This window comes from Nansenia antarctica, assembly GCF_963989245.1.
Source record: "Nansenia antarctica genome assembly, chromosome: 4".
Lineage (NCBI taxonomy): Eukaryota > Metazoa > Chordata > Actinopteri > Argentiniformes > Microstomatidae > Nansenia > Nansenia antarctica.
The window spans coordinates 22,480,817-22,552,523 of NC_137689.1; the positions used below are offsets into that span (position 1 = coordinate 22,480,817).

Sequence of the window (71,707 nt, forward strand, 5' to 3'; positions counted from 1 at the left end):
TTATTTGCTCGCGGGGCCACAGACGTAAGCAGCAAATTTTGTCTCCTGCCTCTTCAATTCCAGGGCCTTTTGACCTGAACTTTGTCATTGCTTCTGTTTTCTAAGAGCCGTAAGTGCCGAACAGCCAACACCTAGATTTAAGTACAGTGAATGCAGTAGCATGGATAAACAATAGTCTTCTAGGTCTTCACAGGCCTCGTAACATTCTGTTTCACAGACCTTGTAACATTCTGTTTCACAGATCTTGTAACATTCCTTTTTTTCCCTCAGTGTAGTATAAATAATCATGAATGTCATGATGGGGTTAAACACAAGGTCAATAAAAATCTCTCAGGGCTCTGAACTGTATTTAACATTATGCAGAACTGTGTCTTTTTTTTGGTAGTGAAGTAGTGAAAGCACACACAAGTCTTCGAAATTAACTTGACAGTAAACATTTGTTAACATGTTTACTGACACCATACAGCACTGCACTGCATCCCCTTAAAAAAAATTAAGTTAATCTTCCTGGCGGGAAAATAGACCTAATCCTGCCATCTCAGATTAGCAGGACAGCAGACGTCAGATGGTCCACCAGGTTGGCTTTTGTTGTTGTCAGATTTGGGTCAGCAGCTTAAAGATGGCCTTGAACTGTAATGGACGCTGATGGAGCCAATCTCTATGAAGACCTTGTCTTATCTTGGGGCCAGACATGCTCCCCTAAACAGTTCTGTAGAAGAGCTGGTGGTGGAACAAAGGTGTTGAAGACTGACTTGAAATGGCACGACAGGGCTTGTTTGTGTTTCCTCCCATCACACGTTTAAGTCGGTTAGGCTGAGGTGATCAACGTAAGTCCTCTGACTAATCCCTGCTCATTTTCAAGGTGGCATTAAAGGTCGCATCGTAATGCCCTTTCGGTCATGCCAACCTGTGGACCTCCGCCATCCAGGGAGAAGGGATTACGGCGTGCTGTTGTTTTTTCTTGGCAGAGGCTAGTTTGGTTCCCTGTATTATTTAGGTGAGACCGGCATTGACGACCTCCAGTCATCATCAAGGGCTTCTGTCCTGTTGTGTGACCCTGTATGTCGTCCACTCAGCGAATGCCAAAGGTGGGACAGCATCAGGGAAAGGCATTCGCCGGCAGCTGAACCGAGGTGGAAACTCTGTATTAATTAACCTTTGCGGGGGACGCGTCCCTGACTGTCGGAGGTGTCCCGTGTCTCTATGGAGACCAAGCTGACAGGGTTCAGAGCGGAGGGCTCTGAGGGCAGAGCTGCTGGCACTGTCAAGGCATCCGGCAGGGCGGTCGCCTCTGTGTGTCAGCGTCCGGCACTCCTGACAGTGTGACAGGCGCACCTGACAGCATTACCAACCAAGCCACTGTCACTGCCTTTTTGTAAACAGGGCTCATGTCAATTCAGTTCAGGATTTTAAGCTTTTAAGTCTTTGTCATTAACAATGAGAACTGTGATGCTGACCCACATCTTTCATCAGAACAAGATCCACTAGGGCAGGTGATCTAAAGGTGCTGATGAGAGATCTGCACTCTATAGGCAGCACTGTGGCACAGATGGGAGTGCATTAATTCAGTCAGTCTAGTGTGTCTGTGTGCGTGGGTGTGCATGTCTCTGCGGCTGTCTGTCTGTCTGTCTGTTTGTCTGTGTGTCTGTGTCTCTCTCTCTTTCTGTGTGTGTGTGTGTGGGCAGTGGGTGGCAGCAGCTGTGTGAGAATGGAGCCAGGGTTCTGTTGTGAGATGCTGCTCAAGTGGGGGGGGTGGGGAAGCAGGGGGGGGGCGGGGGCGGAGGGGGTTGTAATCCACTGAAATGACAAGCTGCATAAGAAATGATTCCCAGCTCTCACAGGCCCTTCACTTTTGAAAGACAGCAGAGACACATTGCAGTAAGGCGCTTATGGATCAAGACCTGAATGTTTTCTAGGTAGTGGGCTTGCATTTTCAATTTGAATCACATCAGGCCTAATCTACATTTGTCGTCGGTCGGGGAGGCGGGTGGGGGGGTCGGGGGCGGCCACAGTGAGTGGGTGCCATGTGCAGTCAAACTGAAATGTTGCTAAGTAACAGGGATGGCGGACAGGGTGTTGACATGAATGTGATGTTGTGCCGTGCAAATCCCTGCTTCTCACGCTGCGTTTCTTCTCTCTCTCGTTCCCATAGGTCCCCCGTCTGAGATCAGGAGAGCGGAAAGGCGCCACCCAGAGAACCGCCCCCGGGCCTCCCGACAGACATCCATGGGCTCTCAAACATCCACGGCCATGGAATGCGTCAACATCACTGTGGTGAAATCCTGCTGACTCTTCACTCGCTGCTGCTCACATAAGCCTGGACCCGGGCATTCTGGGAGCATCCGGTGTTCACAGGCACACAGGAATGCCAGGGAGAGGAGTGGCTAGCGCTGAAATGGCTCCAACCGTGCCCACAGTTTCAGTGTTGTAGAGGCTTATTTTCTCAAGGGATTACATTGAGCCTGTGGATTTCCCCCTCTGCACCCACCCCACAAACCCCCCCCCGGAGACACCCGCCCATGGGCATCCTCTCTTATTATCAGTATTTGGAGGTACACATCCCTGATGACCTGATGGACATATTTTCCCAGTAGCCGTTGCTGAACCATACGAGGGAATCCTAATATTGAACATGACTCATGGGGAGGAGCCTGGCCCTGAGACACACACGGATTCAGCTGTTCTAACTTATCTGGAAGGTTTACTGATGCATCCCGTGGCAGCTGGGCCCGGTGCCACGGCAACGAGGAGATCAGAGGCTGCCCACGGCAACCAGGAGCAGGTCAACAAGGTGGCCCGGCCCTTCCAGCTGCCCAGCCATGGCCCGGCGGCTCCCAAGGCCGGGAACGGGCCCTCGCTGGGGGTCTCGCAGCACCTGAAAAAGGCCCGGCTGCTTCGCTCCGGGGACTGGAACGAACCGGGGACCCAGAGGCTGAGCTCGCCCCCGGTGGAGCTGAACGGCCAGGGGGGGGGGGGAGGAGGAGGAGGAGGTGGAGGAGGTGGAGGAGGGGGAGGAGGAGGAGGAGGAGGTGGAGGGGGAGGAGGAGGAGGAGGAGGAGGTCAGAACGGGACCCTAGAGGGCTCTCCTCACGCAGGGGAGAGCACGCTGCTGGCCTCTCTCCTCCAGTCCTTTAGCTCGCGGCTGCAGAGCGTTGCCATGTCGCAGCAGTCCACCAAACCTCCCAGCAGCTCCCCGCCCGCCCCGGCCCCGGCCCCGGCCGCAGACAAGGAGCAGCTGCCCTGCTACGGCACGGCCTCCAGCCGCCTCAAGGGTCTGATGCGGAAGAGCAAGCTGCAGAACCACAGCAGCACGCCTTACAGCCGGCGAGGCCACAGCCAGGACCGGCCCTCTGAGTCCCCCCGCTCGGTACAGAGCAGCACCCCTCCCTCGGCCCCCGCCGCCACGGACGCCGTGTCCTGTGCGGAGCGCCTAAAGGCCGTGGCCAACATGGTGAAGATCCGGTCCAGCCCGGCACCCTCACCCAAGCCCAGCGTTGCCTGCAGTCAGCTGGCCCTGCTGCTGTCCAGCGAAGCCCACCTGCAGCAGTACTCGCGGGAGCATGCGCTCAAAGCCCAGCTCTCCGGCCGCTCGGCCAGCGAGAGGTTGGCCGCCATGGCAACGCAACAGACCCACGACAAGAGGCCGCCCAGCGTGGGAGAGGCTCTGCCCGGAGCCCCAGACGCACTAAGCTCCTTAACTGCCCAAAACGGCACGACAACACTCCCCCGACTGGCACTGAATTCCAGCCAGCGGAGCCCCTCCCTGCTGCAGGCTCAGAACTCCCCCCGCCCAACCCCTCCTCCTCCTCCTCCTCCTCCTCCACCGCCGCCCCTGCCCCACATCCAGGCCCAACCACCCAGGGAGAAGCGGGGCTTTGACTCGCGCCCCATCAGACCCCCCCAGACCTGCAGCAGCCTCCTCCTGCTGCTCCTCAACAACCACAACAACCAGAGGCAGCTGACCAAGAACGGGCACTTGGAGGACGACTGCGGGGTCCTTCCCCCCAGCCGTGGATCCTCAGTCACCTCAGACAGTGAGTGCTCCGTCCAGGAGAAGAGCCTGGCCAAAGAGAGCAGTGATGCCGAGAGCTCCTACTCCAGCTGCTCTCCCATTGACCTCTCTATGAGGGGCAGGGCCAACGCCCCAGAGACTGGGCCTAAATCCACTTCCGCTGCTGCTTACCCTTCCTCCTCCACCGCTGTTTTCTCCTCTGCCCCCACTGCTTACTCCTCTCCTCCTGCTGCTTTCTCCTCTCCTCCTGCTGGTTTCTCCTCTCCTCCTTTTTCCTCCCCCTCCGCTGCTTTTTCATCCCCTTCTACTGCTCTGTCCTCTTCATCCACCGCTTTCTCCTCAACCTCCTCCTCCTCCTCCTACTCCACCACCACCTCCTCCTACTCCACCACCACCTCCTTAGACAAACTGACTGAGTCCATGATAAACAAGTGGAAGCCGGAGCCTTCTGGGCCAAAGGTTGAAAGGTTGAAGGTTGAAATGAGCCCGGATCTTAAATCCCATCCCAAGGTCACTCTCATGCAGCTCCTTTTGGAGCGCAGGAATAACGAGAAGGTAAACAAAATAGTGGTTAATCCAGATTTGCCGCATGATGCGACCCTTTCCAGCATGTCACGGGGTCCGCTGAAGGCACTGGCCCCCTGGGAGGAGAGCAGGATACAGAGCCCTCTGGAGCGGCCAGGGCCCCCACCAAGCCTGCCCCACTACTCCCTCAGCCGAGACCCATCCCCGTACTCCTACCCTTCTCCCCACGTCCAGTCCAGCCCGCTGGATTTGTGTAAGTCTAAAACCTACCCCGCTGAGAAAGCCTCTGAGCCTGCCTTCAGCGCCAGTAAACTGTTACAGAACCTGGCCCAGTGTGGCAATGCCTCGCCCTCCCCGCCCCTGGCTCCTAGTAAAGGGTCCGGTCAGGAGCTTGAAGCGGGCAGGCCTCTGGCCCTCCTGGAGAGGCTCAACGCCCCCATCCAGAGGAACACAGCCACCCCACTCTCAGATGGCCCCTCGGGCAGCGGCACTCCATTCGGGTGCCGGGAGGCGTCACCTCCTTCCTCCCAGATCGAGAACCTTCTGGAGAGGCGCACCGTGCTGCAGCTCCTGCTGGGTACAGGCTCGACCACAGCCGCGTCATCCGGCCGCAAAGACAGGTCCACCGGGAGGCGGAGTGTGGAGGCGGCGGGGGGCTGTTTTGAGAAGCCCCCTGGCACCTCTGTCATCTGTGACAGCTCCAACGGGCCTTCGACAGACGTCAAGGTCAAAACTGAAACCGGGGAGGAGGTCGGCCTGTCCCCTGCCGTGTCTGAGGATGTGACGAGCAGAAAGAGACGGGGCGGGTATGAGAGGCACAGCCCTCTCTCTGATCCCCAGCAGGACCTAAAAACAGAGCCCCGGCCCGCAGAGGTCATTGCTAAATATGGCCTCCTCAGCCAGCTCCTAAAACAGCAGAGTTCTACCTACTACACCAGCGCACAGCCAGACCCCCGGCCAGACCCCCGGCCCGGCCCGGTGAAGGAGGAGCAGAGAGAGTACCGGGGGCCCAGCCCTAAAAAGAGAAGGCTCTGCCCAGAGCTGGCTGAGAGCCTGAACAATGGCAATCCACAGAGGGCAGTGTACAGTGGAGGCGGCAGCAGCATTAGCAGCCTGGTGTCTGTTACACAGGGGGAACCTGACCACGGGGTGCTGAGAAGCCCAAAGGAGGAGGAGGCCCCGGCCAGGAGCCCCCAGAGTGAGGCCCTCCCCAGAGAGAGCCGGGGCTTCAACGTGCTGAAACAGCTGCTCCTCTCCGACAACTGCCTGAAGGAGCTGTCCCAGCCCCGGGGGGCACCCAGCCCCTCTGTCCTGCAGGCCAACGGAAAAGCCAACGGGAGCGTCCTCAATCAGCCAGGCTACAATCACGACCTCCTCAATCTGCCCTGGCACCCCCATGCCTCCCTCAGCTCAGGGCCCCACCCCACCCATCCCAGACCCCTGCCCACCCCCCCGGCCGGAGACTGTACCCGCCGCTCTCCCTGGGGGCACCACACAGCCACACGCCAAGACTCTCCCAAACGGGACCCCCCTAACCCTGTGAAAAGAGAAGCAGAGAGCCCGGTGCGGTGGGCACGGGAGGAGGGGGGGGGGGAGGAGGGTTGCGACTCCAGCCCGGACTCCCCTCGACTGACCCGCTCCAACCCCATCCTGTACTACATGCTGCAGAAGGGCAGCGCTCAGCTAAGGAGGGAGACTAGGGACCAGGCGGAGGGGACCCACACCCACACCCACTCAGGGGTGAAAGTGAAGGAGGAGCCGTGCACTGACGTGCATGCCTATGACCACAGACTGAGCTCCACCCAGCACTCCCCTCCCTACAGTGACAAGCACAGCCACAAGAGCGAGCGGCTGAGCGAATCATCTGACAAATGGTAGTTTTATGAGAGACGTTTATGAACTACAAAAAAAAGACAAAAGGAGGAAAAGATGATGATGGGTTTTTTTTTCCTTTTTTTTTTTACTGACTTGCCAAATTCATTTGTAGTTTGATGAGAAGAAATAAAAGCAAGTAATGAAAAAGTGAGGACTTAGAATTAGAAGAACAGAGCAAATGAAGTCAAGGCATTTTTTTTCATGACTGTATCATAGACTGTAGATTATTGGGGTTACGGAATGGTACGATATAGCTCTATTTCAACAGAGTGTCAAATTACTTACACCAAATTAGATAATAAATTGCCAAATTTTAACATTGCCCACTGATATCCATAGAGGATATAGATTTCCCATTTTCAACTGAATGAGTCCACCATTCATTCAAGACATTGTCTGGTTTTACTCCTATGATTTGTGTCTGTATTGCACACATATTACTATTCTGTGTCCTCTTTGTTGCCAGCTGTAAAACATTTATGAATAACATTTCCAGCTACATTTATTATTGATGACTCCAACAATGTTAGCACTCTGAGTCTGTTCACTGCATAGTTATTTATTTCCCCCCATCAGGAAGTTTTCAAATAGACAGAGACCATCAATTTTAGATCAGATCCTAAATAAATTCATACTAGGGCAAGCACAGCAGTACATTAAAAAGTACATGTTTTATTTCAGAGGAAGACCTTGAGAAAATAGTTCGCAATCAAACCTGGTTAAGGTAGCCACCTGGAATTCCACTTTGTATGAGGGCCCTGTGTTGAATGCTACTGTATCTTTTCCTCAAGAATTTTGATTATCAGTGAGTCGGCTCAAGTGGTCACAATTCATTGCATTTTGCTTTGATCTGAAATGAACTTGTTGGGGCTATATTTTGACAGTGCAAATGCAGGACGGTGTTGTCCAAATAGATCGCCTTACTATTCGGAACAGAGGTTATTGTGAAACCTTGACGAGACTATCTGTGGGAACATTATTGGCTGCAGTACTGTATGTGTGGGTGGCATTGGTTATGTACAGGTTTTTGGAACAGCAGTTTCAAGTTTGCAAGTGTCTGCGTAACTGTTACATTCCAAACCTGTATACAATTAGCACAGCTTGATCACACATTATACATAAACTAATCAATATTTTCAAATCGATGCCATGTCAATATTATGAAATAGGTCGTTTGATATTGAACCCTGAGTTTGCACTGTCAAATTTGATTCTTGGTGTCCTAAAAAGAATATGTTTATGGCATGTAATGAAAAATGTCAGTGTTGTTATCCGTTGAGAATTTGACAGTTTGTGAAGTTTATTTTGTGTTTCTTGATTCTTGTGCTTCATGGACACCTTTTTTATTTTCTTGGCGGTTTCTTAGCTCATAATGTCAAAAGAATTGCATGGAAATAAAGAGAAAACCGCAGGTACATAAAGCAGCTGGATATGATGTGAACCTGCCACCCAATAATCATGGAGACATTTTTTGGTGTCTTTTGAGGGCTTGTCTGATCTCTAGCTCCTTATTTTGATTGTACTGTATTTTTTCAGTTTCACAGTTTCAGTTTCACACACAGCATTATCCATTTAGTCTTACATTGTGATCTTTTTTAATACATATACATATGAAGTACATGTTTCTTCTATTATTAATACATTTTCACAATGGTTAAATATATTTGTGTAAATAGTACTTTCATTATGAAAGATAACTATTTTGTATTGTTGAAGAAAAAGATATTACCCTAGTTTTTAATGCCCTGAAATGTAAATACGAATTCTATGCGTAATAGTGTACATACAATGGCAGAGGATGCTATGCCCATTTTTTGGTTGGTTTGTTCTTTGCATGTGTCTCTATGTGGTAAATGATAATCTATCCTGCGCCGTGTTGTGTAATAATGTCTGACTCTCCTCACTGCTGCCTGTTGCATGCAGACGCATGGGAACTACCTATGTATCCCTACTGGTGATGGGGGAAAATGTCAAGTCTTAAAATAGGTCTTTTTATCACAGAGAGGGTCATTTAGAACATGAACAGTCCCTAAATAACCACAGACTGTTGAGCAAGTGGATAAAAACGTGTGAAAAAAACGTGCATTGAATATTTTTGTGATTTTCTTTTCTGTTACTGGTTAACAGAGCTCGAACAGAGCTCAGGGTTTTAGTGGAGGTATGACATACAATTATAGACCTGCATTGTGCATCTGAGAAATACATTTGTAGCAACAAAAAAAAAATGTTTCATTTTTCCATGTGACAACCTGAAACATTATTTCATTTTTTTTCTGTTTTAATTTTTGGTGTTCATTTGCACTGATATCTCAAAAATAAAATACTAAAATGCTTGACTGAGTTTGTCTCTGTTTCTTATTTCTCTCATGACCATTCACCTAGCGACATAAGCATTATGCTCCGTCTCCCATCATGTTTACTTGAGGTTGAGTTTTCTGGTTGACGTGTACCTCATGGCCTCAGAAGTGGAATGTCCCTTCATTTGAGGTCCTCCTATACACCACTCTGAAGGTCTGAGTCCGTGTGTCGTTTAGCTTAGTCACTTATGTGCCATTCTGTTGAACCAGAGCAGAAGACGTCATGTATTTTTCCCCAAAACTTTGGTTCAGAGTTTGCTGTTGTTCACTACCCTGCTGAATCTTAACAAAGGCAGGAAAGACATTGAAAAGAGGGAGGACACGTCATGAGGGTCAGCAGATGTGCCCTCGATGCACCATGGTATGCCTTTGAAAGTGCAACCCCCACATCTCTGTTCTCAGACCAAAATAGATGACATTATATTTCCATACAAACACCTAAAGTCCATTTTTTTCAGACTTCCTGATTATTACATGAAGCTCTGCTCTGGTATAGAAAAAACGTTGAGAGTAACGGAGAGACTTTCAAAGGTGAGGGGAAGTTCAAGCCAAACTTCCTTTGCCCTGGGTTTGATTGTGAAGTCTAGTAAGCGAACAGTCAGGTTTTGTTTGCAATGCACTTTTGAAATCCAGCACAGTTCCTCAGCCCTGACTTCCCCTTTATTTAATCCTTCCCATGACTGACTGCACTCTCTTTAAACTCTCAGTAACCTTTCCTCTGAGTGAACTTCTCCATCCCAAGATCCTTATCAAGCTTGAACCGCCAATAACCCCTCAATTTCCTCCGACTGCCAAAACGGCGGCAAACTAAGGAGTGAGTCACAAGTTTAGACTGAGGTCAAGGTGTAAAACTTGACAATCGTCTGTTTGTCTGTGGTTCTCCCTTTGATTTCCTGACCTCAACATGGGGGCCAAAAGGATGTGAATGCTGCACAGCAGGTCACCAATGATTCAAATTGAGTCAAAGGATTCTTAAGTCACAGAACTGGCATTTCATACAGGCCTCCAAAGCAATTTCCTGGCGGCATGGTAGAGTCAGATGTTTGTTTTCAACCATTGAAACTCAGTTAGGACCATGGTTCCAGTAGAATTAACCATTTTTCAAACATCCTCTCATCAAGAGTGTACATAGACTGTATTGAAATACAGAAATGGCAGAAGTATACAATATCCCAGTGAGTTGCGAAAGCCTCTATGCTAGTCATAAAAAACATAGTTTAATTTTGTTATCCTATTGGCAGCATGTTTTGTTGATTCACATGGAGGCCATACAGTGCTGACACTTCACTTTTGTCATGGTGATTCGACTGATAAATATCCTCACAGATGTTAAATCACCATTGCTCATACAAGTGTTTGAACTTTGAGCACATGGTTTGACCTGAAATGTTATGTAAACACACACAGACACACATACACACGACACACATACACACATACACAAACACACTCATGCACTCCCCATGGAGAAGTGCAATTAGCATTTTATGGGTCATGTGACCTCATTGGGACTGGACTGCCAGGAGCTCTCCCGAGCAGGCCTTTTGCAGAATGAGTAAACAGCGGTACACTTAAGAATATTTAGAATTAAATACAATACAGATTGTTCTCTTCAATGATACAGTTTGAATGCTAGGATGGTTGGAAGATTTAAGCAAAAAATTTAAGACAGCCAACTTGAATCCACAAAGTAAAATCTAACAATTAAGTGAAAATGAAAGGAGGTTAAATTTGTTTATTTTTCTTCCCTTACCAGCTTCCCAACAGGCATTGACTTTTGAAGATGTACCTCTTGTGAAGTTTGTGTCTTACCCTCCAGGGTCGTGACCTTATGCCTCCCTTTGCCCTGACCGCCCTCTGTTTCCCGGCACAGGATCAAGTGTTGCCCTGCAGCTGTGAACCCCCCTCTGCTTAACGACCCCATTCTTCAAAGGGGCTCCGTAAATATGACAACTGGCAGCATGAGTTTAGCTCTCTCTTTTAATCACACCTGATAGCCTTTTGACCCCCTCTGCTCCTTGGGCCTCTCTGTGGGGCCGCATAAATGTTTGGCTAATTATTCCATGTCATAAATGAGTAATTATCTTGATGTGCAGAGCTTTAAGATGAAGCCTTGGCTACTGTGATAGTAACAATTTAATAGGTTGTACCAGGACTTTCTTACAAAAACTAAACCATCAGCAAATGAGGTCCCACTATCACATTCACACTGTCTTCACAAATGTCCCCGCCAGTGATGATATTTCAGGGTTTTTAAGGATATTTCTGATGTTTTTAGTAGACTGTTTTGGAATGCACATGTTTGCTTCTCTTCTCGCATTTAGTAGCCTACCCACAGAATTGTGTGTGGGAGATATGAAACGCAAGGATGTGGTTAGAAGGTTTAGTGGAAGGAGTGCCAAGCAAGGCCAGTGGTGGTGCGTGTGCAAATAGGCGTACTATATTTAAGATCCATTTACTCCATATATAGTTGAGAGTGCACCAAAATGCAGTTTCTAGTTGAGTTGGAAAATAAATCTCCTGGAGAAGGGTTCCTCCTGACCCCTAAATGGGCTGTGCATGACCTCTGTAAAATAACACATGGACCCTGCTTACAGACCTGCACAGATGGAATGAACAGTCCATTTACCAAGACACTGGGGTTTACTTTGTCAAAGAAACCAGACTCAAGGACACAAGGTTAAATATGGACATTTTGTATAGCCTGCATATTGATGGTCAAGTGAATAGATGTAAACAGAGTGAATGAAATATTTATGATGCATAAGAGCCCATGCAGTCCACACAGTGCAGCCTGTCCATTTGAGGGATCTTGGCTGACATTGAAAGAACATGGCTGACATCTGCAGTGTCAGACAAGCACAAGGGTAAATGTTTTACAAACTGGCTGGGGAGAGCTAGCGGTGTCAATCTCCTGTCTGCTAATGTCTTCGTCTCATGAAGCTACTTCAATTCCTTTACATGCACTCTCACTAAAAATCATATTTTTATGGATATTCTTACAAATGCGCTCAATCGTTTCAAAAGATTTTCTATGGAGATCTACAATCCCCCAAAGCCAAATGTCACACAGAAGAATCTAAATGATTGCCAGAACAGTGATATGGTTGCTTCACTGTGGATTTGTCCTTTTTATCCAAATTATAAACCTAAAAAAACAGAATGTGTTTTCTTGTGATTGTCTTTGCGTTCTACCACTCATGACAACATTCTGTTCGTTCATTCATGATCACTGGGGTCATGAACTTTCAGAGTAAATATTTCTCAAAACCCCACTCGTATGAGAAAGGGCGGTTCAGTGTCAACAGGTCTTGCTGAGACCAGATTGAGATGTGAACTCTGTGCTGTGGGGTCCAAGGGCCATTTAGGGGAAACATGCCAAATTTAACTCTGTTGTTGGGTTGCTAATCTTTAGTTCCATGGTTGAAGGGACAGTGACATTACATAACATTACATTTTACATTTACATGTTTGGCATTTAGCAGACGCTTTTATCCAAAGCGATTTACAACAAATACATTTGTCTAAGTAAGTAAGTGAATCATCTATCCATCAGTCATAGCAAGAAAAAGTAATCTATGCTTGAGCCAGGGGTCATTGGCAGCCATAATGCTAGAAGATTTTTTTTTATTTTCGGCAGCTTTCTGGATGAGCTAAACAGGTCTGATGGCGGAGGCAGGGAGCCTGACCAGGAGTGCGTTGCAGTAGTCAAGGCGGGTGATGACAAGTGTCTGGACAAAGAGTTGTGCTGCTTCTCTGATGAGAAATGGATGTATCCCTCTGATGTTGTAGAAGAAGAATCTGCAGGAGCGTGCTGTCGCTGTGATGTTCGCTGCACAGGGTGAGTGATTGTCAAGGATCACCCCATGATTCTTGGCTGTCTGGGAGGTGGTCACCGTAGAGTTCTCTACTGTGATGGAGAAGTCTTGGAGAGGGCAGGCTTTCCCAGGGAGGAAGAGTAGCTCAGTCTTGTTAAGGATGAGCTTGAGGTGGTGGGCTGACATCCAAGCAGAAATGTCTGCAAGACATGCAGAGAAAACTGTTGCTACCTGTGAGTCAGGAGGGGAAAGAGAGGAAGAGTTGAGTGCCATCTGCGTAGCAGTGGTAGGAGAAACCATGTGAGGAAATTACAGAGCAAGGAGATTTGGTATTGGGAGAAGTTGGGGCCCGAGGACGGAGCCCTGAGGGACCCCAGTGGTGAGGGCTTGTAGAGAGGACAACATTATTGCATTTGGCATGCAGAGGTGATTTTGAGGCATCTTCAGCTCACATAACTCACATATTTCTGTCATTAAGCATTGGACTGTTGGAAGTTGTGCAAAGACCATTCTGTGTGGGACAGGAGGTGACAAGCCCCAAATACAGAACATAACATGTATTCCTAATACAAAGTGAAAAGGAATGTTACGTATAGTATATTCAATGTTTAAAAAAATAAATCCCAAAACAATATGAATGCAGAAAACACTGAAATATAGGATGAAATAATCCAGTAAAAACATAAATAATAGTTTGTTTGATAGTATTCAGGGCTATGTGGTTTCAAGGTTTCAAAGTCCAAACGTCTGGCAACATCAGGTTTGGATGGTGTTTACTGGACTTTGCAGGATACCCTTTATCCAAACAATGCTGGCTTTAACTAGTTCATTCATTCAGTTGTCATAAAATCAATACTCACCTTACCCTCAGATCTCAATAAATGCGGAGAGGGGAAGAGGGACGTCAACATTGAAGAAGTCTTTCTAGCGAGGTAAGCGCTGTCATTTAGTCAAATCTGCTACCAGCTACTTTATACTTTGATGAAAATAGCATGGTTACTCTACAGTATGTGAGCTAACATATACAGTAAATTACAGAAATGGTAGGATGTGTACACAATATATCTTTATTAGTTGGTGGCTGAAAATTCTGTCGGATTGGCTTGCCATGTGTGCAGAAGTGCAGACTATACTTTTTGTGTTTTATGAAAAAGATAACACATTGTTTTTGGCAGCAGTCTAATAGTTATCCATACAACATGGGAACCCTGGTGCATGAATATGTTCAGGTACAGTGCTATTTTCCTTGTTAACATACTGCATAGCATCAAGCGTCCTTGGGTTTTTTGAAAGGCGCTATAGAAATTAAAGTTATTATTATGATTATTACTGTCACATTCTTATCTTGTTAACATACTGTGATTACAGTGATGTGTCCCTGATGTAGCTGGTCTTTGAATGTCAGAATCAGACATCCTGATTTCTCAGTGACAATTATATTTTCTTCTCTATAGCGATACTATGTGTCTCGTCTGGAGATTAAGGATGCTCTAAAGACCAGTGCCTCGTGTATGGTACCATCCACACCAATAGCTCAGAGCGTATTTGATGCACTTCAGCGAATTCATCCCACAGTCTGCAAAAAGTACAGCATGCAAAGTCCATTGACAATTTCTTCTCAACATTTTCTGTGTTAGATAGATCCAATTCCGATTTGATCAAAATCCATGCTTGGGCCTTTTTTGCTACTTTTACCCCAAGAATCTTGATTGATCTATTGATTGATTGGTTTATTCTTCATTGTGTCAGTGTTCCTCATCATGGGTGCTACTGTGTTGTAGGTACTCTGGTTGTGTCAGTGTTCCTCATCATGGGTGCTACTGTGTTGTAGGTACTCTGGTTGTGTCAGTGTTCCTCATCATGGGTGCTACTGTGTTGTAGGTACTCTGGTTGTGGCCTAGTGGTCCCTGAGAAGCTGCAGGGCTGCACGGTGCTGGACCTGGGCAGTGGCTCAGGCAGGGACTGCTTCATCCTCAGCAAAATGGTGGGCCGGAGCGGCCACGTCATCGGGATCGACATGACAGAGGAACTGGTACAGTGACAAGCGTTCCCCAACATTTCAGCACTGGAACTAATCGTGACGTTAGAATGATAAGGTTCTATCTCCATTTTTGGTCAGAATTTAGTTTTTTACATAATCTGATCCATTAGGTGTTTATTAAGGCCTGTGTGGTGTTATTTTTAAAATGTTGACATTTTTTAGTTAGTAATTCATAAAATACAAAGGTTCCATCTCACAAAACATAATGGAATGTAAAAACGTTGACGCTCAATATCTCTGAACTACCCTAAACGGAGATAGAACCTTATAATTCTAAGCTCACGTAATGTGTCGCTCCAAAAGAGATGCTAACGGTATTCATACTATGTCCTCCACCCAGATCCTGGCATCACGTAAATATGTCTGCTACCATAAAGAGAAGTATGGTTATGAGAAGCCCAACACCATATTTGTACAGGGGTATATGGAGAGACTGGATGAGACAGGGATACAAAGTGGCTCCTTAGATGTCCTAGTGTGAGTAGAGCTGTACAGTACACGCAACACTCTCCAACGACACTCCCTCTTTCAGCTAAGAGTCTAGGGAGAAGGCCTTATCTTTTACTGTTTATTTGCTGATTGACTCAGCGATTGATTTATCAATTTGTTCACTGATTGGTTACCTGATGGATTCCCAGATGTCCTGCCTGATGTCTCTTCTGCTTCTAGGTCAAACTGTGCGATATGTTTGTGTCCAGACAAGAGAGCTGTTCTCAGGGAGGCCTTCCGAGTGCTCAAGGTAACCTTCACACTCTCTGGTGGTCAGCCAATATTTCAGCATGCGCACATAAAAGTATAAAATATTGATTAAGTAGCAGTGCTGAAAATTGGAAACGAGACTGTGTGATTTACAATGCTACTTGATTTACAAAGTGGCATCATTTTCATGAATCATTTGCTTTTCCTAATTTTTCTTGGAGGTACTGTATGTGAATCTGACATTATGTAACCTGCGCTTTGAAATCAGATACTATATTGCCATCTGCTGGACAAACAATACATCTTTGCTCACACTGTATGGGCGTATGATTATACTATTGTAAATCACTATTTTCACAATGACTGTCAGCAAATTAATTACCTAAATAAAACAATGCATTTCTACAATTTCTATGTCAATTATAGAAAAGCTTTTGTTGCGGAAGACTAAGAGACTGATTCCTAATTTTCACAAGATCTTTCTATTGTACATTTTGTTGACTTAAAATGCTTCCATGTCAAATGGAAATGTGATACTGTATGTATTTGCAGGAGGGGGGAGAATTGTACTTCAGTGACATATATTCCAACAAGGCTGTTCCTGAGCATTTAAAACATGACCTAGTTCTGTGGGGTAAGATCTATCTATCTATCTATCTATCTATCTATCTATCTATCTATCTACTAAGTATCTAACTATCCATCTCACTATCCATCTATCTATCTCATCCAAGTATTTAACTATATATCTAGTGAATACAAATGAGCAGATCTGAATCTGTCTATGTACGCCATCTGACAAGAATAATTAGGCTGCAAATGGGACTATTAATCTATTAAGCTATCTATCTATCTATCTATCTATCTATCTATCTATCTATCCATCCATCTCACTATCCATCTAACTATCTCATCCATATCTATCTATCTATCTATCTAAGTATGTAACTATATATCTAGTGAATACAAATGAGCAGATCTGAATCTGTCTATGTACGCCATCTGACAAGAATAATTAGGCTGAAAATGGGACTATTGCAAATGTAAAGATCCTTTCTTGTTGTAAAAAGTTGTAACAAACCCCTATGATGTTGAGCCAATGGGAGAACCAATAACACACTGCCCTAGTTACATTAAATTATCAGCAACAAAGGGGTGGGGTGCAGTGGTGTGGGTGGGTGTGGGGGCTGGATGAGGGACAGGGGAATTCTCAATAATGTAATCTTTCTGTTTTTTGAAAGGAGAGGGTATGAGTGGTGCCCTCTACTGGCCAGACCTGATCTCTTTGGCGCTCGAAATGGGCTTCAGTATTCCTTACCTGGTCACTGCAAGCCACATTGTAGTCCACAACAGTGAGCTAAAGAAGAAAGCAAGTAAGACTACTAGAAAACTGGCATTTTATTTTCCGAATGTCTGCATCTCATGAATAGAACTATGAAATAAAACTATAAGTGTCTGTCCAGTCTTGCAATGATTGTCCTCTATCATACAATAATGAGCATGGATAATGTTATGATAACTTGGACGAGCTTGGACGGTTCTGTGATAACAATTTCAACCCATTAGGAACTATTAGATGAAAACATATGGATTTTTTTTGTTTCCCACAGTTGATATCACATACACCTCTGCAACTTACCGCCTCTTCAAGTTACCCAGAAATAGAACGTACAGCAATGCTGTGGTGGCTTACAAAGGAACAGTCCCTGATCACCCTGACCATCTGAAGTTTGACACGAGGCATTGTTTTGAGGTGTGTGAAGTCCAATGAAGGAGAAAATTCATTTTCACTGACAGCATGCAAGACATTGGAGTAAAGCCACATACTCTAAAGCACACAAACATAAACGTAAAGTGCTCCCACCAAACACCCATAAACCACACACAGATACACACACACACACTCTCTCTCTCACACTGGAAAATCCCCCCTGCTAGGTATGGCATATACTGTATATATGATATGTACAGTATATATCTGGGTCAATGATGTTCCTTCTAAACTACTTCTGATGGGCTTTGTCTCTGTAGAGAGACATTGAGGTAACAGTGGATGCAGACATGGCAGCTGTGCTTCAGCACTCCAGATTCTCCTTAGACTTCTCCATCCAAAGCACGGACGAACCAGCGCTAAGCCCGACATGTGCCTCACAGGTAGACTGTAGTATCATTCAGTTATTGTTATTGTTGTACCACCTCATATCAGAAACCATTTAGCATTTTGGCTTAAATGAACTGCAGTGTATTCTCTCCCATCATACACATTTTTACTGTACAATTTTACTGTAGCCCACCTTTTTTTACATAGATATACTAAGACATTCTATTAATCAGTGATTCACAAATCGCCTCTATACTCCTGTATCTAAAATGGCTCAAATCCTTTCTGATAAGTAGCACAATACTGTTGGCCACCTGATACCCATCTCTCAGCTACAGTACGTCACACAGGTGACCTTCATCCCACTCAGAAGGTCACAGCGCAACTTTGAGCAAGAGGCTTACCACACAGCTCAGCCCACTCAATGTTTCAAAAGCCCTACCACTGATGTATTCATCTACAAGCACCAGCCACTAACTCCATCTCTCTCTCTCTCTCTCTCTCTCTCTCTCTCTCTCTCTCTCTCTCTCTCTCTGTCTCCCATCCCTCTCTCATGTAATGTGCTTTTCAGAGCCACCTTAACCCTTTCCTGCTTGCGGATAAGCTCAGTCACTGGTAAAAGCCCTCCACCAAGATTGGGAACACAGGTGACTTTGAAGATCCAACCAGTGGCATATAGGACAGCACCAACTGATGGCAAAAAGACTCAATTATTTCTTCATGCCTTATTACAGATAATCAAGGGGTTTGGGGAGGTGAGGGTGGGCTGTCTTATTGTACAGTCTTACTGTTACCATTGTCATTGTTCTTCTTCTTTTTTATATATTATATAATATATATAATATTCCAAGAGTAAAAACTAAACACGGTGCAGCAGCTTTCAGTCACGCTGCTGCATGCTCCTGGAACAAACTCCCTGAAGAAATCAAACAGGCCCAAACCCTTAAAATATTTAAATCTAAGCTAAAAACCTTCATGTTTTGCACCAGTTATGATTAAACACAAACACTTCTATCAATGTTTTTTTCCCATTAACTATTGTCTTTTTAAATGTTTTATCTATTTACTTCTTATATTTGCTTTTATTCATTGTAATTTTTATTTTCTTATGCTCCTCTTGCTGTATTTTTAAATAATGTACGGTATGTAAAGCACTTTGAATTGCCCCTGTTGTATGAAATGTGCTATACAAATAAACTTGCCTTGCCTATATAAAAATACATATGGTGTGTACTTTGTAACTGTATATGTGGAATACATTTGCCCAACTTTCTGGTGAAAATGTAATAAAAATATATTATATACATAAATAAGAAAATGAATTTAATTACCGTAACACCAGTGAAGTGCCACCTAAATATTGTTTTCTTATATTTTTGTTGATTTTTCTGATTATGTACAAATAGAATTCTTAAATTGGCTCTGTTTAATATCTATGAATGTATTTTCAGGTGGAATCATGTACAAATGAGGAAAGTTTTGGTATGTAGCGTTATAGGCCCTCTGCTTTGACCAAAAGAACACTACCCAAGATAGATAGATGGTCTCTGTAATGAATTATGAGAATCATCTTTGCTTTCTTAAGCTTTGGGGAGAAGTTTATGTGCCGTCTAACAATACTTTTACTGCTTTGCAAAGTTCATCCTCAGACCTGAAACATTTGAGAAAGAATCAATTATGTCAAGTACTTTGAGGCTTTGCTCTTCAGAAACATTGTTATGTCTTCTGCCCCTTGTGAAGCTCTCTCCCAAAAATAGATATACCTTTAACCTCTGGGTCTTTGAAGATGCTTAACAATAACAATTCAACTATCAAAAAGAGGAAAGGGGAAATTGGGCACCCTTGTCACACACCCCTTTTGATGACAAATATATTTGAAGTATTCAAATGTAGAATCACAGAGCTGTTGATGTCCATAAATGGAAGTATATTTTCCTCTCATTATACACATAATACATTTAATACAAAGGCATTCCAATAACATCACAGAATTTAACATGAAACTGAACAGATAAGCCTTTGGACGGCATCTGAAAATGCCATTTGTAATCTATGTTATGGAAGTCTTCCTCACAGATTTCTCTGAAGTTGGTGGGGGTGAAATCCTTCACACTTTCTATCTTGCTTAACGTTTGTCATAGTTAGAGTTATAATATTATTTATTTTTTTAATAACGAGGATTTTTAAGAGGAATGCTTACAAATGTCATCATGCATTTTCAGTGCTGTCATAGATTTAGATTTTTTTTTTTTTCAGTGCAGAAAAGTAACTATTTCCCTTTCTTCGTCTAACCATTTTGTCCTGGATCTCACAAGCCCATTGCACATGCCCCAGATAGATCCATTAATGATTGACAATTTCCATTTTGGAGTACATTGGAGTACATTATTTATTTATTTATTTTTAAAATTACATTTGGGAACATTTCGTCATTTCATGTTGAGATAGGTCAAATGGAATACAAAAAAACTGAGACCTAATGAAAATAACAAAAAAAAGTGTTTCTGACCTCTGTAGCCCACTCCTAATATAACTCATGTTCAGATCCTCCAAAATACAGGCAGTTGCTTGTTGTCCTCAAGAAGACATGTTAAATTTCCAATACCCACATATTTTCTTATCTAACAGATAGAAATCACGTTATCGGATAAGGGAGCAATATATTGACATTTCAGAAACGTACTACATCATAACATGACGTACTAGCCAAATATATATTCTTTCTTGCAAGATTGTGAATTATTACTACATGTATACTTATATTCATGATTTGGATATAACTACCACCATGGATCAATGACTTGCATTATATAACAAATGCCGTGTTCAAAATGGCATACTAGCATACTGCCTACTAGCAATGAGTATGTACTGCATACTGTATGTAACATACAAGTGTTAACATGTCATTTTATAACGTTTTAATATGTTTTCAGGTGAGAAAGTAACCATGTATATTCCCAAAATGTGACCATCAAAATAACCTGTTTATATATCTGATCTGACGTGTTTTCCACTTCTGTAACTAACATTTGCTAGCTACGTCACATTAACAAGTTCTACAATTATTTTGGGGGCAATATCTTTAGCTAGCTAAAGTAACTAGCTTACTATATTGTTGTCTTAGCAGTTGGTAAAAGAACAGGATTTAAAATAAATAAATAATAATAAACTTGTTCCTTCATCTGAAGCTACAATACTGGGACCTTTGTGACTGGGTGGCTGCAGGCAGTCAAATACTAGGCGAATGTGTGTAATTTTAATTTTAATTTTAATTTTTTACCAGCCGGCCCGGCCGAAAGCTACCATCGAACGGCCCATAAATCGAAAGCTACCATTGAACGGCCCATAAATCAGGGACAGCGGCCCATTGGACAATTTTCGGTACAGGCACTGGGCTGGCCCAATCAACAGAGAGAAGGGGGGGGGGGCAGGGGTCACGCACGCACGCAGCACCAGACCTCCGTCTCAGTTTCGCGGTAGTTTTGGGCAGACACCGGCCGGCAAAATAAATTTAGTTAGCCTGGATAGATAGATACTGAGAGAGATGGAGCGCAAAAGCACACTAAAACGGAAGGTAATCATACAGTTGTCTTTCTATTAGTTGTCTCTGTCATACTGAACTGTTTGTTATCATCCTGACCTGAACTATCTCTGTTGCTCACCTCACCTCAGTTCTGTCTCTCTGTTGCTCTCCTCTCCTGTTGTCTGTCTGTTGCTCTCCTCTCCTGTTGTCTGTCCGAATATCGCGACGTGTTTCCGGGTCCAAAGTGGCTGAGGCGCTGTCTTCGAAATGCCGCAATAATAATAATAATTTATTATATTTACAGTACAGGCCAAACGTTTGGACACACCTTCTCATTCAATGCGTTTCCTTTATTTTCATGACTATTTGGTACATTGTAGATTCTCACTGAAGGCATCAAAACTATGAATGAACACATAGGAATTATGTATCTATTTAACAATAAAGTGTGAAATAACTAAATATGTCTTATATGTTAGATTCCTCAAAGTAGCCACCCTTTGCTTTTTTGTTGTTAATAAAATATATAATAATAATATTAAATATAATATGTGTTAATAATAATATGTTATTATATATATATATATTTAATATTATTATTATATATTTTATTAACAACAACAAATTATTTTATTAACAACAAAAAAGCAAAGGGTGGCTACTTTGAGGAATCTAAAATCTAAGACATATTTAGAGTTATTTCACACTTTTTTGTTAAGTACATCATTCCACATGTGTTCATTCATAGTTTTGATGCCTTCAGTGAGAATCTACAATGTAAATAGTCATGAAAATAAAGGAAACACATTGAATGAGAAGGTGTGTCCAAACTTTTGGCCTGTACTGTATATAGCGCTTTTCCGAGGCTCAAATACCCTGACAATATGGGGAAAACGGGAAAGTGCTGTGTCCCTTGTTGTATGAATAGATCCGAGTCTAAAAAACTATTAAACTGTCATTCTACCGCTGTAGTACACTGGTATTCTGGTGCGGAGAATTTCTGGTTTAGACCCGGAAATTGCAAAACGTCACGTTTGACGTCAGACTTAACAACCGGATATTCAGGGATATTCAGGGCATTTTTTAATTTTTACTACCTCTAGTGGTAGTGGCCCTAGGCTGCAGCCTAGGTAAGCCTATAATCTGCGCATGCTCGAGACAGCCAATTGGAGCGCTGCTACAGCTCACGTCACGTGTAAGCCAAAAGTATTTGGCCTCCCATAGCCTGCCGGCCGGCGTCCCGACTCCTCCCCTATGTATTTTCAGTGAATTTTACACACACACAGATAAAATGTTTATTGTATTAGAGGATTTTTAATGAATGCTGATAGGCGCCGACAGAATATCAGCCGCATTTTGTGAATAAACAATGTTTATTTAAAAAAAAAAACTTTTACAAGTCGCAACTAGGAAGTGAAGGTGGGGGCGGCGCCCTAGCGCCCTCTATTGGCCAGCCGCCACTGCGATGTAGTCATGTCTAAGAATGCATTTCACCATGTTAATGTTAATTATTGTTAATACATGTTAATTCCCAGTATATGAATGAATGAATGAATGAATGAATGAATGAATGGTCTTTATTGTCATTGCTACAGTACAGGTACCAAACAACGAAATTTAGGAGGGGTGGCTCCCCTGGTGTTAGGAAAGAAAAAAAAAAACTTTTTAAAAAAAAATCACAAGAAGGGAAGGAGCTGGTTTACATAAATAAAGGCTATGTACACTATCCACTGTACTATACTGTACAGATAGACGACTAGGGTTGTCATATTGCACAATAGTGTTATTTCACATTTATTTAAAGTGTCGCAGTTTGCAGGCTTGACATTTACATATTTGTGCCTCAGCACTACACCTGATTTTTTCAGTCCAGCAGCTGCCAACAATCCGTCCAGACTGTCCAGGGCCCAGAACCTAGGTCTTTGCTGTGTTCAGGGCCTGGACGGCCCTGTGGTAGAAGCTGTTCTTCAGTCTGTTTGTCCTTGCGGCCAAGGTCCTGAACCGCCTTTTCGAGGGCAGCCGGGTAAAGTGTTCGTACCCAGGGTGGGTTGGGTCCCTGGAGATCTTGGAGGCCTTCCTGAGACAGCATGTGTTGTACAGCTCTTCCAGAGAGCGGTGATCTTCTGTGCTGTTCTCACGACTCTCTGTAGCGCATTTCTCTCCGCGGTAGTGCAGCTGGAGAACCAGTTGCAGATGCCGTAGGTGAGGATGCTCTCCACTGCGCCGCAGTGAAAATACCACTGCTCATCCGTGATCAGACTTAGCTGGGGTGCTGCAGCTGAAGAGTATCAAATAGAGTGCAAAAAAGCAGCATCTGCACACTCAAATATGTGCAAAAAACGATGTTTATTGCAAGCTTTCGGTACCCAGGCTATCGGACAATGTAAACAAAAGCTGTATGACAAGTTTGTATGACGTAGTTTGACGAGGCTGAAAGCGCACAGGGTTGCCAGATGGGATTGACAATTTACAGCCTAAACTTTCTATAACCTCAAAATCAAGTAGCCCATTCGGTGGTAACCCGCCCCATCTGGCAACCCTGGACGCAAGCCTGGACGCGAAATGCATTTTGGGAAACAGTACCCGAGCTAGTGTCCATCGTAACTGACTTCAATTTTCCCGGAAGTAATTGCTCACATACTAAATTTCTCGCATACTCAAATCTCGCATACTGTACAGTGTGAACGCACTACATACTCAAAATCTACGTCATATCTAGTATGAGTAGTATGCTAGTATGCTATTCCGAACACAGCCTATGTGTAGTGGGAACGCACTACATACTCAAATTTACGTCATACATAGTATGAATAGTATGTTAGTATGCTATTTCGAACACAGCCAAAGTGAAACGCTTGGAAGATGGATAGGAGGATAGGCCCTTTCTATAAAAAGATAACCAAGTAAGACCTATTTAGTTTTGCGTAATACAACTTTACACAATAATAATAATAATAATAATAATAATATATTGGGATAAATGGAAAGAAAAAGTATTATCAAACACCCTGTGCCTCTCAGTTTGTATCACTACCGTACGCAAGGTTAAAAAATTACGTCATTCTAAGGGGCTAGATCCCTGACGTAAATGCAGTTCAACAAGGCACGACTAATCGAACACAGAAAACGAATAGGAGAACAGAGTACTAGCCGTGAATGTTTTTCCCCTCCATGCCTGCATTTCCCATGGCGCCCGTGATTAACAGGGGGACATCTTAGCTGTTATTTTATTTCAGTTGGTTGTAACTAGGTGTTTGTGCGTTGGTTTGAATTTATTTTTCGTGTAATTATCAACCGGCCATGACCGTGGAGCAGAATGTCCTCCAACAGCATTCTCAGAAGGTAAGCCCACATTAGTGATCAATGTTCTCGTTCTACGCCTGCAAAGCTCGCTACTGCTAGTAACATTGGCAGGGAAAGTTAGCAATCTAGCTTGACGGTTGTTTTCAAGTGTGGCGTTAGATCCTTAGACTCTGTCCCGTTCGAGTCTCTCTCGGTCTTAACAGCTAGTTAGGCTAACAGCACGCATCGTTACCTAATCGCCGCGTAAGCAGGGCTACTACCAGCGTTATCAACCCAAACATGAAGATAGATGGTTATCTAACTCGCTGCTAGCGACACGTTTAGTTAGCTGCGCTAGTTTGGCTAGTGAGCCAGCCCATTTGACACGCCTACACTAACGTCCGAGTGTAGCTATAGCAGTGTATATAGCAGATAAGATGGTGTGTTGTCAACTCGGTTAGCTAACTTAGCGGTTATGTTCAGACAGAAAGAAGGACTGTGTCATTGTTGAACTAGCCAGCTAGTTGATGGCGCACAGCAACTTCATACAGCTCGTTAGCTCAATAACATGATCAATAACATAACATGACAGCTGACTGTTGATCGAATGAGTAGTAAGTAAGTAGGCTAGTCGCCTTCACTTCGCCACCGGTTTACACTGGCCTCCCTCATAGTTTAGCTAGATGGCTAATCTGGCTGTGTGCCTGATAGTTGCTTTCGTTTCTCATATTACTGTTGTGATATGTTTACGTGCAGTCATATGCCAGCGGAGACGGTGACGAGTGTCTCTGGTTGTGTTTAGCCAAGTTTCACAGTCGTGACGTTAGAATTATAAGGTTCTATCTCCATTTTTGTAAAAATTTAGTTTTTTACATAATCTGATCCATAGGTGTTTTTTAATGCCTGTGTGGTATTGTTTTTTAAAATGTTGACATTTTTGAGTTAGTAATTCATAAAATACAAAGGTTCCATCTCACAAAACATAATGGAATGTAAAAACTTTGACGCTCAATATCTCTGAACTGCCGTAAACGGAGATAGAACCTTATCATTCTAAACTCACGAGGTGACGCTCACAAACATGTCTTTTGACTGGTAGCCTATGTCTGTCAATAAGATGAGTCTTGAGAAGCTATCCAACTAGTAAAGATAATCAATGATCATTCTAGCACAACTCAGATTGGTGCTTGTGTAACTGTGTTTGATATGAATGCCCCTGTGCAAATGCCCCTGTGTAGTTACACCGAATTGCAGAATTTCTTACTCTCGGCACTCTTTTTTTTTTCTTTTTTTTTCTTTCTTTCTTTTTTTTTTTTTACAAGATGTTGCTATTAAGACAGGTGTGTTTGGCCTGCTGTCTGTGGCATGGTCATGGCCATGGTATTCCTGTGCTGTGTCCAGCTATAGATGCAATATAGTTTAATTCATTTAATGACTAGTAGTATCTGTAGGACTGTCTCTTGAATTGTACTACTAGACTGTCACATGCCTGTACTAGCCTGTTACATAGGCCTGATTGCAAGTCATGATGATACAGGCTACTCATGTGAACTGATGTTGTAAGACTTGGGAATGCTCATTCCTTTAACCTGTCGTAAAGCCTCAGAGTTGACATCCAAAGCAGTCAGTGTGGCTGGCTGTTCATTTAAGCCCCAGTGGTGTCATTCACTGGCACAGTCTGGGAAGGGGGGGATGAGCAGTGCGACAGATAGGCGCTTTACACATGCCACATGAGGTGTGTGTGTGTGTGTGTGTGTGTGTGTGTGTGTGTGTGAGTGTGTGTGTGTGTGTGAGTGAGTGTCTCAGTGTCCTGAATATAATTTGTCGGGGCCTTAGTGCCTAACCATCTCAACCTGAATCATAACCTTCTCTTATGTCCATAAATGCGATAATTTTTTGGGGGGGGGTTTCCTTTCTATCCTTTTACAGTTGTCTTTCAGAATTGACTGGAGTGGACAGTCTGCCAAAGTTGTCATTATTGACATGAAAATAAAACTTGGATGAGTGTAAATTGTCCTCAAGAAAGCTCTGCTCATTTGTTTATTGAGCACAGCATTGATAATCTTGATTGATTGTTAAGAGTGTTTTAGTTTTGTTTTCTCTGTTTGGGGAGAGCTTGGCTTAGCATCTGTAGCCTAGCCTCAATGGGAGCTGAGCCAAAGAGGGCTTGGTGCATTATTTATGTACTGTTACAGAGGTGCGAACTTGGTTTTCTCTCTCTCTCTCTATTGGCCCTGTGAAAACAAGTGGCCCAGGGTGAAACACTCTCACTTATCATGAAGATAGCCAGGAAGCTGGGCACAAGCGGAGAACACATTTTTGCTGAACCACGGCCCATGGCTTCTTTGCAAACAGCTCCTATAAAAGTATACTGTTCTATCCCAATACTTTGAAAAGAGACCTCTGCCTCAGGTCCTGACAGTAAGTGCACTCGATCTTTGTTTAGAGTGCACTCGATCAGGCCATGTAATGCACTAGGCCATTGTTTGGTGGACGGTATTGTGGTAAGCCCTTACACCCCAGCTGGGTTTGACATCCGACAGCAGGGCAGACACGAGCGCAGTCTCCAACTAAAGCGTCTCTCGTGAGCAGTATTTGAGACAAGGCCTGCATGGATATGGTAAAACATTATGCTTGCAGTGATGCACCAGCTAGCCTAGTAGCTTGGCTAAATTAGTATTCACTCTGGTGTTTTGTCCTCCTGCTGATGTGTCCTCTTGTCCTCTCTCTGTCCTCTGGTGACCTGTACTCTCTCCTTCTCTCTTGCCCTCTTTCTCTGTGATGACCGTTTTGTGTGTGTGTGTGTGTGTGTGTGTGTGTGTGTGTGTGTGTGTGTGTGTCCTCTGTCACTTCTAACAGCACCAGCAGACTCTACTGAACCAGCTGAGGGAGGTCACAGGAACCACAGACGTTCAGCTGCTCCAGCAGGCCCTGCAGGTACCTAACACATACACACACACACACACACACACACACACACACACACACACACACACACACACACACGTGCCATCTCGGTGCACTTTGTTACAATGATGTCAGAATGATGCACACTGTTCCCTGATTTCCCTGTCCAATTCATCATCTTAGATCTCATATTTTTTGCGTTATTTTGTTGTGCATGTTGCTCTGTTTGTTGTATATGATCTGATACCGTGTATTTGATCCCGATACCGATACCTGACCGTGCAGTACTTGCCGATACCGAGTACCGATCCGATACCACGGCGTTTGAAAAAACAAAACAAAAAAACATGTTTTTTGAGCCGCATACTAACCTCGATGTAAAATTATTGCTAACACTTAGTCTGGCACTGCTCAAAACCTTTGTAAAACTCGTAAAGTTTTTGTAAAACTTAAGTAAAAAAAAAAAAAACTTACGTTTTTGTAAAGTACTCGCCGAGTCGGTATCGGAACAACACTAGTTGTATAGCTAGCTAGACATAATATTCTCTCATCTTTCTCTTGTCCAGATGATAATGATTTTCCGGGTTGTATTTCAATATTGTATTATACCATTGAAATGACACGGTGGTCCTCTGAGTAATTGTGTGGTTAGGGCATCTCATGCAGTAGTATTGTAAGCTGTGAACCAGCCCCGTTTTATAGGCTAACTAGGATTTGATCAACTCCATTCTGCTCCTCAGGTCAGTAATGGAGACCTGGCGGAGGCAGTGGCCTTTCTGACAGAGAAGAACGCCAAGGTCCCTCAGCAGGATGAGGCCACCTACTACCAGACCACCCAGGTTGCCAACGACAGATACATCAGCGTGGGCAGCCAGGCAGACACCAGTGAGTACCCTGCCCCGCCCAGGCCAGCCCAGCCCAGCCACGGGCAAGCCTAGCCCTGTGGAGGTTAGGGCTGAAGGGTTCTGTAGCCGCATTGAAGTCATGGAACTTTTTAAGAGAGCAGTTGGCAATGTGGACGGGACGGGGTGGTTACGGAAATGCCCCTGGCTTTGGTTTAGAAAAAACAAGGAGGTATTTGTAGAAATGACACAGTATCATCGTTGAGGAATGTTTATGAGTCATGCACGAGAGGTCCTGCTTTGACTGGAGAGGCATATCCTTCTCTTCTGTCAGGCACACCAGAGAAGGTCATATCCCCAACAGGCCCTCTTGACTTTCATACAATGGCCTGATTAACGAACTTTCTCTCCCTCCCGAGGATTAGTGTGTCAAATAAGGAAAAGGGAACCTAAACCAGTCTATGGGACTGACACTAGTATGGGACGGAACCGTTTTGTGGCTGACCCGTTTATAAATTTGATGAGTCACCGTAAATACCTCTGTCATATCATTGGCTTCGTATCCCTGTGCTCTTTGTGAAGTCTTTGCAGCAGAAAAAAAAAAGAAAGAAAAAAAGGACCCATATTGTCTTTCCCTTGCGTTTGCCTGTTAATAGAAATCTACCCAGATGAGAGTGGGAGTTATACATGGGTGTTGTTTCAGATGTGATCGACCTGACGGGGGATGACAAAGATGATCTTCAGAGGGCCATCGCCCTCAGTCTGGAGGAGTCTAGCCGTGCCTTCAGGGAGACGGGCATCACTGACGAGGAGCAGGCCATCAGCAGGTGGGCTCAGCAACACTACAAGAAAAGAATTGTGTGCTCAAACTTTTACGCTGCTCGAGTGATTTAATATAGACGGTCGTCAGGTGATAACCCGCTCCTGTGACTATTTTGGATGTGCGCAAAATCTTGTAATTGGGCTCAGAGGCGCAACCATCACTATCGGTTGGGAGGAGATGAGAAGCATTCTGGGAGTTGTCGTTTCTGTTTGGGGGAAGCTTTTTCCAATAGGGAAATGGTTGTTTTAGCTTCTGAGAACATAAAAGCCAAATAGGAGGATGTATACGTTGCCGTTGGTGCAAGAGAGGTTTTATACGCGTTCTGCTCTTTGCAGGGTCCTGGAGGCCAGCATTGCAGAGAACAAGAACCTGAAGCGCACACACACTGAGGTGTGGAGTGACTCGCCCAACCCCCATGACAGAAAGAGGATGGAGAACTGCCCCGTGGGTCTGAAGAACGTCGGCAACACCTGCTGGTTCAGTGCCGTCATCCAGGTAAGACCGCGGCACACTAAGGCCCCGGCCACACCAAACTATACTGCTCTCCGTTAATTATGGATCGAGCTGATGGTTCTCTATGCGAGTCATCTGTTAACGGACAAAGGAGACAACAAAGGGTCTGTCTGTGTCCGTTTTTTTTTTTTTTTTTTTTTTTTTTTTTTTTTTACAGACCAAGAAAGTTAAAAGGAGGACTTTCCACAGACCGTTCGTCCGTTTTGCCAATTACTAACAAGGATTCGTATTGTGTTGCTAGGTTGCATTTTTCAGATGTTAAGTTGGTTCAAAAAGGATAGTGATTTATTACAGATACATTTATTTGTTTTTTAATCAGTTTTCTGATAGTTTGGTGAGGGGGGGAAACAACTACAGCCCAAATGAGTCTCCGCACACCTAGTGATTTACTACAACTGATTTACTATGAAAGCATTTCGGCAGAGCAAAACATTGGATGGAAGTTGCAGGGAGGGAGACACTCATATCTGCACCTTAAAGAGCCCCTGGTCGAATGTGAACTGAGCTGAAATTCTTGATGAACACTGGATACACCGTCACATGGTCCTTGACCCCTGTGTGTAATGTGACTCCTTAAGCCGACAGCACAGTCAGAGCTGCAATGTCTGTTATGGGAATTATCGAATTACTGAAGGCAGGTGATAGAAAGAAGTAAACACATTTTTTCCTTTTCTAAACTTTCAAACCAAAACAAAAATAACATTTGACTGTTCATTTGCACTCAAACAGCATTGATAGCGGCAAACAGGGTACTATATATATATATATACTTCATCAGAAGTAATGATCATGTGAATATCTACACCGCCTTAGTTAACGTAGCTTAATGTTACCAGAATCTTAGACGAGGGTATAAGGCATTCCTCCCTGTCTGTTTCTCCAGTCTCTCTTCAACCTGCTGGAGTTCCAGAGACTGGTGCTTCACTACTCGCCTCCCGCAAGAGTCCAGGACCTGCCTCGAAACCAGAAGGTGAGCCCCCCCCCGCCCCCCATCCATCTAACTCATATTTACCTGCGGTAACTTACCGGAGTCAGTGGCACTGAAAAACTCCCCTGTGTGGTGGAAATAGAGGATGAATCCTCAGGAGGTGACTTACAGGTCGGCTCTCTGCAGAGCTCTGTGTGTGTTTGTGGTGGCCCTTAAGCAGGCCGAATCGCATTCCTCTTAACCTCATCGCTGGGGGCTCGGTCCTCTGAACAGTCACACAACCTCCTGGGATGAAAATCAATGCCTTGGTCTACAGCTCTATTTCATAGCTGTGTGCTCGGCGCCCCTCAGGTTCTGGTGTTTTTAGAGCGGTTCCCTGGACTGTCCAGTTCATTCCCTCGCCTATAGACCCAGCCAGGGGGTTGTGCAGGCCGGAGTGAAGTGTTTGATGAGGCCCTCTGAAGCCTCGACGTTTCCCCTTTGTCACACGCCTCACCGACTAGTGACCTTGGCCCATTGCTGCAGGGTTCTTATGAGTCAGAGTGGCTAAGCTTAGCCTCCACCACCGCACCCGCTGTAGTCTCCCCACAGCATCTCTGGCCTGTCTGTCAACACAGCGTGTTTCCCCAACCTCCGTAGGGTTAGCACCCGGCCGCTAATCTGTCCTAAGCCTCTGCTGTTGCAATATGGCACCATTCATCTTTGGGCCTTAGTCTCACCAGTCTTATATCACTGGGCCACTCCTCAACCAGCGGAGGAGCACTTCCAGGGCTTAGGCCCTAATCTGCCATCAATGTCCGTGATCCTCAAGCACAGAGATGACCAGTGCAGAGTTTATTCATATCCACTAGGTCAAAGGATTAGACTTTGTCACATTAGTGTCCTGTTTTTATGCCACACATGGAGCTTTGCTCTCAACACATTGAGACACAGCAATTTTGACCTCACTCATTCCTAGTGGTTGTGGTAAAGCCCCATTGTGTGCTGCTATCCAGAGAGGTGTCTATCAGCTGTGGTCTTAGGAACTCCTTTTGACTGTCCGATCTCTCACCAGCTGACAGTAAGGTCAGCTGTGAACTAGTCACAAGGCTCTAAGTTGAAAACAAAAATATCCACTTGATTTACATACAGATTAGTCATGTTGTTGTATTTTCATACTTTGATTAACACATCACTGTTGGCATTCAGCTTGTGAGAAACATGTTTGTGTCTCAGTAATCGGAGAGATGGTTGAAAATGAAACCATGTGTTCTGAGGAGATTGATTAGATTCAACTTTATTGTCATTGCAGAGTACAAGTATCAGACAACGAAATGCAGTTTAGCATGACCAGTATTCCAAATAGTGATATAGTGCAAAGACATGATATTTGTAGACATATAGTGCAAAAGACATGATAGTGTAGACAAAATAATGGTAAGTACAGTAGGATAAGTACAGTAGGTAGTATACAAGATATGGATAACAATAAGCTTAGGGATGCACGATATGCATTTTTTCCAACCGATACCGATACCGATATTTACCCGCTTCTCGTGGCCGATAACCGATACCGATACCGATATTATTATTTTATTTTTTCTTTCCTAGCACCAGGGGAGCTCCCCCTCCCAAATTTCGTTGTTTGGTACCTGTACTATATCAATGACAATAAAGACCATTCAGATATAATTTCACAGTTCATAACCTGTAGTTCATGCACACCTGAAGGTAAGAAAGGCTATGTAGTGAGCAAAGATTGATGATTTAATATTCCATAGTGATCTCATCAAATCTAACTTACATCACTATTGTTAACACAACAAAGAGAACACTTCTGACTCTTCAAATGTTCATTTATTATTTACTCTAACAAACAGAATCTGTTATACAGTGCACAATGCTTTTTTTAGCCAAGATCTGGCCTCCTTTTATGAAAACAAAAAAGGCTCACCTAAGAGTAATTAGATCAAAAAAGTGTCAAAAATAAAGTGCACCTTGTGCATCAGTCAATACAAAAATAAAGACTTTTAAAGAACCAAAAGTTGTATAGAACTTGTACAGAAACTAGTGCCAAATGGCTGCTTAGTCTGCAGATAAACAGAATGATACAAGGCACATAGTAGGCTACACTAGTATGCTTAATAAAGCAACTGAAAAGGGCTGGGCTACTTTTAGTGCATGAGGATGAGGTAGGTTGTGATAAAGCCCATCAAACGTTTTGCATAAGAATTCAAAATAAATTGCACTGACATGGAAAAACAAAAAGTGCATGTTTTCCTTGTAAACAACTTGTCTTGTATAGCCTACATTCACATTCTCACCTAAATAATAGACACGTTTTCCATTGGTGTTCCCTAATATACAAACTGAATACAATTCCTACCTCATAGAACCTTTGCTAGCCTAGTCTTCAGAAGCAGTAGCCTAGCCGCGGTGGTAGCCTAGCCTTCAGAAGCAGTAGCCTAGCCGCGGTGCAACACATTGAACACGCATTTGAAAACTGCAGGAAGACAGCAGACAGCTCAAAGGCTCAAGCAATCAATGAAAAAAGAATGGAGTTGGTGGAGCTACCACCGCGGCTAGGCTACCTTCTGAAGACTAGGCTACCACCGCGGCTAGGCTACCTTCTGAAGACTAGGCTACCACCGCGGCTAGGCTACCTTCTGAAGGCTAGGCTACCACCGCGGCTAGGCTACCTTCTGAAGGCTAGGCTACCACCGCGGCTAGGCTACCTAGTGCTTGATATTCCTTCCATACAGCGTGCTTGCAATGGTGATTCTTCAGGTGACTTATTAGATTCGTTGTGTTGTAACTCGTAGACCTTTGCCCTCCTCTCCGAACTTTTGTCGAACATGTGTTGCAAATTGCAAACGCACTATCTGCCTTAGAAATTGTGAAGAATGTCCACACCGGGGAAGGCATGTTTCGCTCGCGTCTCGTCTATACAAACTGCGTGCCTGAGCGCGGAAACCGGAAGCAGAGCGCGGAAACCGGAAGCAGAAATATTTCCGGCTTCATATTATCGGTTAAATATCGGCTAAATTGTATAATAAATACCGATACCGATAAACATTCATTCCCCAATATCGGGCCGATAAATATCGGTGCGGATAATATCGTGCATCCCTAAATAAGCTACAGTGTTTCCCCTACCATTGCCTTGGGGGGGCGGGCCGCCCTCCCAACGGAACCCCCCGCCCCCCCAAGAAAGAGGAATTATTACGGACGTAGACACCAAACATCTGACAAGCAGGCTAAAATATCACCCAACCCGAATCTGGCGTGTGGCAAGCCCATGGGCTCGTTGGTAACGTTAGTCCGCCGTAGTCTCGCGTAGCCAGACCTATCTCCACACTTCGCGCAGTGCCAGCGCTGGAGAATAATACAAGATTTTGCGCAAGTCTGCGCGCGAGACGCGAGAGATTTTGCCGGCTGTGATGTCTGCAGATTGAAAGTAAGCAAGTTGAAACGTTAGCAAATATAATTGCTGAGTGTTCTGACAGAGAAAGTTGGTTAAAATTGGTCGTTATTATCGTGACTAGAAAGTGTCTGACTACCGTATTTTCCGCACTATAAGGCGCACCGGATTATAAGGCGCACCTTCAATGAATGGCCTATTTTAGAACTGTTTTCATATACAGGGCGCACCGGATTATAAGGCGCACCGGATTATAAGGCGCATAGAATAGATACTGCAGTCAAACGTTTGACTGGGGTTGCGTTACGCCCAAGCTCCACCTACTGCGTTGCGTCACCTCTCCATCGGTGTTGTGTCAACTTCCCGTTGTCCAAGCTCCACCTGAGCGTTGTCACCGTCAACGTTCTACCTGCTCCACTGTCAAAAATATATATTTTTCCACCTCAAGTATCAGCCGTTCGTCATCCATTTTTGCAACAAGCGTCAAGGACCTGCGGTGATTCACAGCTGACTCGCGTGAATAGCAATTCGCAATAGCTGCAACCACGAGATATAGAGTAGTTAGCTACAAGCATTTTCAATCTGCTATTATCTCTATTAGTGGATTAACCGCTGTGGTGATTTAACAGCTGATAAAAATACATCAAGTAGACTACAAACAGAGCAAAACAACCAATAGGCTATACAATTATAACCAACAACCAATATGTGACAGCTCCTGGTGAAATGTGCAACGTACTTTTTCAGTTTTTACACATGCTTAAACTACAGATTGTAAGCTTTCAAATGATGTGTCATACATTCAAATCAGAGAAAGATTGAACACGACAGGCGTATTTGAATGTTGGTTCACCTCAAACACTGAATGGGAGAAAAGTGACTCTGACCAAACCACAACAAACGCTGCTAGCGGCTAACAGCTAACAAAACACATCGCTACGAAGGTCTAAACTGTATTTTAATAACATGACAACATACTGGGAGAACATCGACATGCTAAAAACACATAACTACACATAACTAGATGAACACACAGTTCTGAACACGAGCTAAAACGAAACTATGTTAAGTCAACCCTCCCTTACCGGTAGCCTCCGGCAAACGAGAATAATGAATCCAATACACAAATGATAAGTGTTTAGTGATCGTTAAACTGTTGTTTATTATATCGAGTGGGTACTTTAAAACTTCAAGTTGAAAGCACCAAGAATCTCACTTTGTTCCCTCGGAAACTCTGTTTAGTCTTCTTTACTTGGGGTCTTGTGGTGTGGGACTGTGAGTAAGCACAGTATACCGGTGTTTACTGATTACCATAATGCTGCAAGCGGTGCGGCTTTGTAGTTTACCAGTCGTACTGAAACATTTTGACAGAGCGCCTTGAGCGCCGTGTACAACCAGTATGGATCAACAAATTAACCAATTGATCCATATATAAGGCGCTCCGGGTTATAAGGCGCACTGTCGTTTTTTTTGAAAATTAAAGGCTTTTAAGTGCGCCTTATAGTGCGGAAAATACGGTATTAGGGCTGGGTATCGCCACTGATTTCCCAAAACGTTTCGATTCCGATTCACAGCTTTCGATTCGATTCCGATTCGATTTAGTTACAATATCAATTTTCCTTGAATATGAAGAGATTCTCAGAACTAATGCTATAAATGGTTCAAGGAACCCTATAACATGTAGGCTAGCATTGTTAAACATATCAATGTTTACTTTAAGAATTGACTCCAAAGCAGTTACATGAATGTACTTCTTATTGGAACATAAATGAACATCATTGACCAACATTTTGCTAAATCAGACACTACAAAAAGTGCTTTTTAACGTGCTTTACTGCAGCCAGTGTAAATAAAGGGGCTACAAACATAGCCTATCGGTAAACAAGACATCACATATCCCTCAGGACTGTCTCAAATTGCTTATTTGCATAATATATATATATACAAAATAAAAATGTGCAAAACTCAAACGAAAATAGTGCAATAGATGAGGGTATTTTGGGGAACAAAAAACCACATTGTAAACCATAATGTCCATGAAACTAAAGCCCTTCATTACTGCTTTCTCACTTTTTGGAGATTGGAAGATTTTATTCAGGAATAAACATAATTGGAAAATCAATAATTATTAAAGTACTGTAGTATACAGTAACAATAAGTTAGTGGAAACACCACAAATCTACGGAACCACTTATTGAGGCATCACCCTGACGTGAAACATGGAAAAGAGGATCCGAAACAAGCCTCGCTGATAAAGTGGCAAGTGATTGTCAGGTACGAGTCCATTGCTCTGGATGTCCAGCTGTCACACGTTATGGCAACTCTCTCTGCTGGCCGGAGTGAAGTTGCGATGTCACGTTTCACCTGCGCGGACATGTCTGGGACTATCACTTCACTCAACTGTTTGCGTGTCGGTAACACGTAGCGTGGTTCTAGTACACTGACGACACTGACGACGCTGTAGTAATTAGTTGGGCACGCAGAGAATTTGATTGTCATTTGCAACCAAACGTCTTCATCAGCGAGGCTTGTTTCGGATCCGCTTTTCCATGTTTCACGTCAGGGTGATGCCTCAATAAGTGGTTCCGTAGATTTGTGGTGTTTCCACTAAATTTAACCTCCACTGCGCACAGCTTGCATATGGCTTTGCTTTTGTCCTGCTCATCTCTATCGTCATCATTTTTACACCCAAAATGCACCCAGACATCTGCCTTTAAGCCTGGTCGTTGCGTGAGATATGATAAATTCTTGTAGCGCGAGATCTGGCGACAAGATCTCGTTGCGGGTTGAAGCTGCAAGCAGAAAAAAAAAAAAAAATGAAAGATCGATCTCGGGATTTATGAATCGATAATCGCTCATTCAATGAAGATCGATTCAGAATCGGGAAATTCGAGTTCCATAGTGTAAATAGTGTCAAAGAACTAGCAAGCTAGCTAGCTCAGAGGTGATTAGATGAGCTAGTCTCCTTGCACACTTGCCAGCTAAAGAGCTAACTGGAGGCACTTTATTATTTTACTTAAAGTAGATATACTATCTTTCTTATTCTGCTAGAGTTGGGCTTCATGGTAATACCATAATGGCATATTTACAGTACATGGACAGTTGATTGAAGCATTGGAAATGTCTGTTTTTTATATTTGGACATACACATTTTTTTCAGGTGAGAGAGTAAAGTCAAAATGACATTATCTGACTGGATTGCCCACAGCAATCCAATATTCAATTATAATTATGTTATAAATTGATATGGATCAATTTATGCCTCTTATTAGATTATAAATTCTCTGGCTGTTTTGTTTACCTTTTGGTTGACAGCAAAAGGGAGAGAGGAGGATAGGGAGCAAGAGAAGGAGAGAGAGCACAGTGTCGGCACACCAGAGAGAGAGAAAGAGCAAGAACCAGGTGAGAAAGTGGACAGGTAGTCAAGACCACATAAGTAAGTAGCCTTGAGAACCGATGGTTCTGGAGCCTAATGGCTCATAGGGCAGGAGCCTATCTCCTGTTTCCGTAGCGTGAGGCGGCTTAATGTACAAGTACACCCCTGGACATGACGCTGGTATGAGGCAGGGTCTTACCCCCTGGGGGGGGGTCCATGCCACGGTCCATGCCACCCCCCCAAGGCAGCAAACCTAGGGGAAACACTGAGCTATGTACAGTTATGGTATGATATGTACATTATGGTGTATACGGATGTATAATTAGAGACATATGAAAAATGTGGTATGTGCAAAAATATGGTATGTGCAACAACAGTAATGCAAAGGGTAAATTGTGGCAGGGTCTGATGAAAAGGTCCCCAAGTAGGGCAATGTAATTTTTCAGTTTACCAGATTATGAAAGGGCAGATTGTAAGCTTTCAAATGATGTGTCATACATTGAAATTCTGCCTCAAAGTTTTCACAGACACTTTTCACCAGCAGGTAATGGGTGGGAACAATAGATGGTTAATTCCACCCCCAACCACTCCCCCATTACATTAGCTACCTGTCATCTGTCAGTGTGGTTGTCAGCTAACTCTCAGGAAACAAACTTGCAGGGCTGACATGTTTAAATTGCTAAATAATAATAATGATTCATGATTTCATGATTAATGCCATGTGTGCCAAAAGTTTATTACATCCCATTAGAAGTACAAGAGTAAAATTCGTATGGCTTCAGTTTCAGTCGACATTGCAGTAGCAAGAGAAAACTAAATGGCAATGGAAAAAATAGCAAAAGGAAACAATAATAATGTTGTGTCCGTGTGTATGCATTTAACATTATAGTCCATAATGCATCTAGTGGGACTTGTGTAGTTCCTTCCCATCCCATCTGGGCTTCAAAGCTGTAATGAAAATAGAAGACAGTACATTTAAAATGATTGCCCACTGTTGTCAACACACCATTTTTACTAAATACTACTATGTTCATAAAATAGAATCGCTAATACAATGACAATGACAAATGCCTGAAGTTCTGGTGACTCACATCAAGGTCTCATCTCTCAGAAGTTCTCACCTCATCATTCTGTAAGACAAATTTCAACTACACACAAAATAACAATAATAACGTTCCTACACAACAAACAAAACCACACTAAGAAAAACCAAACAAACAAGCTTCTAACAAAGCTCGCTAACTAAAAAGCTAACACCTGTGTGGCTAGCCCACAGCTTAGCATGTAACTCCGTACACTAGTTAACAAACTAACACGTTTGGCTATGGCATGTAACTCAGTACATAGTTAACAAGCAAACACGTTTGGCTATGCCATGTAACTCACTGTCGGTGTGTCAGCAACAAACATACAAACTACACACAGCTTAGTAAACCATGTATGTAACTCACCCAAAAACTAAAGGTTTTTGCAGAAGGTGTATTGACAGTCCACAGTCCCATGAATAGTATGTTGATCGACGAGTATGTTGATCAACTTTTTCTGTGTGTAAAGTCTTTGATGGCAGCAGTCTTGTCAACAAACAGACGAGCACATGGCTATTTATGAGGATGTGGGTCGGGACTACCGAAAGGGACACTTCCCCTCAAAAATACGAATACTACCCCCACCCAAGTTTGCTAACAAACTGTAGGTATTCAGTGAATGTACAACTGTTGGTTATGATATTGAGTGGGTTCTCCATTGCTTAGATTTTCGTCATATGCAATTTCACAACAAGGCTTAATGTGCTCGATTGCAAGGTTTCATCATTCCCGACATGCGGACCTTTTCACCAAGCCGTGACACATTTGAGTGTCCACAGTGACCAGGGGTATGTGCCGATTGAGAGACAGAGACAGAGACTCTGATTTCGGAGGGGAGAACATTCCAGAGAGGGGTTGTCATGGTAACATCTCCTGTGTGTGGTTCTCTCCCACAAGGAGCACAGAAACCTGCCATTCATGCAGGAGCTGAGGAACCTGTTCTCCCTCATGGTGGGCTCCAAGAGGAAGTACGTGGACCCGTCACGTGCTGTGGAGATCCTGAAGGATGCCTTCAAGTCCAGCGAGTCTCAGCAGGTAAGCATCCCCCGGTCTAGTCTACCAGCCATGGTGATACTCTGTCAATTATTGGATCCAGTTCTGTAATCTGGAGGGGAGGTGGGGGACATGGACAGGGAAGAAGCGAGTTAGATTAATTTATGATTGGAGCCACACTGCTGTTATGCCCTTGAGCAAGGAATTCGAATGACTCATGTTAATCAATGTGTAATGGGATATAACTATAAATATCAGTGATCTGCCTTTGTTTATGCTTTGAGAACAACAACCGAATCAAAGTTTGTCAGTCAGTGGATGTTTGCGTATGAGCGCCGTTATGAAACAATGTGCAATGTGGAAAAATTATATCCCTTTGGGAATGAAAGGCTTGTGTTGTCAGAGCTCCTGAGAGAGAGAGAGACCTAATGTAGACAACATTTCCTTTAATGATTAAAGCTCTGACTGTGATTTTTTTTTTTTTTTTTTTTTTTTTTTTTTAAGTAATTCTTCTTTCATAGAGTAATCTATTTGATCATGTCCCGTCCCCCCTTAAGGAACGCCAATAACTGCTTTTAGACTTTTAATTAAACCCAGAAGGATAGTGATTTGAGTCAATGAGAAAGCACGATACAAATCTCCCTCATAACCGTTTTGCTGATTCAGAAAATCAAGCCTGGAGCCGGTTGGGCCCGGGGCTGGCCTGTCCCCAACCCTCTGACATCCTTTACCTCACTTGTCTATAATGTTAATCCCTAGGCCTAGGCCATGACACTCCCCAGGACTCTGCAGAAATATATCGACGGGGATTAGCCTACTGTATGCTAATATGCAGTAATGTAATGGTAATATGACAAATGTCCCAAACTGTTCTGCTCCAAAAACGATAACGCTGAGCTAATGTTTCTGTTCAGGTCCTTTGGGGTCGGGCCATCTGACCACTGTACTCATCAGTCATGTCCGCGCTGCCTCGCCTATTTTGTGTTAAATAGGTTAGAGAAGCATTGACCCGGAGTAGAGGGCAGGCTTGATGTCCACGGAGGGCCTCTGGGCTCGCTGGTTCCTTTTGAAGCTCAGCAATTACCAAACTCCCTCAGTAGAGCGAGTCAAACCACCTCGTTTCCACACGTGTAAATCTCATTTATGCTCTTCGGAGACCTATTTCCACAAAGTTATAACTGTCTGAATCTGTGTTCTGCCTCTTAGGCATAGTTAGAGCCTGTTAACTCGGAGACCCTGGCCCCTTGATCATTGTCCCCTACAAGCACAGCTCTAATTGGTCTCCGTCTCTGTTTGTTGTATGAACAGCAGGATGTGAGTGAGTTCACCCACAAGCTGCTGGACTGGCTGGAGGACGCCTTCCAGATGAAGGCGGAGGAGGACAGGTAAACAAATAACTGTTAACAACAACACACGTGTGGTGCATCCCCCTGCCGGAGAATATGCCCTTCTTCTTAGACCACCAGGACCGAGCTCCGGACCTGGGGTGATGGGGCCTTTTCAGCCGCAGCCCCCTCCCTCTGGAACGCCCTCCCCAACCACATCAGATAGGCCAACACCCTCCCAACATTTAAACAGGCCCTCAAAACCCACTTCTTCAAGCTCGCCTTCACCAGTTAACCCTCTCCCCCTCCCCTTCCCATGTGTCCCCAGCACTACCTTAATTAGGCCCCTATACTTTCCTTCATTTATTTTTTGTTTCTTTTTATTATTACTACTCCATCTTTTCAGTTTGTAAAGCGTCTTTGAGTGTCTAGAAAAGCGCTATATAAGTCTAATGTATTATTATTATTATTACTATTATTATTATTATTATTATTATTATTATTATTCTTTGTGCTCTCCTGCGTTACATGTGATTTTAGTTAACAGCTTAGCTGAGCAATTCAAAAAGGGTATTTTTTCTTTTTTTTTTCAACAGAGGTGAAGGGGGCATTTCACATGGCTTAGAGGCCTAAACGTTCTCATCCAAGCGGTTGTGATGCATGTGTGTGACTCACCCCGATGAGTGTTTGTGTGCTTTGACTCTGACCTCTTTCATTGTCCCCCCCCCCCCCCCCAGAGAGGGCGAGAAGCCAAAGAACCCGATGGTGGAGCTGTTCTATGGCCGCTTCCTGGCTGTGGGTGTGTTGGAAGGTAAAGTAGGGCCGTGTTAAACACCCTGTGGTTGTGGTGTGGTGTGAGGTGAGTTTAGGGAGAAGGAGATATAAGGGCTTAGCCGTCCTCTGGCTTCCGGTGCAGGAGTGAGAAAGAACGAGAGAGAGAGAGAGAGCGTGCGCTATTTCTTGCCCCCGGTAATGAAAGGTGACCTTGTTTTAATGAGATGTGGCACATGTAAAAAGCACTGGGGCAGCGCATTGATCCTGGAGGACCTTGACGTCTGATTGACATTGTGCTTATTATGCATGACAATAATGGCCCAAAGCCGCCAGACACAAGCCGGGGCAGCGGCATTTCTACTTGTTAAATGACCTTAATGCCTCATTTGCATGTCCGCTAACTTTCCCTCCCCTCTGTTTTGTGTGTGTGTGTGTGTGTGTGTGTGTGTGTGTGTGTGTGTGTGTGTGTGTGTCTCAGTCAGTACTGGACTGCTGTGGTCATGGTGCTGGCTCTGCAGAGCATGGTGTGCTGCAGTTATAGGCAGTGGCTATGATGACTGCTGCTGAACTAGAGAAAATCAGCCTGGCTGTAAAATGACTGTAAACTAGGTCTTCTCTCTCTCTCTCTCTCTCTCTCTCTCTCTTTCTCTCTCTCTCTCTCTCTCTCTCTCTCTCTCTCTCTCTCTCTCTCTCTCTCTCTCTCTCTCTCTCTCTCTCTCTCTCTCATGCCTGACCCACTTCCTCCCAGGCTGGCCTCCCCATATGGTGCACACACAGGCTAGGCCACGGGGCCACTCCTCTTAGGAATAGCAATGCATAATTGGGCATAACCGCCTCCAACCCACTACTATTATTATTACCATTTAGTTAGTGGTGTTAGTTGTGTGTGTGTGTGTGTGAGAGAGAGAGAGAACGCTCTGCAACATATTTGAATGTTGTTTTTATTGTGTGTGTGTGTGTGTGTGTGTGTGTGTTAGTTGTGTGTGTGTGTGTGAGAGAGAGAACGCTCTGCAACATATTTGTATGTTGTTGTTTTTAGTGTGTGTGTGTGTGTGTGTGTGTGTGTTAGGGCTGGGACGACACGTCGACGTAATCGACTACGTCAATACGTCGACTTGCGTAATGTGCGTCGGTGCGTCGCAAATAAACAACTTGGCTGCGACCAGTTACGAGCGACGTGTCATTGATTTTCAACAACGCTTAACTCGCGCTTTTATTTTGAAGACGCGAAAACGAAACCGGAAGTCTATAATATCAGAATGTGCCTCTTGATGTCTTTCAGAGTCAGAGAACAGATACCAAACTGCCGACATGTTTGCTATAATTATATTTCTTGGCAGTAGGCAGTCATCACTCAATGCTCATCTCATTTACAGAACAGCATGGGTTGCTTGCACTGTTTGATCGCGTCATAAAAAATGAACGTCTCACATTGGCGAACATTCACACGGAACACGGAATGGCCGAACTGCGACTGTGCTGTAAAGTGGGTGGAGTATGGACTCCGCACATGCGATAGTATGTATACTAGTATCAGGGTTTCCGTTAGAAAAATTTGCCGTCGGACATCGTGTCCGGGAAGAATTCGATTTACCGGACAAACGTGATATATTCCGGTCATCATATTAAAATATAATAAAAAATTTTTTTTTCAAAATCATATTTCTTTTTTTCAAATCTAATATAGCTGTTTGTCGCGGTGATTACTGTTGTGTAGCGGCCTATATATGCCATTTAATGTCTATTTCTCATCCGATACGATTAGATGCGAGCTATATAATATATAATAATATAACATGATTTGACGCATGCGCGCTATGCCATGCGTCAAATCCAGCGCTGAACGGGCGCCTCACTGGGAACTGAACAGACAGCATCGATCAATGAACGGACTCCACATTACGTTAACTGAAGTTTGTTAAATTGTTTGGGATTAATGTGAGTTTTCTATTTTCTCTTTCCAGTTTTACCCTTTTTTTTAAATCAATAAAACAACGTCATTTCTATAACCAGGTCTCGCTGGTTGGGAAGGCATTTCGTTTAGCTCGGGAGTATGACAATGGGGAGAACATAACTGTTTATTGAGAAACAATTGATAGGCAGTCTGGGATACGTATATAAAGAAATACCACAATGTCTAGATGTATAACATTTTATTGAACAGTAACAGTGCAAGCATGTAGGCTTCTGGCGTGACACGGCTAGCCTAATTTCCGTTCATATGCCTTTTATCAGATAAAATAAAATAGAATAAAACTCTTTGAAAATAAATAGGCTTTAAATTAACTTGCAATGCGTATAGGCTAATTTCCGTTCGATGTTACAGCCTAGGCTATGCCTTTTCTCAGATAGATAGGGGATAGCCCTGTAAGCTCATACGGGTCTGTATGTCGTCCTGAAGACCGGCTGTTAGATCATATCGCTGAAGTTTGTCTCCATCTTAGTGTAAATGTTGTCCGTTTTGTTTGTTATCCTTGTTATTGTGCGATAAAGTTAAAGCGCTCCGCTTCGGGACACCATTTTCAGCTGAGCACCAAACACACACACACACACACTCGTGTAACACTGCCCGAGAGAGAAGGACCCGCCCCCTTTAGTTAGCCTATAGGCTAACTAAAGGGGGCGGGTCCTTCTCTCTCGGGCAGTGTTCTGTGTGTGTGTTTGGTGCTCAGCTGAAAATGGTTAGAGGGAATTATTTTCACCCGACGAGTTTTCAACTTGTCGGACTTCCACTAATTTTACCGGACAAAGACCGGTAATTATCGGTTAACGGAAACCCTGACTAGTATACTAGATAGTAGTATAATCATGCAAGCTTTTATCGACCGGGGATCTCCGACACAGTCGTACATCAATGTATCTCAAGTATTGTGATTTTTCTGTAGTTTTTCTTTTCCCTGTCAGTGTCCCTGTTAGACATGCCATCATTATGAACAGCTAAGATACTGTAACTTGTTGACCTCCTAACTGTCTCTCGCAACGCGCCCACCCCACACTTTGAGAAACACTGACCTATAATAATAATAATAATAATAATAATAACCAGGAGGCAGGCGGGGGGAGAGAGGAGGGGGGGGGAGAGCGGAGCGTGGGAGGGGGAGAGCAGAGAGAGGGCGAGAATGTTATATTGTTACTGAGATCGTTATTGTTACTGAGAGGTATAGTTACGGTATTCCGGTTAGAATTTCACTCGAATTGCACTAATTAGAGGATTTTATGTTGGTATTTATTTTGGTATTCCTCCTGAAAATGACTTGAACTTGCCTACTGCATTACTTGCACTTTTCCTTTTATTTGAAGTTAACTTTTATATTTTATAATATTATATTTTATGTTGGACTGTAAGAAAGAGAGGATATTTTTTGTTTTGGAATATTGCCCTGCAGTGCAGAAGCCTAATTTATATATTTGTACAAGAATAATTGAATAAAATACTGAAATGTTAATAAGAGAAGTTTTTGACATTTATTTTGGGAAAATTAAGTGATACATTAATCGAACAGTAAAAATAATAATCGGTAGACTAATCGTTTAATTAGTCGTTAGACAAACCGACTAACCGAAAAATAATCGCTAGATTAATCGTTAGAAAAATAGTCGTTTGGGACGGCCCTAGTGTGTGTGTGTGTGTGTGTGTGTGTGTGTGTGTGTGTGTGTGTGTGTGTGTGTGTGTGTGTGTGAACGCTCTGCAACATATTTGTATGTGGTTGTTTTTAGTGTGTGTGTGTGTGTGTGTGTGTGTGTGTGTGTGTGTGTGAGTGAATGCTCTGCAACATATTTGTATGTTGTTGTTTTTATAGTGTGTGTGTGTGTGTTCCCTTTCCTCAGGCAAGAAATTTGAAAACACAGAGATGTTCGGGCAGTACCCTCTGCAGGTGAACGGCTTCAAGGACCTGCACGAGTGTCTGGAGGCAGCCATGATCGAAGGAGAGATCGAGTCCCTGCACTCAGCAGAGAACTCTGCCAAGTCTGGACAGGAGGTCAGTGCTGAGGCCGGGAAACACCTCCACACGCAAACATACTTAATAATTGTCCCTTGGTAGTGACATTATATCCCTCCCTAATGGATGTATGATTGTCATGAATCTGTAATGAGAGGCCAGGAGGAGGTAGCACTGAAACACATTTACACACACACAACAACAACAACAATGAAATAAAGAAGATCTTATGTTACACCACATTGCTGTCTTAGTAAACAAAGTTACTTTCTGTCTTCCACAAAAAAACAGCATATCTAAGACCTCTTAAAGATAGAGGGAAGCTTGAATAATTCAGGAGGTGTGGGGGCGGGGACTAACTCCCTACAGAGTTGCCCCAGCCAGTGACCCCCCTCCAGTGGCCTAGCTAGCCTGCCTTTGACCCCATGGCCAGGGTTAGCCCTGCCTGGCCTGTCCCACAGCAGCTGGGAATAGGTAATTACCAGTCATGACACAGATGTGAGGAGGACAGAGCCCTTTGGAATAGACCCAGCTCCAGGCTGGAAAGAGGGAGAGATGGTAAGGGAAATGGGAGGAAGGGAGAAGGAAGGAAAGAGAGAGAGACAGACAGACAGAGAGACCTAGTTCAATTTGTATAGCACATTTCATACAACAGGGGCAATTCAAAGTGCTTTACATACAGCATTAAAAAGATACATCAAGAGGAGAAAAGTAAACAGATTAAAAAATAAAAGTAAAATGATAGAATAGATAAACATTTAGTAAGATAATTCATAAGAAAATAGAAATGAATAAAAAGACGTGGATACTCTTAAGCACATCACAACATACTGATAGAACACGAACATGCTAAAAACACATAACTACACATAACTAGACGACATACAGTCCCTTTTTTTATTGATGAGGATACATCAATGTTATGTTCAAAAGTATGTTTTATTATAATAAAGAGGCATGGTTTACTTCATAGGTTGATGTGTTATTACATTATCTGGGTCACATAACAGTGAAACAATTAATATTTTTTATCACAATTATTTCTGAGACAATTAATTGTACAGGCATACCTGTAATAACAAGGTAATTGTCCTTATTTTTACTGGTAACTAGTCATTATTATCATGGTTATTACCATGTTATTACACACTTCATCTAAGCTGCAATGTAAAGTGCTTCCAAGGCATTGAATGACTGCTCGTTTAGGCAGTGATTTTCTATTAATCCGTAGAACGGTCGATTGAAATGAAAATGTATGAACAATTTGAACTATTCCTAAACAGACACCTATCAATGCCAAGTCTCATATCTTTTTTTCCTCTCAGCACTGGTTTACCGAACTCCCTCCTGTGTTGACCTTTGAACTCTCGAGATTTGAGTTCAACCAAGCCCTGGGTCGACCTGAGAAGATCCACAACAAGCTGGAGTTTCCCTCCATGCTTTACATGGACAGGTACGGCCCCCTCGTACCACTGACTGTCGGGAGTCAGAAAAGGCAGTCAAACGACTCAACTTTACAAGAGCAATGCTCATCTGCCAGTGAAATTAAGGGAAATGTTCACAGCCGGCCAAATATGATTTCTGTGCTGTTTGGTTAGGTACATGGACAGGAACAGAGAGATCACCAGGATTAAGAGGGAGGAGATCAGGAGACTCAAAGAGCACCTGACTCTGCTCCAACAGCGCCTGGAGAGGTATGCTGCAATGCCACACCTCTGTTTACCTCCTTAAGTCAATAACCCTTTTGTAAATATTGCTGTGTCCAGGCTCCAACCGTATCTCTCTCTCTCTCTCTCTCTCTCTCTCTCTCTCTCTCTCTCTCTCTCTCTCTCTCTCTCTCTCTCTCCCCCTCCCCCTCCCCCTCCCTCTCCCTCTCTCTCTCTCTCTCTCTCCTCTCTCTCTCTCTCTCTCTCTCTCTCTCTCTCTCCCTCCCTCCCTCCCTTTTGGGTCTTTTCCCCCCCCCAGGTATCTGAGTTACGGCTCTGGCCCCAAGAGGTTTCCTCTGGCAGATGTCCTTCAGTACGCCATGGAGTTTGCCTCCAGTAAGCCTGTGTGCACGTCTCCAGTGGAGGACATTGACACGTCTGCGCCCCCCGGTGGCACAACAGGGCAGCTGCTGGCCACTCCAAGGCAAGCGATGACACACCCATCACACCCTCTCTCTCTCTCTCTCTCTCTCTGCGTTTCCCTGTGTCAGGTCTGCCAGTCAGGCATCGACCGTTACCTAAAATACTGCTTGGATCGAGTTGTTGGGGAGGGTGAAATTTGAATTTGTCTTTGCTACCTTGCGTGTACCTGGTTTTGAATGTTATTTGACTCCACCTCCCCCCCGTGATGTTACAGCACGGCCGAGCAGGGTCCCTCCAGCCTTCCAGAGTGCTCGGCCCCCGCCGCGGCCACCTCCGCCTCCGCTTGTGCCCAGCAGAGGGTGCCAATTCACAAGCCCTTCACCCAGTCCCGGCTGCTCCCCCCAGACCTGCCCATGCACCCCGCCCCGCGCCACATCACTGAGGAGGAGCTCAAGGTGCTGGAGGGCTGTCTGCACCGCTGGAGGAGCGAGGTGGAGAACGACACCCGCGGTACGACGACCCCTGACCTGTTGACCTCACTGACCTTTCACACAGCCTCCTGTCTTCACTCCTGTTGTCCATCACCAGCCCACGCATGCGCAAACACACACACACACACACACACACACACACACACACACTCACACACACACACACACACACACACACACACACACACACACACCCACACACACATCCACCCCTATAGACAAGTTCTAATAGTTTGTTAATTATGTGCCTACAGATCTTCAGGGAAGTATATCCAGAATCCACAGAACCATCGAGCTGATGTACTCTGACAAGTCCATGATGCAGGTGGGTAGGCCCTCCTCACATTACACCTGATATTTTGTAGTAGATTATTCAGGCATACATAATATAGGATCTTTAGACAAGTATGCGCCACTAAAAATGACTATCCCTATAAATGGATGATGCACTGTTCTTTTACCATGGGAGATCTTCTGGCATGTCCTGTACTCTCTCCTGGTTCGCTGTGCCCTTAGGTTCCGTACCGGCTGCATGCGGTGCTGGTCCACGAGGGCCAGGCCAACGCGGGCCACTACTGGGCCTACATCTACGACCCCCACCAGCGGCGCTGGATGAAGTACAACGACATCTCCGTCACCAAGTCCTCCTGGGAGGAGCTGGTGCGGGACTCGTTCGGAGGCTACAGGAACGCCAGCGCCTACTGCCTCATGTACATCAACGACAAGAAGCCCTTCCTCATAGAAGGTACCTTCCAAAACGTCTTTACCCCCCAAGTCTCTGTCCTTGTATCTGTGTCTCCGTGTGCTTACGTACCTCATCATCGCAACCTCCTTTCAGAAGGTACTGTCTGTCTGCTTGTTCTGTACTCGAACGGGGCCCCCCTCTCACACTTTGACTTTCGTATTGACTTTCTCTCTCGTCAGCCATTGACATTGTCTCTACGACGTGCCTGTTTTGTTGCGTCTGCCTTTGCAGAGGAGTTCGATAAGGAGACCGGTCAGATGCTGAGCGGCCTGGACAAGCTCCCTCCCGACCTGAAGCAGTACGTGAAGGACGACAACCACCTGTTTGAGAAGGAGCTGGAGGACTGGGACCTGCTGCAGGCCCGCAAGGAGAAACTGGCCCTGGCCGCGGCGGCCGTAGCCGCGGCCGCAACAGCCGCCGCAGCGGCGACAGCCACAACAACGACGTCCCCTCAACCCATGAGCACAGAGCCCAGTCCACCAGACAACTCAGGTTAGGGGTCAGACTCTGGGTCACCCAAGTCACAACTAGGGATGCACCGAACATTCGGCCACCGAATGTATTCGGCCGAATATCGCAAAATAAAGCACATTCGGTATTCGGCCGAATGTGTGAAAACACCGAATGTTTACCACCGAATAGTGGGCGTGTTCTGATGAAGTTCCAGCGCCATCTAGTGGAGAAGATAATACCTATACTGATCCGATTTGGATCTCTCATAAACTGAACACGGACATTTCATTGAGTTAGATTCGTTCATTATTATTTTTGTAGCACTGCATTTTTTCTCTACAGTGTGAACACGAAGTGCAATTTGTTGAAGATATTCAGTGATATAAATATATAGATATATAAATAAACAAAGGACACCTTTTACACCCATTATGAGTGTTTACAGTGAGAGTGTGGGAGAGTTCTTAGATACTCATCTTTTTCGCAGCCATCTTTATTTTATTTATTGTGCTTTGTTGGTATAGACTGATGTCTGCTGGAATGTTCAATAAAAGTTTTTTTTTTTCAATCTCAATTTCTTTCTTTGAGAAGCATGAATAAAAAGCAAAATGTATTTAGTTTATGCAATGATAAAATTAAAAACTGCCGATACACATTCGGTATTCGGTATTCGGCCAAGTGTTTCCTTAAATTCGGCTTCGGCCTCGGCCAAGAATTTTCATTTCGGTGCATCCCTAGTCACAACACACGGTCCTGCTTACTCACCCAGAGGAATAGTAATTTTTTCCCCACCATTTTTGTTCTGTTTACTGCATGCTGGATGTACTCATACCTAAGTGTCAGTTTGTTTTTGTCCTCCAGTCCCCCAGCAGGACCCAGAGTACATGGAGCAGCCGTCCCCCACTGACGACTCCAAGCACCTGCAGGAGGACACAGAGAGGGCCATCTGTAAGGCTGCTGCTGAGCTGGAGGAGAGGAGCCCAGAGGCACTGCTGCCTGCAGTAAGACAAGACAAGAAAACACAACACAGCCACTTGTACGCCCACTGGGCACACCGGTCACACTCTAACCACCACGCACATCACTTTTCACAATAGCAAGCTCCATATATATATATATATATATATATATATATATATATATATATATATATATATATACATACTGTATCCAGTATATCAAACCCACAACCTAAGCGTTGTTAGCACCATGCTCTACCAACTGAGCCACAGAGGCCCGCTTTCCACACTAACGTTGCACCTCAAAGCCCAGAAATGCAATGCCATCGCACATGACACATCCGTGCTTCCTTTCAGTTTTCTCGCCTCTCACATTCCCATTTCATAAATGTTTGGTTTTGTCGTAGTGCAACGACACAGTAGCCACTTGTGTTCATCGCCATGCAGAGATTGTGAGAGGAAAAAACATCAATTTTGTCTCTCTCTGCCACTCTCTCCACAGTCTTCTACCCCTCCCCCTCCCCCCCAACCCGAGGTGCAGGTGAACCCCCCGATCACCCCTCCCTCTGAGTCTGACCCCCCCATTGTTGATGAGCCCCCTGCCCAGCGTGTGGTAGAGGTGGCCATCCCTCACGTGGGAACCTTCGTCATTGAGTCAGAGGCAGGGGGGTATGATGACGAGGTAGCACTCACCCTGGCCTTCTCTGTGGCGTGCTGTAACGTCTTTGCCTGTTTGATTTACGAAGAGTGCTGCTGGTCCTCTAGAACCTTCTATAGGTTTTTCACACCTGAGTGAATCTTAATGCATTATCCAAGCCAGGTGTGAATTGCACGCTAGCGTTTTATACCCAAACCTAAAATCTTGGGCAGATCCGGAAGGACTTCGACAATGGTTAGCATTATCCTAGTAGAAGAAACTGGTCTTGGACTAACTTACAAAATTGTGTGTGAAAAGCCTGGCCATAGAAGCACTGTCTTGTCTATGTGGAAGCCTAATTATGGGATATGCTTGGACAGCAACTTCACCTAAAGCGCAACGCAATTTTTTCTTTCTTTTTTTTGCTGCTGCTGACCAATGAACTGCATAGCAAATGTGAAGAGTCCAAAGTGTTTTTACAGTTTTTATGTCTTACTCTTTCTAGCATCCTTGTTGATACATAGTGTATTGTGCAAACATATCTTATTGGGTAAAGATTGCATGGAGCAGTATTGTGTCACTGCTCTGCCAATGTTTGGACTGGCTTGGTTTGGCGTCTATATGTGTTTAGTCGCTCTTCCTTCAAGCTGCAGGGCCGTCTCTGTACCACAGGGACGCCGGCCGTCACAGGGCTGCCTCTCTCACTGGCTGTCCTTGTCAGGACGACGTCTTTTCCAAGACCGCGTCCTTGAAATGACAGTCGGCTGTGTGCCTCCCAGTGTTGTGACTAACCTGTGCATTGACTGCTGAGCGGTGTATGGTACGCTCTGAGTTGCATGGCCGATCTCCCGAGTGCTGCAGAGTGTGGTTTTGGGTCCTTGGTGGCTCCTAGGGATCTATTTGTACTGACGTAACATGCTTCCCCCTCCCTGGGCAGGCGATGCTGACCCCAAACATGCAGGGTATTATAATGGCCATTGGCAAATCCCGGAGTGTGTTTGAAAAGTGTGGGCCTGAAGCGGCCTTCTATAAGGTACATCCCTTCTCTCTTTTTGGTCTTTCTCCTTTCCTCTTTCACTCACTGGTTTATCTCGTGCTGTTCCACTGCATGCTCTGCAACCATCCTCCCATCCTTTTTCACATGGCACTCTTCAGTTCTGTCTCCTCATTTATTTATTTTTATTTTTTATTTATTTTTATCAGTTAGTTTTCTTCTGCTCTCAGAGCATCCCCCAAACCTGACGTTGAACCTGATGAACATAGTACCCCAGACACAGAACATTAAACTAACCCTTGAATTTTGTTTACAAGGATGAGGAGGATGATTATATGATGTGGAAGACAATGGTGTTGATGTTCTCCTGCTGCTGATGTTCCTGGAATGTGTAATCTCTGAGGTCCCAATGCTAATTTGACCGACCAATGGATCAGTAGACAGTACAGTTCACTGCAGCGAGACACAGCAACTTAGATGTTGCTGCAAGAAGAGCGACTTGCCCATTGTACACAAAGCAGTGTCTTGAAGCTCCACCGTTGCTAGCTTATCCAGGTAACTTGCAGTGAAGAGTAGTCTACTCGGACTAGCACAGACCAGTTCGACAGTACAGCTAGCCAAGGAATCTAAGCAGAAGGTACGATACGTTATAATAACCCAGAACTAATGCTGCACTGGGAACCCAAGTATCAATGAAATTCCATTGAAAATCTGGCTCCCAGGTTTGATTTGTGTTGATTCAGTTATGCAGTCGTTGCAATATTTTGCTGCTCGTAATAGTTCATGAAGTTCAAGAGCTTAGAACTATGATGAATGTCCATGACTCAAATTGGACAATTACATTTGACCTGGCAGTCATTCCAGTGTTGACCTTTGCTACGGTGTGATGAGTCACCAATCAGAGCTGAGATTGAATGTTCTGGTCGTCTCGACTTTGATGCGTTGTGATTTGTATCGAAGATTATTCTCTTTGACTTAGCCTTGCTCCATTTTCTATTCACACAGCCGGGTATTAGTCCTAGTTAATTGCCTCGAACTGCATGTCCGCTCTGCTGTTGGAAGCTGTCCTCTGAGTCCATTCACCCTGCCTTCGTCTCTCTCTCAGGCCATCAAGGTGGAATACACCCGTCTGCTGAGGTTCGCCCAGGAGGACACGGCCCCGGAGAACGACTACCGGCTGCAGCACGCCATCGTCTATTTCATCCAGAACCAGGCCCCCAAGAAGATCCTGGAAAGGACACTCCTCATGCAGTTTGCTGACCGGAACCTGGCCTTTGATGAGCGGTACGATTTACACACATTCACCAGTTTACTTTGAATTTTATTTGTTTAACTTTAACCAAATTAAAACAAAATTAACAATGTGTTAGTTATCTAAAAAAAAAAGAACACACCAGGTCGTTGAACTGCCCAAATTCACCAGCAGAGGGCAGCAATGTATAATTATGACTTGTTTGAAATAGCCTTCTTGGCTTAAAAAGCCAGACATGGCTTGATTAATATCCTGTCTGCCCAATCAATTTCCTCAAAAAAATCCTTGGTGGACTATTAGAGTATTCAAAACAAACATATCCATGTAGATATATTTGTATTTGCACCAGTAAGACATTACTTACCAGGACACATCTAGACATCTAGACTCAACTGCTCTTTGCAGAATATTACAGGAAAAGTAATGTTGTCTTCTCTGTGTAATGAGACATTTCTGTGTTTTCTGTCCGAATTGTCTCAATCTCTTTAACGTTGTCATATCTGCACTGAAAAAAATGTTAGCCGTAATCCATATTCATGAGTAAATTGATTCCTCTCTCCTCTATTTTGAGCTGGATAATTAGATTTATGTGTGCATGTGGCCTCAATAGGAACCTCCGGAGAACCGTTTCAGCTCTGTTCTCAGGGCTAAAGAGTGATTCATCAGCCCGTGTCGCGGCCTAGGGGCACACGGTGTACTGTTTCATCTCCTGGAGTCGTTTGCGATATGACTCACCGCATCTGCACTAATGTCACTCTCTTTCTCTCTCTCTCTCTCTCACTCTCACTCTCTCAGGTGTAAGAGCATAATGAAAGTGGCGCGTGCCAAACTAGATCTTATTAAGCCAGAAGAGGTCAACATGGAGGAGTATGAAGTGAGCAAGAGTTGTTTTGACTATTTTTTAAAAATGTTTGGTCTGGAACATCATAGGACACTTTCGCAGTTAACTCAACATAATATACTATTATATAACATACATTTGAGTGCAAGAGTTGAATCGTTGCAGTCTCTTAACCCCTGTAACCAACCTCAACAATCACTGCTACAGAGAAATCCCCTAGGAAAACACTTCTACCAGTGGTAGAAGGTAGTGGTTTTGTGCAAGGCAAGGCAAGTTTATTTGTATAGCACATTTCATACAACAGGGGCAATTCAAAGTGCTTTAAATGAATACAGAAAAAAAGAATAAAAAATAAAATAAAATAAATAAATAACATAATAAGACAATGAATAGAAAGATATAGATACAAGTGTTATTACTGCAACTGTAGCAAGCGCTACTCTTCCCTATATGGTGTGTGAGATTGTAGGTACTGCGTCTGTGTTTAGCTGCTATCTTGCACGATACGGCGTGTGAGATTGCAGTGTAAAATGACACATTTGATACTGCATCTGTGTTCAACCGCTATCCTGGCCGATACGGTGTGTGAGATTGCAGTGTAAAATGACACATTTGCAAACTTATTTAGCATATATTTTTGCAGCAAATGTATAGCTCTTGGATTAAGGATCATAAAACTGCTGCAGGTATAAGAGTAAAAAGATAAAATGATAAAATAAAATAAAATATAATAGTTAATGGATAAAAGGCATATATAGTGTTAGTGTGTACAGATCCCCCCAAATTCATTCTCATGACCTTGTTCCCTACTATGTTACCAGATGTGGCATCAAGACTACAGGAATTTCCGCGAGACAACAATCTTTCTAATGATTGGCTTGGAGCTGTTCCAGAAGAAAAGGTGAAGACCATGCCTATATGAATTGAAATACACTGAGCTTCTATCTCAAGTGTCCATCCATATCTCACAAAGAGAGTGAAATTGTATTCTCCGACTCTCACTAGAGATTGCTTTCTAGATTGAAATAGTTTTCTGCACATCATTACCAAATTATTAGCAATGCCTGAATCGAAAGTGGATGAACTTATTAAAGTCACCTGCAGAGGACAGCAAATCATATGAAATCTCTGTACCTTTCATCTGGAACTCAGTCTGGCATAGATCAAGATGGTTGTTCATGTATTTGTGTATATTCTGAGTTTTATTTAGTTTCATTAATCTTTCCCAACACATCTGCTTTGAATCCTCTTCATCAAAAAACCACTGACGCAGCCAAACCTAATTTAGCTCTCTGCCTCGTCTTACGGTTGTGTGCCTTCAACGCGTCGATGTACTTTTGACTCCCTTGTCTGTCTTTCTCCATCCAGTTATGTGGAGGCCTTGATGTACCTGATCTACTCCCACCAGTACAACAGAGAGCTGTTGGTCAAAGGGCCATACAGAGGTCACGACGATGAGCTCACTGGTCACTACCGCAGAGAGTGTCTCCTGGTGAGCAACTGACATCTATCACTCACTGGCACAGCTTAAATCCCCCCCCATGTTCACTTACTTGAAGCTACTTGAGGCCATGTTCCATGAGCTCTCCTGTAAAGAAAGCCTACATGTACTGTATGTCATTCTCTGGTACAAACCTATTACACAGGCAGTAAACCTACTGCAAACCTATTGCACCTGCAAGGATGAAAAGTACTTAATGTCCTTATTCTGTATACATTACGTTTTTTAATGGCCATCATATGTCGGTGATCAAAGTTATAGGTCACAATAGCTCCGATTTTCGACCACATGGATTCTTTGGGAAAATGACTCACTGAATCATTTTTAGCAGCCGCCCTTTATGACCCTGGTCTCCTAACTCATCCTTGTTTTCCCTCTGTCAAAGTGAGTCAGCTGGGTCATAGTGACTCAGCCAAATGGACAGAACAGAGAACATTTCCCTGTAATTCTAAGGATTGATGCAGAAAATGGTAATAGGCTTGTGCTTGCTGAGATATTACATTGGCCTTTTTTTACTGCCCATAAAGATTCCACAGAACATTGTTCAGTCGATGCTCTCGCTTCGGAAGGATTAAAAATACATTTTTTTATTTTTTTTTATCAGACTACAACTTTAGTTTTATTCCTACCCTGTTTCTTTGTTTTATATGTCAGGGCTTAGAATATTTTCCCCGGATCAGCCTGGGACCGGTCTGCTGCAGAGTCCCGCTCCTCGGCCCGGTTGCTGCTGCTGCTGCACTCAGTAACCTTAAACCGGCATTGTGCTCATAATGTAATCATCCGAGTGGGAATAGGAAGCAGGAGGCCCAGCGAGTGTAAACACATTACCGTGAGACACGGCCGTGTCCTCAGCTAACCTCCGCCTGAGCTCTTGCAAAGTTGGGCCGCCATCTCAGATCTCCGGCCAGAACCCTGGCTTCTCGCTCGAGCCACACTGTGTTTACCTTCTGCTCTTGTTTTAATTGAAAACACTACTAACATTGACACAGTTCATGTACTGGGATGTTTTGTGAATCCCACCTTTAGTCTCTAATTCCGGAGTGGGGGCCGTGAAAAAAGTATTTTTCCAATATGAGTTCAGGGAGTTTGTCTGAGTCAGCAGACCTTGCTAAAACAGGGAGATGGGGGTCTATGTGCATCATCAAGTACGTCACGGACAATGTCAATTCCGCAGGCTTCAGAACACTCTTTGACATTGACGGGTGCTGAGGGATGACTGCTACGCAGTGTGGTATTACAGATGTCTTACTTGAGGTGCAGACTTCCCAGTCTGAGGTCGTCTAATGAATATACATCACATTAGCGGCACAGGGCAGCAGTGTGTTAGTCTGTTTTGATTGAATGGTATGACAAACAAGCTGGAGCGACTGCTAACTTCTTCTGTGTTTGTTTTTTGCGCTTGGCCTGTAGAAACTCAACGAGCATGCAGCAATCATGTTTGAGTCTGGGGAGGAGCCGGACGTGAGCAACGGGCTGAGCATCATGAACGAGCTGGTGGTTCCCTGCCTCCCACTGCTGTTGATCCACGACACAGAGAGAGACCTGCTGGCGGTGGAGGACATGAGGAACCGCTGGTGCTCCTACCTTGGCCAGGAGATGGAGTGTGAGTCCAAAGTAGAGCCTAGAAGCCCAGGGAGGATATATCTATGGGGGGGGGGGGCGGTTGCTGATTCTGCCACAGCAAGGGAAGGGAAGGACACTGAATAGGTTAGGTGGATTAGAAGAATCTGACCTGAGCCTGGCAACTCTTAAATACCAACCTTGTGTTGGCAGAATTTGACCCGAAGTGCTGGTTCAGAGAAAGTTGTTCAGACTCTGAGCCTCGACTCCAGACTCCTAGCCTCGACTCCAGACTCCTAGCCTCGACTCCAGACTCCTAGCCTCGACTCCAGACTCCTAGCCTCGACTCCAGACTCCTAGCCTCGACTCCAGACTCCTAGCCTCGACTCCAGACTCCTAGCCTCGACTCCAGACTCCTAGCCTCGACTCCAGACTCCTAGCCTCGACTCCAGACTCCTAGCCTCGACTCCAGACTCCTAGCCTCGACTCCAGACTCCTAGCCTCGACTCCAGACTCCTAGCCTCGACTCCAGACTCCTAGCCTCGACTCCAGACTCCTAGCCTGACTCCAGACTCCTAGCCTCGACTCCAGACTCCTAGCCTCGACTCCAGACTCCTAGCCTCGACTCCAGACTCCTAGCCTCGACTCCAGACTCCTAGCCTCGACTCCAGACTCCTAGCCTCGACTCCAGACTCCTAGCCTCGACTCCAGACTCCTAGCCTCGACTCCAGACTCCTAGCCTCGACTCCAGACTCCTAGCCTCGACTCCAGACTCCTAGCCTCGACTCCAGACTCCTAGCCTCGACTCCAGACTCCTAGCCTCGACTCCAGACTCCTAGCCTCGACTCCAGGCAAGAGTTGGATCTGGTTACAGAAAACAGATCCCGTCCAGCATCATCTTCTTAGAACTGTAACGCTGATTCATCTTGTTTTATACAATCTTTGTTTTCTTTGACAAGCATGCTTACGAACAGCTTGTGATATCACTACGAAAATATTTAGCTTAAGATTTCTATGTTTGGGGATGTGGCTTTGAAGTGACACAAGGCCTAGGTAATAATCTCTCTCTCTCTCTCTCTCTCTCCTCTCTCTCTGTCTGGCCCTCTGCTGCAGCCAACCTCCAGGAGAAGCTGACAGACTTCCTCCCCAAGTTACTCGACTGCTCGACAGAGATCAAAAGCTTTCATGACCCTCCCAAGCTGCCCACCTACTCCACGCTGGAGCTGTGCGAGCGCTACTGTCGAGTCATGGTCTCTCTCAGCCGGGTGCCTGCGGACGGCAGATGAGCTCACAACAACCCCTGCCCCGGGCTCTTTACCCATGGACCTCTCTTTCTTTACCCATGCCTTCCTTCTAAACCAGGGGTCGCTCGCTATCGCTGTTGCTATCCTCTGTTTCTCTTTTGCTGCTATAGGTTTTATCGTTATAATTATTTCAATTATATTTTGAAGCAAACGCTAACGCAACAGATAAAAGAGAATGAATGGACAGAGTTGGACAAAAAAAATAAAAAATAAAAAGAAGAAAATGAGCGGAGGAAGTAGAAACATGGCGATCTTACTGTTATTGAAAGCCAGCGCATGCTGCTCCAGCTTTGTTAAACAAGGTTGAGTTTTTTTTTTTTATGCCCACCTTCCCCCTCTTTCTTAAGCACCCCTCTCTGTGTGACACGGATCGCCCCTGCTGCTCTGCCACCAGTTTGGTACAGTATTATCACGTTTTTGTTTTTTTTGTTTTATTTTTCTAAAAGAAGCGACGAAAAATGAGAACCTTGAGATTTAAGTATCTCAAGTGGGTCTCTCGACCCTGTGGACTGCTCCAGAATGAGAAGTTTTAAGTGCTGTGGTAGACAGCCATGGACACTCTGTGGCTTGTTAATAAATCGAGAGAATACAATTTTATTTATGGCCCTTTTAGGCCAAATACATAGTTGCTTTGTCTGATGCACTGTGTCTTTATTTCCACACCAACACACAAACCCCAATGTCTCTGGATACACATTAAGTCAGCCTGTGTTATTCCTCAAGTGACATATTCAAGTATCTATTACCCTTTTTACTTTAATATATGTCAGCATGTGTTCTCTTTTTCCATGTTAATGTTTTAGCTTCCCCTTGTGGTGTTGTCATAATGTTAGTATACTTTGTATTATATGATGACATTGCTCTGCACCTGAGCAGCACCACTATGAAGCTTGCAGAAGGACCATGAACAGTCTGACCAGGGGGGTATTCCATCAACGCCACAAAAGGAAAGGAAAAACATATTTAGATACATTTGGTGAGACTTGTAAAAAATCTGGGCATATTTTGATAAATCTCGCAAGAATAAGCCTGGATTTTCTTTTAGCGAAATTGATGGAATACCCCCCCAATATTATTGATGTTATTGTTGTTTTTGTCGAACATGTTTTTTTCCAATGCATTTCCAAGTTAAGATAACAAATTTGTTAATTCAACCATTACTCTCACACTAGTTACATTCAGAGATCACGAATGATGATTTGACATTGCGGTTACAAATTATGATATTATTAATCATCCGTTTTCATAATTTGAACATAGGTTCTGGTTTGTCAGGTTCTTGGGTTTGGTGACTCATAGGTTGACCAAATTAAATAGCCAGTTAGTTGGTCACTTAACCTATTGTTGGTCACTTAACCAATTAGAATTTGGTGGGGTGACCCTTTCATGACGGCTATTTGGAGTTTACTCAATGCACTAAAGGGTAAAGTTGGTGACATAAGTGTAATTACCATCATCTATGACAATTTATGCTCTATTCATATGTGACGCATTCATAATTAATGTTATTACTATTTGGTAATATACTGAATCGTTATTGGTTTAAGACACCTGGGGGGTATTCTACAATACGCGATTAGAGCTAATTCAGGCTTGTTTTCATAATTCGATCATTTCAGATCGAGTTCTGTTCCCTAAATGTGTCTCATAATTCGCAATTTGGTTTCTATGCAACCAATCCTTCAGAACAAACCTGGTAGCGACCAGTTTACGGTCTGGTTTAAATTAGATGCATGTCTATGTCTCAGGCGGAAACTAAATCCCGAACGACAGTTCCGTCAAGTGTCTTTTTGGAAATATTAGGTCCCACCTTTTACGGGAGATAGATCATTTGATAATGTGCTAGATAGATAGATAAAAAAAGGTGTACAAAGATAGGCATCAGCTTGCATCAAAAGTAGTAGAGCAGTATGTTTGGCCCAGGGGTTAAGGCAGCCAGCTAGCAATCAAGGTGGTTGACTTTAATTGAATGTTTTTTTTTTTTTTTTACATTTAACAGAAGCCTTCATGCAAATCGATTTATATAATAAACAAATAGTATTCTACGCCAAATCCTGGGTCCAGTTAGAATGCTAGAAGAACATAATGTACTAGTCAGAAAGGCTTCAAATACCATTGTAGTTATGTCAGTTCTTGTAAATTAGCCTACAACATCATTTTAGATTAGATTCAACTTTAATGTTACAAGCATCAGACAACGAAATGCAGTAAAAAGTGTGTCAGAAGCAGGATTCGAACCCCCATCTTAAAAGAACACTATGGTCTGACAGCATCAGCTAATACCACTCTACCATCCTGTAGGTCAGTGTTAATAGTCTGCTGCTAATATCACCACACTAGTGAATGTTCATTTCTCAAAAAATGCACTAAAGGGTAACAATAAGTAGGGGCTAGTATGACCTACGCATTTAATCTGTCAGCAATTTATTGGCAAACCATTTCCCTCGCCTTGTTAAATGCGGCAGTATTGCCCTTTTTTCACATTTGTAATCTTCATAAAGCTCAATAAGCAGAGCGCTGCGCTGTAATTTTCCAGTCATGTATCTTCTTTTCGACAATCGGCTCTTCTGGACTACTTATAACTCCTGCACGCGCCCAAATCGAGACTTTCCAAACCGGACTTGCGTGAACGTTGATGACACAAGGCTGATTCTAATTAGAGGAATCACTTGAGGCTTGAATCCCAATCGAGAGTTGCTCAAACGAGGCTTTTCTGGTAACACCGGTTCACAGCAGTTTTACAGCCATTAGGAGTTCACCTGAAATGCAGATAAGACTCTGATGTGTTCAGTTAATAAAAGCTTCATCTCTCCCATGAATATTAGTGGCAGGGTAGGCCTCAATGGACGGAGGGTGTGCTTTAAGGTCATATAGGCCTATCCATTCGCGCGCCTCATCATGATTTAGCAGAAAACGTGTTTTCGTCGGGAAGGGAAAGTTACACTTGAACTCTGAAGTAGCCTATCTAACATCACACTTTGATGACATTTCTGGACCACCTGATGGAGAAGAAGAAAAAACTTTCAAAAAAGAAGACAGAAGTGAAGAGGTTCGCTATGTCAAAGTAAGTTGAAGAACATCTATTTTCGATACACTACAGTATACCAACTCAATCTGAATGACTCTATAAATCCATTTATTGCCAATTGCAAATGTATAACACATGCCAATAAATGATGCAATGGCACGCGCTCCCTGTCGGATAACCATGGCCGTTCGTACATTGCGATGAAAGATTCATTTTACTCAGACACCTTGCGTCCCATGTTGTCTAGCGCTGGCAACCTAGAAAACAACAACTAGCTCATGATACTTGCCGTTACATTATTCCTCGCCATTTCCTCCTAGGGGAATAGGGAGAAATGAAGAAATGTCATTGAAACAAACAGCGCCATAAATTAACAACTTCAGTGTAATAGACAATAGTTCACCTCCTTTGGGTCGGTCATTTTCACCACTCATCTAGATCTAACCGCAGGGACGCAGAACAATAGAAGATGAATGTGAACGTGTGTGTAGGAGCAGGGAAGTATTGTCACTGTCACCAGTGGTAGTGGGTGTCTGTCTGGAGGTGTAGGTGTGTCACCGGGGCAGAATGGTAGCCTAATGCACATCACCTGTGCCTATTTGGGATTGAAGCAGATTGTTTGATTGCACAGAGAGAGGGTCAGTTGAGTGTGCCGATATTTCGGCCAGCCTAATGATCATAATAATCATAAGGATGAATATAGATTTAAGATGAATCATAACCACAATAGGAACCATTAGACCAAGTGCTAGATCCTTCTCTGCTAGCACCAATCACAATCTTATCTATTCTCAATACAATAAGGTTTGCAATTCTCAGATTCGGCTCAACACATCAACAAACACTTAAAATATAATTGTTAACATAGCTAAACACTATGGAGGAAGAGGATTGGAAAGAACAGATTGGAAAGAAGGCTACTTGGTCAAAATACCTAAGAAAGGAGACCTCAGCCAATGCCACAACTACAGAGGAATCATGCTTTTATCAGTGCCAGGAAAAATCTTCAACAGAATCCTCCTCGAGCGAATAAAGAAAGTGGTGGATCCGCAGCTAAGAGACCAGCAGGCAGGCTTCCGACCCAATAGATCATGTGTAGACCAGATTGCAACCCTCCGAATCATAGTTGAGCAATCATTGGAATGGAACTCTCCATTATACATCAACTTTGTAGACTACGAGAAGGCATTTGACAGTCTCCACAGAAACACCCTCTGGAAATTGCTTCGACACTACGGCATACCAGAAAAGCTTGTCAACATCATGAGGAACTCCTATGAAGGAATGACCTGCAGAGTCATACACAGCTCACACGAAGCTTCCAAGTGAAGACCGGAGTAAGGCAAGGCGGTATACTGTCCCCCTTCCTCTTCCTCCTGGCCATCGACTGGATATTGAAGACCACAACGGCACAGAGGAGAAACGGGATCCAGTGGACACTCGCAACACAACTGGACGACCTAGACTTCGCAGACGACCTTGCCCTACTATCCCACAGTCAACAACAGATGCAGGAGAAGACGAACATACTGGCAGACACCTCAACACAACTAGGCCTCAACATCCACCAAGCAAAGACCAAAATACTAAAGATCAACACAAACAACGAAGACCCAGTAAACCTGGAGGGAACAGAACTCGAGGAAGTAGAATCCTTCACCTACCTAGGTAGCATCATAGACAAGAAGGGTGGCACGGAGGCAGATGTCAGAGCAAGAATCAGCAAGGCAAGGGCCTCATACATCCAACTAAAGAACATCTGGAGCTCCCAGGTAATCAGTCAGCGGACAAAGATCAGACTCTTCAAATCCAACATCAAGCCAGTACTCCTATACGGATCAGAGACGTGGAGGACAACCAAGATCACAATGACTAGAGTGCAGTCATTCATCAACAGATGCCTGAGGCGGATCCTGAACATCTACTGGCCAGTTACCATCAGTAACAACGATCTCTGGCAGAGAACGGGCGAACAACCAGTGGAATAACAAATCAAGAGAAGAAGGTGGGGATGGATCGGCCACACACTACGCAAACCAAACACCAGCACCACCAGACAGGCCCTTATGGAACCCCCAAGGCAAAAAGAAGAGAGGCCGGCCCAAGAACACCTGGCGCAGGGACTTGGAGACAGACATCACACAGAGTGGACTAACATGGAAACAGCTGGAAAGCAAAGCACAGGACAGAGGACCCTGGCGAACTGTTGTCGACGGCCTATGCTCCTCCAAAAGGAGCGATAGGCGTAAGTAAGTAAGTAAGCTAAACACACATTTACTGGACATTCACACATAAGCACATTATTACTGATTACAAGCTAACATGTTTAGCATCTAGCTTCTTGCTTGCTACAGCATGGCTAACCAGACAGTTGGCTAGCAAGGTATTTCTTCTTATCATTTCGAAAAATATGGTATGTTACTTATCAACGTACGTCTTTTGCAAATATATAAAATAATTGTTATACAGAGTTCAGAGCATTTTATTCAGAAATGTCTTACCTGATTAAACATCTTCTGGCTAAGAATCTGTCAATCAAGACACAATGTGGGTGTGGTTCACGTTGAAATTGACCAATCATAAGAGGGCAAGTGCCCTCGTTGGTATCCACCCCATATTGTCAAAAGTCATTTTATCTATGCAAGCAGAAATGAAACTGAGCAAAACTTAAGTGGAAGCAAAGTTAATTTATGGGTGTGTTAAACACAACTGCGCGCCTGCGAGGTTAATTTATGACCGTGTGAAACTGATCTGCGAGCGTTAATATCTGCAGGCATGAAACTTATTCGCGCGCGTGGCACTTATTTACGTGCGCGTGAGATATGACACATTCCTGACGCCATACCCTGCGCACTGACTCGAAACAACAGAGGAAAAAACAGTACAGCAAGACGGGTAAGGACAACAAAATAAACATGGAGGACATCCAAAGACAGACATCCATACCACATACAACAAATCAGAACATCTCAGCAGCCCAGGCTACGACAGCAGTGAGTCCCAAGCAGAGTCTTGAAAGTCTCTAGTCTCTAACAATCCAGGTCCTGTTCGATCGATGCTCCATTCACCCCTCTTTGACCTCCTCTCACCAGTCTACCATTATGAACGTTTGAGTACCTTGCTTTTTTAGTAAGGAAAGGTTTGCTTTACACAATGCTGTAAGATGGGTCTTCAGGCTACACCTGAACTGTCCCTCCTGAAACCTCTCCATCCCCCTGTTCAGGTTCTCTACTGTATATTTTTAAAAAGCAGAGATTACTTTTCTTGCAATGACCTACGTGGACAGATGTATTTGTTGTAAGTCGCTTTGGATAATGGCGTCTGCTAAATGCCATAAATGTAAATGTAATGTCAATGTTTTATATGAGGCAATGTGCTATACTGTACTGTATAACCAGAACTTGGCTGTTTTACTTCTGGTTCTGTGTAATTAGATAGCAGTTCTATTAGGGAGCCTAGAAGCATATGCTTAATAATTACTTACTCACTTACTATTTCTAAATTCCTTTTTATTCCAATTATTCTCCACATACAATATTCTTAATAATAATAGTCTACTAAAAGTAAGCCAGAATTTCATTAGACTAACGGAAGCATCCATCACTCTCCATTCAATGAATTATTGCCTTTTAATCCCTTTTGGGACCATTCTTTAACATTAGTCTGACTTTCAAAGGCCAGACAGAATGTATCTGTTAAACATGACTTCTCTCCTTTGTTGATCGCCACACTCCACTGATAAGAGCCGTTTCCATGGTGATGTGTCATTGTCTGACCGTCTAGACACTCTGTGACACCTGACACGCTGTCCTATCCCTAGCCGAGCTGGATCGCATCTGTCTAAAAATCAATGGTCTCGTTCTCTAGTTCTGATTTGCCAACCGTTGTCATAAGACCCAACAAGTGAGGTGGAGATGCAAGCTGTCCTTGTTTTACCCTCTAGTCTCAAACAATACCAGGGGTTACCCTGTGTGTGTGTGTGTGGGGGGGGGGGGGGGGCTAACTTCACAAACCCATTAATATTTGATAAGGGATATTGTAATGAAATCATAATTTTACTTATCTCAGCATGCATATCCTTGGGATGAGCCTGATAAACATAATTTGGATTGGTACAATCCAATCCCAATGATTCACATTTCCTACAGAATCAAAAAACATCATTGAGTTTCTGCAAGTTACCACCTGAGAAAGGGTGTTCACTGTTATCTTCTCTAGACAGTCTGTTTGTGGTTTTCACTAATTGTTAGTGGTGAAGTGAAATACAATAATTTACCTTGTTACTATGCCAATATTTCATAATAATAAACTATTAGGTATGTGGTTGAACATAAGAGAATTCTTAGTGCTAAAAAGAGTAGCTTAGTGACCTGTAATTTATCATGGAGGGAATTATTGAGTTGTTACATTAAAAGTTCAGGATGTACATCTAAGTTTTAAAATAGTGCTAAATTGCCATGATAATCAGTAGTGTGGTAGAGCACTGTCCTTTCCGTGCCTATGTTACATTGTGTTTGTTTACAAAGACATGCACATAGTTGCCTCTATTACAAAAAAGTGTGCATATTTACTTTGAACATTTTCAGTATGACCAGAGAGGGCAGCAAAGTTACACCTTCATGGTGTTGCCACAAGTAATAATAACATTTATGGAAACTGAGATTTCTATATTATTTGACTACTTGTATGATTAAGTTATTTAATTTAATTATTCTGTGTGCTTCTGCATCATAACACTGTGCTATGGGGGGGCGGGGGGGCTGCCACCTGTTTGTTTGTGTGTTTGCTTTCCAGAGCACATTCGTTCACATTGTAATTAATCTGATGCTGTGAAACAGTACCCTCAGACAGTGACGCAGCTATGGTTTAATGACCACACGTTTGAATAAATGAGCAGTAAATAAGCTTGGGTCTGCTGCTTGCTCCAAAGGACTGGCCAGGCAGTGTGATGGCTGCCACCAGCCTATTGTGCTGCTGCCGCAGTGAGCTGTGCAGTGATTGGCCAGAGAATGGAGGACACAGAAACAGAGGAGCAGGTTCAAGTAGATAAATGGCAGGAGACCATCGTCTATCTAAAACATGTAATAACAACAAACTGAACGGTCTTCAGTCTGATTTCTTTTTGGTTTATTTGTGCTGTCTTGGTTTGCCAAGTTGAAACTTAAAAAAAGAAAAACTTGTATGGATCTAGCCTCTAGCACCAGATATGGCTTATGTGGGCAAAAGGCTATTAAAACATTGGCAGCTTTAGGTTCCTGAATGCCGTTGGCAATCTGCAGACATTGTCTAAATAGAAAGCTGTGAAGTGCATTCTTTTCAAAGGCATTCTGTACAGATATTTTCCCTTTTTTGTTCACGAGCGTCTTTTTCTTCCCTGAGCTGAATATCAATCAACAGACACCTCTTTAGTTGGTCGAAGCTTGAGAATAGAAGGTAAAAAAAAAACGGTAGCTCAAATTGCTGTCTGTTCACTTAGAGCTTAATGATGCTTTCTAAGAGCCCTGCCCTCATTGCGCTCTGTTTTACGGTCGGATAAAAGTTGCGCAGGAGGAAAAATGCCGTCTGGGCTCCGTGCCAGGGACTGGTGTTTCATGGCAGCCACTGCCTCACATCGGGGTGCGCTGGGAAGCTGGGGAAGAGAGGAGGGAGAGGGAGGGAAGGGTGGGGGAGATGGAGCGATGGCGGGCGGGGTGGAGCAGTGGAGCCTCTCAAGGTGCCACTTCCATGGAGACGCAGCTGGGCTGAACAAGACTCCTATCAGTGGACAAAGAAGAGGCAAGGCGGTGTCTGACTGCCCTGTTGCTGGGAGCCTGACGACCAGTCTAGCGCCCAGCACTGTGGTCCAACGCGCAGCCAGCCAATCACTGACTTCACTGAGGAGGAAGCTCATTTATATAATGCGGTAATGAATTATGTTCAGCATATAGCTTTTCTCACGTAGATTAGCTCTTTGTCCATTAGTTACGGTGCCTGGGAATCAGTGTGGCTCTTTAAGCGTTGGTCTGTGCAGTGTCTGTTTTCCTCTCTCACTCCAGCATGCCTCTTAGCTAGGTGTTGTGTGTTTTCTGTCACTCATTCTGATTTGGTTTTGATTTGTTTCCTGGCTCATTGACATTTCGAATTCATTCTACCCTCTCAATGGCTTTCAAATGTACTATCAGCATAGTTTAGTCTTGAACCTTAAGTGTCAATTACCTAATTTCTCAGTTTCAGGAAAGAGGAAAATTGAGGTACCGAGGTCACCTTTCTCACTCTCTCTTTCTCTCTCTCTCTCACACACACACACACACACACACACACACAGTTACGATAATGAGCCACTGGGCTATGAGAAGTTGCTTTATAAAGAGTTGAAAGGGCACCAGCTCTGCATGCAATCAGCACACAAAGAGACACACCAGGTGTTACCCCCTGATAAGACTGCAACAGGATACAGCAGTGAAACAGCAAGGTGGTCACAGGGGCTTGTCTGTTATGATAGCTACCTCAGGTCTAATGGGAGTCCCATCATTTACTGAAATACTTGGCACCTGTATGGTTGAGTTCAGATTGTAGCATTGCTTCATGTACACCTTTCTATGTGTCTCACAGAAACATGTTTTTTCTTTCGGCATCCATGTAAAGACTTGACATGAGGAAATGTAATTGCCTGGACTGTATTTCCCTGCACAGGACAGGAATGCCATTGACAATAATGTAATCATGATCCTGTGTAAGGCCTGCATCTTCGCCAAGGGAGTTAACTCGTTGTACCTAGCGCGGCTGGTTTGTAAGTAAAAAGTCGTGAGTTCGATACCCGCTTAGGGCAAGCTACTCTACCCCGTTGTTCGCTATGATACTTTGGACACACTCTGCCTTCTACCCATGGAAAGTTCTGCCAATGTGGTACAGTACAGGTCCTCCAAAAAGAAACACTGCACTCTTCAGAGACATATTTCAGAAAGTTGTACAGTTTCTTGTAAGAGGATGTGCCCTACCACATTATGTAGTGCTTGGTGTGACACAGCAGTGGAGTTTATGCAGCAAACTATCAAAATAAACTTAAGGACCTATACTGTCATTTGTATTATGACATTAGATGACCCACTCATGAGATTTGTAGCCTATTTGTACTACACCCAACACCAGATCTACCTTTGACTGAATATAACATTTTGCAGTGTTTTTTTGTGTATTTTTGAGGCAACATCTGCTTCCCTGTGATGTGTTGACTTGGGGTACACAGTGAACTTTAAGGAGTCTGATTCCATGAGGACTGCGGTGCCCTCTAAACACATCCCAAACTTGTGAATGTATTTATGAGTATGGACATGAGGTGAGAGACTCAAGACAGGTGTCTGGAGAAAGTGCGTGAAGACTCAGACGTTCAGGTATTGCTGTTAGTTCCCACGACCTGCAGTGCTAAAGAGAAACAAGCATTACTAAAGCGTAGGTGAAGGAGAGAGGAAGGGAGAAATAGAGGAAGAAAGAGAAGAGGCCCTGTCATGCGCTGTAGGCAGTAGGCTGAGACCTCAGACCTCAGGCATGCCATTAACCATTCAGCCAAAGCCAGAGTCATATTCCGAGTCGTATTCAGCAGAAAGTGCTTCTTACTCCAAGTCAACCCAAGAACGTGTGATGCATTTAACATATGAAGAAACATTAATTTAAAACCACAAGGTTATAAATTGTTATCTGAGGGTGTTTTCTCCCTTTTCATTTGCGCTCCCCTTACTCCCGCCCCAGATCACAGAGGAACTCACTAAGAGTATTGTTTCCCTTGCCAGCTCCCTTGGCATATCTAGTTTTATGTAGAACCCGTGAGCCATTTGGCAACAGGAGCGAATAACTTGCATTAAAGGTATTTATGAGGTTGTCCTCAAGAAACCTTTCTTTATATCAACAGTTTGACTGATGTATGTGACAGTGAACTAAATCTTGGAGACCGTTTTGAAGAAGTTGTCCCCATGAGTTATGATACTTGTGATCATGCCAAACCAAAATGTATTAATTATGAACGTTTTCAAACACGGGCGCTTTCCATGTAAGTAAGACAGAATGTTTGGCGTCTCCCTTGCTGCCCACACTGCTATGTATTACAATTCCCAACCAAGTTTTTATTCAATCAAAAATATATATTCTATGGTTGTATTTGATTATGTCACCCTCGAGGATTGATTTGTCCTGGAATAGTGTTACTATGAAATGTGATAGAATTCTGAATCCCAGAAAACGGGATAAGAACTGTATTGTGGTTAAATGTGAGCTGTGAGGTGAAACATAAACAATTTAAACTTGTTCCCCTGAAATAACATGTGTCTTTGGAAAGGTATTAGGATACAGTAGTATTATGTTCCATGTCATACATTGTCATGTTTTCTTTATTTATCATTTGCATATTTTATATACAAGTGGTTTTATTAAAAAGGGAAATTAAAAGTAATTCAAGTGCCTTAAAATAAAATCATTTGGTAATCAAAGCGATATGTGATCAGAAACGCTAAATAGCGTACATCATAATACGGCAAGCACAAGCTCCCAGGGAAACTGCAGTTATGGACAAAATAGAGATGGAGAACAAAGTTTGGAATCATTCCTCTCCCTAATTTGGAGTTGACATCTCATCAAACTGGTAAGAGACTATGGGGGTGAGCTCAGTCAAGCAGCCGTTTGTAATTGTCCCTCATTTTCATCCCAGGGTTTATATCCAGCCTGAGCCCTGCGTCTCTGCCTCATTCCCTCATACCCAGTGAGCTGTGTTATTAGTCTATCAGCAACAGATTTCTCCCTGGCTGGGAGCGAGTGTGTTGTGTGCGTTGTTTATGACTTTGATAGATCAGACTGAAGAGAGGCAAGGAGCCGCCCCCCTCCCCAGTTCAGGGGGTTTGCAAAGTAAACACCTAGTTTCAAGGTAGATGGTTACAAACCCCAGATCACTCTGGTGTGTCTTGCTCTTTAACCTCTCAATGGACAACAATTGGAATAAGGAGTTGCATTTTTAAAGTTGCTACTGTGAAAGGAAATGTCATGGGGGGGGGGATTTTTGTGTCCCCATGAAATATAACTTCATTTAATCAATAAGAAACCATTTATCTTTACTGAGCTCATATCGTTGGATATGCTATTTATAAAGTCCACAAATCTTCCACTGAATTTTTTTAAATTTAACTCAGTTAATGCTCATACGTCGTCAACTGAGTTGTTCCCTTTCTACCAGCATATTGTTTATCATATTAATTCATTATTTAACATAGGAATCATCTGGTTTGTGTCTCGAAAACCAATGACTGGACAATGGACTAATACCAACATGTTTGGCTCATACTTACCCGTATCCTCTGCTTCTGTAAAAAGAACTAGAGACAGCTTTATCTGTTAAGTGTCTGTCTAGGTCAGGTTATGTGATCCCATGTGGCAAAGCAGCCAAGAGATTTTAGTATACACTGACACACTTCAGACCCCCCCCCCCCCCCCCCCCACACACACACACACACACACACAGACTTGCTGTGTCTGACCCTGGGGTCACGGTGCAGTGACTCTGAGGCTTGTCTAACTGGGCCTCTTGAAACTTCTGCCTTTGCATTCCAGCGCCCTGAGGAGGGGGGTCGCAATGAGGCTTATTAACAGAGAGCGAGAGAGAGAGAAAGAGAGAGAAGGAAGTCTCTGCCGGTGAGGGATTATGCGCTGTTTCCTTGCCTGGAAGCTCTTAGTTGTTCCCTCCCACTCTCCCAGCTGAGCAGTTCTTCCACAAACTAAAGGAAACGGCGAAAACTTAAACCTGCTATTCTCCAGCTGCCCCGGCCTTCTCACTGCTCCACTTGTTTTGTTCCCCTCTCTCGCTCTCGCTCTCTCGCTCTCTCTCTCTCTCTCTCTCTCTCTCTCTCTCTCTCTGTCCTGCTGGTGTGTGTGTGTGTGTGTGTGTGTAAGGGGATCACTTTGTTTCCGTTGCCTTTTTCCGCGGTGCTGCAGACACACACGGTGGAGAGGATTGGATTTGAGAAGATACTGATGGGGATGCACAGCTGCACAGAGCAGAAGCCGGTTCCCCCTCCACCTCCCCATCCCCACAACGGGACTACCGCCTCTCTCTCTTTCTTTCTCTTTCTCTGTCTCTCTCTCTTTCTCTCTCTCTCTCTCTCTCTCTCTCTCTCTCTCTCTGAGGGGAGGGGGAGGTTGCCATATGGGAGCTCAGAAACATGGAGTGGATCTGAGGGGGGAGAGAGAGGAATCTTTTTCACTTCTGGCGCTGGATGCCGTGCTCTGCGTGGTGAGTGTTTGTCTTCTCTCACTCTCTTTCTGTCTCTCCTAATCTTTGGAAAAAAGTTGCATATCATACTTGAGCTCTTGTGAATAGGAGGCTCAGAAACTGAGACTGTGTTTCTTATATCCTTTACAGTTCTTTACTATTTTCTATTGTTCCTTGTTTTTTGGTTGTTGTTTTTTTTACTAATTGTGCATTTTAGCAATTGTTTTGTTAAATTTCATGATAATCTTTTCTATCTCTGAATGTCGAGTACTTTTGGTGAGGGTTTCTCTATCTACCTGGCAGTGAACTGTTAATGCCTTGTCATTGCGATTGAATTGCACTGTTACAGTGAAAAGAGGGCTTTGTGCTTTTGAATTTGTATCGTGCTGGAGGGTCAAGGTAGGGAGGGGGGGTTGGAGGGGGGAGATGATGTGGGGGGATGGGGATGTAGGGGGAAGGGAATTTGGGGGGGGGGGGTTCGCGCCATGGGTATTGTATGTTT

General features: G+C 44.0%; 3 protein-coding genes across 6 annotated transcripts; all 3 read left to right on the plus strand.

Annotated features, from left to right (window-relative positions):
• The first annotated feature begins 2,508 nt into the window (after positions 1-2,508).
• Positions 2,509-8,745, plus strand: nrip1b (nuclear receptor interacting protein 1b). The gene is made up of 2 exons (XM_080529248.1): positions 2,509-2,968; positions 3,050-8,745. Exons 1-2 carry the CDS (start codon positions 2,633-2,635, stop codon positions 6,413-6,415), a joined length of 3,702 nt encoding a protein of 1,233 aa, XP_080385374.1. The 5' UTR covers positions 2,509-2,632; the 3' UTR covers positions 6,416-8,745.
• A 4,708-nt stretch (positions 8,746-13,453) lies between these two features.
• On the plus strand, positions 13,454-18,650 carry LOC308156832 (arsenite methyltransferase-like). Of its 2 annotated transcripts, none has more exons than XM_080530278.1 (11): positions 13,454-13,519; positions 13,763-13,816; positions 14,042-14,172; positions 14,469-14,619; positions 14,969-15,105; positions 15,298-15,367; positions 15,880-15,961; positions 16,569-16,700; positions 16,938-17,080; positions 17,359-17,481; positions 18,000-18,650. In XM_080530278.1, the coding sequence occupies exons 2-11, from the start codon at positions 13,787-13,789 to the stop codon at positions 18,045-18,047; spliced, it is 1,047 nt and encodes a 348-aa protein (XP_080386404.1). In that variant the 5' UTR covers positions 13,454-13,519; positions 13,763-13,786; the 3' UTR covers positions 18,048-18,650. The 2 variants fall into 2 exon arrangements, with proteins under 2 accessions (XP_080386404.1, XP_080386405.1); XM_080530279.1 differs by having other exon boundaries at positions 13,457-13,519; positions 13,766-13,816.
• Positions 18,651-24,189: 5,539 nt separating this feature from the next.
• usp25 (ubiquitin specific peptidase 25) lies at positions 24,190-58,541 on the plus strand. Of its 3 annotated transcripts, XM_080528138.1 has the most exons (26): positions 24,190-24,296; positions 27,096-27,173; positions 27,884-28,028; positions 28,689-28,812; positions 29,144-29,303; positions 30,205-30,291; positions 39,008-39,145; positions 40,412-40,488; positions 41,166-41,239; positions 45,031-45,182; positions 46,469-46,596; positions 46,742-46,837; positions 47,109-47,273; positions 47,487-47,722; positions 47,958-48,028; positions 48,220-48,448; positions 48,680-48,940; positions 49,763-49,902; positions 50,363-50,542; positions 51,435-51,530; positions 52,597-52,775; positions 53,539-53,617; positions 54,406-54,485; positions 54,953-55,076; positions 56,496-56,688; positions 57,759-58,541. In XM_080528138.1, the coding sequence occupies exons 1-26, from the start codon at positions 24,255-24,257 to the stop codon at positions 57,929-57,931; spliced, it is 3,507 nt and encodes a 1,168-aa protein (XP_080384264.1). In that variant the 5' UTR covers positions 24,190-24,254; the 3' UTR covers positions 57,932-58,541. The 3 variants fall into 3 exon arrangements, with proteins under 3 accessions (XP_080384264.1, XP_080384262.1, XP_080384263.1); XM_080528136.1 differs by lacking the exons at positions 50,363-50,542; positions 51,435-51,530; XM_080528137.1 differs by lacking the exons at positions 50,363-50,542; positions 51,435-51,530 and having other exon boundaries at positions 40,415-40,488.
• The last annotated feature ends 13,166 nt before the right edge of the window (positions 58,542-71,707 follow it).

Bases quoted from the DNA above. Each gene is read 5' to 3' on its own strand.
- nrip1b (XM_080529248.1), top strand. From the start codon at position 2,633: ATGACTCATGGGGAGGAGCCTGGCCCTGAGACACACACGGATTCAGCT. The intron at 2,969-3,049 runs GGGGGGGGAGGA...GGAGGAGGAGGA, and splicing joins TGGAGCTGAACGGCCAGGGG to GGAGGAGGAGGTCAGAACGG.
- LOC308156832 (XM_080530278.1), top strand. From the start codon at position 13,787: ATGGGAACCCTGGTGCATGAATATGTTCAG. The intron at 15,368-15,879 runs GTAACCTTCACA...ATGTATTTGCAG, and splicing joins AGGCCTTCCGAGTGCTCAAG to GAGGGGGGAGAATTGTACTT. The intron at 16,701-16,937 runs GTAAGACTACTA...TGTTTCCCACAG, and splicing joins TGAGCTAAAGAAGAAAGCAA to TTGATATCACATACACCTCT.
- usp25 (XM_080528138.1), top strand. From the start codon at position 24,255: ATGACCGTGGAGCAGAATGTCCTCCAACAGCATTCTCAGAAG. The intron at 46,597-46,741 runs GTACGGCCCCCT...CTGTTTGGTTAG, and splicing joins TCCATGCTTTACATGGACAG to GTACATGGACAGGAACAGAG. The intron at 52,776-53,538 runs GTACGATTTACA...TCACTCTCTCAG, and splicing joins AACCTGGCCTTTGATGAGCG to GTGTAAGAGCATAATGAAAG.